We start from the raw sequence: 72,089 nt of genomic DNA on the forward strand, positions 1-72,089 counted from the left end.
ATATCCTGCTCATACCACAGGCTGCTCCTGCTGATCTCAGCTTAGCAGTGCTGACATCTGCAACTAAAGTGAAAGGGTAAGTGCTGAGAATTTGTGACCCGAAACGTGTTTGCCTTTCCGTCTTCCGAGCCATCGTGCAACATGCTGTGTTCTCCATATTGCCTGGTTACTGGGAGTAAAAGGATGCCCAAGACATGGAGCGAGTGGGAGGTGGAAGGAAGTATGCTGGCAAGCAAATGCAGATGGACTCTGCTAAAGTGGGCAAAAGTACAAGCTGTTCCTCAGAAGAGATGACAGGAGATCAAAACTCAACTGGCTGCAAGTTGAACACCAAGCATCCATTCTGCTTTTTTCAAGACACAATTTGTGCTTTCCAAAGGTCACCCTCATGCCTTTCTTCTGTTTCTTTTATGCTCCAGAACTAGGATTCTGTTTATTAAGATTTGGATTTCTGACATCTCCTTGAAGTCCTTCCCTCAATTTCCTCCTACCAGGTAGAAAATGTTCCAGTGAGCATGTTGCAACAAGTTGTCCACAAACTGAGTCTTCCCACTGTAACCATGAAAAATACCGATTGAGCAGAAAGACATTAGGAATTTCTGTACATTCATTTAGATGATTTCTAATATTTGTGTTTTTGTGCATAAGATAGTTATTTAGAGTTAGAATATAGGCTATACCTCCTAGAAAGATGTCATCATAAAATTTATACTATTCAAGTTTGTTTATTTATTAGCTTATTAAGCCATCTTACTGATTTGTACTGAATAGTGGACAAAGTATACACTGGACATAATATGATTTTGTGAATTGTAATGTGATGTCAGTAATAACAGAGTCGGTGTCACAGTCCTTGGCATTTACAGTTTGCTTTCTGATCTTCCTTTGGCTGGATTGAGGCTTGCAGACAGACTCCTGTCCTTGATGTCTATCTTCTCATCTTGATCAGAGTTCCATGCAGAAGTTTAGAGAGGTTCCATCCATCTTTTGCTCATAGATTTCATCAAACCTCTCATTCTGGGCCACAGTAAAGTGGTTTTTCCAATCACCCACAATTCCTAAAGGACAAAGGCCAGACAAAAGCATCAGTGTGTGGTTGACAGACTGTATCCCTGACTGGAGTGTGCAGTACCCACATTGGTGCTGTCCTGACAGGAGCTCAATTCCTCACCACTTTAGCTCTCCTTAATGAGAAGGGAGTTTAGTTGTCTTTGTGCAGGGGCTCTGGCATCTAAATAAAATCAATCAATTCAATGTGACCCAGAATCTTGGCTCTACTGTGCTACACACACATATTAGGTAGTAACAATTATAAAAATGAAGGAATGGTAGACATATAGCCATACAAGGAGATCTTAAGATGTTATACTGGCCAGAGATCTGGGGCATAAGAAAATACATATTGTGACACTCCAAGTATATGCCACCTAAGAACAAACAAAACCAACTTACAGTGAGAAATGGGAATATTTTCTTCTGAAGGAAAGATTGCCTGCAAAGGATATGGCAGGATATCAACCAAGCTGATGGAATTCTTTTTACTTTGATCACTTAGTTTTATTTGTTTGTAAGAATGTATTGAACTGCATCGTTTATTTCTATGAATTGTTTTTAGTAGATTATGTTATTGGAATGAGATTCTATTTTTATTATTTTAAATAATTTTAGAGAGATAATCACTGTAACACTTGTGATTCTTAAAGAAAATTATCCAACTTGATGAACAAGAAATGTTCATTGTAGCATTAATCATAAAAATATGGACACAATATCTATAATAAGAGAAATACTTGGAAGAATAACAGGATATCTACGAGTCCTGTATAGACAGTCATGCGTAGAGATCAGTATTTCTTTTCCTGGAGGGATAGCTCATATTCTGGTAAGCAAAAGTATGTAAGGTAATCACGGTTTGTGTTAGTGAACAGGTTTCTGTCATGGTATTCTTAGTTGTGTTTTTATGGCCAAAGCAAGCAAGCAAAGAAGCAAACACAAGTGAGTGCAGAGAAGAGTGGACATGGATAGACTGGGAAAAAGGGTGCTTCTCAAACCTTACCAAAGTCTAAGAGAGAAAAGAGGGAATACTGCAAGGGCAATGGATTAACTCCGGTGCTGAAAGTAAAAGAAAAAAAGTTCTGCAGCTGTTTATAAAACCTAGTCCTGGTTGCATAGCAGTGGAAAAAAGTGCAGATGTTAATGAGACAGTGGGATGGGTTTCCTTCTGTACCTACTTTTTTGGAAAGTGGGTTTACTGAGGATCTGTGTGAAATCATCGAACTGTTGAGTTTTAGAAAGTTACTGAGTATACTAACTTTAAAAAATAACATTCCCCACTTAAAAGTGAATCACCAGGGATAATCAGATTTTTTTTCTTTCAAAATCTAGGAAGCATTAAGGGCCTGGGTCTCAGTAATACATGCTGAAAGTCCTGAAAGTGTCATGAGTCATGATTTGGAGACAGAATCAAACTAGATGTCAGCTCTGATGAGTCTAACCGCAGGCAGGGATCCCAAGGAGGTGTGCACCAAGGGGAGTCTGTCTTAGTTATCTGTAAGACTTGCTTTGTAGAGCTTCTTGTACACTAGGAACAAATCTCTAGCTTTCTTAGAATCACAATATGTGGATTGGAGAGGGACTGCCTCAGAATTAGAGATAAATAAGCCCCACAGACCTTTTCTCATGAAAGGGGAAATGGACTGGTCCATGATAGTCTTGGGGATTGTAGAAAAATTTGTCAAAGGATTGTCTTTCATTTTCTCAAACGATGTCTCCAGGACTATTTTATCCACGACCTCTTCATCCAAATTCTTGCCCATGAACTGCATTACCTTCTGGATTTCACGCTTTGGGTCCTGTGAGTGAGGGTAGCATTAGTTGGACTGGAAAAGAGTTTTCACACTATCACATTTTTCCAGACATCCCTGTCAGAACCACATTCCTAAAGCAGCTTCCCTGTCCCTGATGCTGAAGAAGTAATTTACTTACCCTCTTCATGTCTTCATAGAAGAGGAAGAGAATCTGGTATCTGTCTCGAATTTCCCACCATCCTTTCACATGGTCAAACCAAGATCCCCAACTTACTGTGAAAAACAAGAATTGTTTTCATGGACACAAATCTTCCAAGTCAGGAAAGTTTGACTTTCCTTTTTTCTTTTTCTTTCTTTCTTTCTTTCTTTCTTTCTTTCTTTCTTTCTTTCTTTCTTTCTTTCTTTCTTTTTCTCTCTCTCTGTCTCTCTCTCTGTCTCTGTCTCTCTCTCTGTCTCTCTCTCTCTCTTTCTTTCTTTCTTTTTTCTTTTTTCTGGCTTCAGGTACATCAGAGAAGGAAAAATTCTGTATTAGATATTTCCCAGCATCACTGAGCTGCTCGATTCTGAGGTCACGTAGTTTCTGTCAGTATTGGGGGCTTTTCTTTAATATGAGAATTAAAGTGGCTTCATATTGATTATGCACAATCACTTGCACCCTGATATTATGACAGGGTCACACAGGCTGAGGAAAGTCTATAGGTCAGGAATCCCCGAATAGAGGCCAGGATAGGAGGCACAGGAAACTCTGGGGGATCAACTGTCAGGGGTTGTTCTCTAAGCTCAGCCTAATCGGGGTAAAACCACAGAGGGACAATGCATTTTTATTTACCTTTTCCATTGATGAAGGTTTCAAAATACTCATTCCAGGTGCCTGGATTGGGGAGCACCTGGCACATTCTGTAGAAGTGGTAGTAGGAAACCATGCAGTCTTTGGCGTTTCGAGCCACATAAAGGTACTTTGGAGAAGAAGAGAGGTGAGTTAAAGGAACACAAATATTGGAACTCCCTAGTTGTCCCTCTGGGTGAGTCCTTTTGGGGAATGCTCAGCTCTCCTGCCCTGGCACTGAGACTCAGCCTAGAGCAATGTCACCAATTATGGTACTCCCAGCCCAGCCCTAACTCATTAAAATTTATCTCAATTCTTGATTTCCCTTTTGTTATCAGGGGCAAACTCTTCCTCTACATACTCTGAATCAACTACAGAGCCACTGAGCCTTCCAGAAACCTCAGCCTGATTTCTGAGAAAGCAATTGCTCCACCTGCTGTTTTGACGTGGAGCAGCACCGTGGATCCTACTTGATATGAGCACACACTTTCTTCCATGATGATCACTTTAAAATCTGTGTGTTTCTACACAGAATAAGCAAACACTAGGTGCATTTCAATAAGGACCCTGTTGGGAGACTTTGTTATCTTGCCCATGTATTCTCCAAGTCAAAATGCTGCTGTGCACCAATGGAAAGAATTTTCTAAAGTGTCAGATTATTTATTTATTTTTTAATTTAATTCTTGCACTTTGTACTCAGGCTGTCTTTCACCTCAGTATTGACTGACATTTTAGGAGTTTCATCTTTCCTTTTCAGGGATGTGCTTTCCAGCCACATGGCATAACTCTCACCTTTCCTCAGCCCTCATTCATCCCTTTCCAAGTCCATACATTTCTCTATTCTGATGCACACAGTCTGAGGGTTAGGCTCGTTCTGGTTTTTAATTTTCTGTGTTGTATATATAAATCGTTAAATATGTATATATAATATATAATGTATATAATATATGATGATATATACATATATGTGTAAGCAATTATAAAACACCATTGCTTTATTTGATGATTCAACCTAAAGTCACATCTTCTTTCTTTATGTCATATTTGATACAATGATCTATTTGGTACAGCATTAACATTTTCTTTTTTTGTCACTTTTTTTGTTTGTTTATTTATTTATTTACTTTTTTAACTTGAGTATTTCTTATTTCCATTTGGAGTGTTATTCCCTTTCCCGGTTTACGGGCCAACATCCCCCTAATCCCTCCCCCTCCCCTTCTTTATTGGTGTTCCCCTCCGCATCCTCCCACCATTGCCGCCCTCCCTCCAGTAATCACGTTCACTGGGGGTTCAGTCTTAGCAGGATCCAGGGCTTCCCCTTACACTGATGATCTTACTAGGGTATTCAATGCTATCTATTTGGTCAGAGTACAGGGTCAGTCCATGTATAGTCTTTAGGTAGTGGCTTAGTCCCTGGATGCTCTGGTTGCTTGGCATTGTTGTTCATATGGTGTCTCGAGACCCTTCAAGCTTTTCAGTTCTTTCTCTGATTTCTTCAATGAAGGTCCTATTCTCAGTTCAGTGGTTTGCTGCTGGCATTCGCCTCTGTATTTGCTGTATTCTGGCTGTGTCTCTCAGAGGAGATCTACATCCAGCTCCTGTCTGCCTGCACTTCTTTGCTTCATCCATCTTGTCTAATTGGGTGGCTGTATATGTATGGGCCACATGTGTGGCAGGCTCTGAATGGGTGTTCCTCTGGTTCTGTTTTAATCTTTGCTTCTCTATTCCCTGCCAAGGATATTCTTGTTCCCCTTTCAAAGAAGGAGTGAAGATTTCACATTTTGATCACCCGTATTGAGTTTCAAGTGTTCTAGGCATCTAGGGTAACTCAAGCATTTGGGCTAATAGCCACTTATCAATGAGTGCATACCATGTGTGTTTTTCTGTGATTGGGTTATCTCACTCAGGATGATATTTTCCAGTTCCAACCATTTGCCTACAAATTTCATAAAGTCATTGTGTTTGATAGCTGAGTAATATTCCATTGTGTAGGTGTACCACACTTTCTGTATCCATTCCTCTGTTGAAGGGCATCTGGGTTCTTTCCAGCTTCTGGCTATTATAAATAAGGCTATAAAATAGTGGAGCACGTGTCTTTTTTATCTGTTGCGGCATCTTTTGGGTATATGCCCAAGAGAGGTATAGCTGGATCCTCAGGCAGTTCAATGTCCAATTTTCCGAGGAACCTCCATACTGATTTCCAGAATGGTTGTACCAGTCTGCAATCCCACCAACAATGGAGGAGTGTTCCTCTTTCTCCCCATCCTTGCCAGCATTTGCTGTCACCTGAGGTTTTGATCTTAGCCATTCTCACTGGTGTGAGGTGAAATCTCAGGGTTGTTTTGATTTACATTTCCCTTATGACTAAAGATGTTGAACATTTCTTTAGGTGTTTCTCAGCCATTCAGCGTTCCTCAGCTGTGAATTCTTTGTTTAGCTCTGAACCCCATTTTTTAATAGGGTTATTTGTCTCCCTGCGGTCTAACTTCTTGAGTTCTTTGTATATTTTGGATATAAGGCCTCTATCTGTTGTAGGATTGGTAAAGATCTTTTCCCAATCTGTTGGTTGCCGTTTTGTCCTAACCACAGTGTCCTTTGCCTTACAGAAGCTTTGCAGTTTTATGAGATCCCAGTTGTCGATTCTTGATCTTAGAGCGTAAGCCACTGGTGTTTTGTTCAGGAAATTTTTTCCAGTGCCCATGTGTTCCAGATGCTTCCCTAGTTTTTCTTCTATTAGTTTGAGTGTATCTAGTTTGATGTGGAGGTCCTTGATCCACTTGGACTTAAGCTTTGTACAGGGTGATAAGCATTGATTGATCTGCATTCTTCTCCATGTTGACCTCCAGTTGAACCAGCACCATTTGCTGAAAATGCTATCTTTTTTCCATTGGCTGCTTTTGGCTCCTTTATCAAAAATCAAGTGCCCATAGGTGTGTGGGTTCATTTCTGGGTCTTCAATTCTGTTCCATTGGTCTATCTGTTTGTCTCTGTACCAATACCATGCAGTTTTTATCACTATTGCTCTGTAATACTGCTTGAGTTCAGGGATAGTGATTCCCCCTGAAGTCCTTTTATTGTTGAGGATAGTTTTAGCTATCCTGGGTTTTTTCTTATTCCAGATGAATTTGCAAATTGTTCTGTCTAACTCTTTGAAGAAATGGATTGGTATTTTGATGGGGATTGCATTGAATCTGTAGATCGCTTTTGGTAAAATGGCCATTTTTACTATATTAGTCCTGCCAATCCATGAGCATGGGAGACCTTTCCATCTTCTGAGGTCTTCTTCAATTTCTTTCTTCAGGTTCTTGAAGTTCTTATTGTACAGATCTTTTACTTGCTTGTTTAAAGTCACACTGAGGTACTTTATATTATTTGGGTCTATTATGAAGGGTGTCGTTTCCCTAATTTCTTTCTCGGCTTGTTTCTCTTTTGTGTAGAGGAAGGCTACTGATTTATTTCAGTTAATTTTATACCCAGCCACTATGCTGAAGTTGTCTATCAGCTTCAGTAGTTCTCTGGTGGAACTTTTGGGATCACTTAAATATACTATCATATCATCTGCAAATAGTGATATTTTGACTTCTTCTTTTCCGATCTCTATCCCCTTGACCTCCTTTTGTTTTCTGATAGCTCTGATATTTTGACTTCTTCTTTTCCGATCTGTATCCCCTTGACCTCCTTTTGTTTTCTGATAGCTCTGGCTAGAACTTCAAGAACTATATTGAATAAGTAGGGAGAGAGTGGGCAACCTTGTCTAGTCCCTGATTTTAGTGGGACTGCTTCAAGTTTCTCTCCATTTAGTTTAATGTTAGCAACTGGTTTGCTGTATATGGCTTTTACTATGTTTAGGTATGGGCCTTGAATTCCTATTCTTTCCAGGACTTTTATCATCAAAGGGTGTGGAATTTTGTCAAATGCTTTCTCAGCATCTAATGAAATGATCATGTGCTTTTGTTCTTTCAGTTTGTTTATATAATGGATCACGTTGAAAAAATCATGGTGGTTGAAAGTTCCACCAGAGAACTACTGAAGCTGATAGACAACTTCAGCATAGTGGCTGGGTATAAAATTAACTGAAATAAATCAGTTTTCTGTATATTAAACCATCCCTGCATGCCTGGGATGAAGCCGACTTGATCATGATGGGTGATTGTTTTGATGTGCTCTTGTATTCGGTTTGCCAGAATTTTATTGAGTATTTTTACGTCGATATTCATAAGGGAAATTGGTCTGAAGTTCTCTTTCTTTGTTGGGTCTTTGTGTGGTTTAGGTATAAGAGTAATTGTGGCTTCATAGAAGGAATTTGGTAGTGCTCCATCTGTTTCAATTTTGTGGAATAGTTTGGATAATATTGGTACGAGGTCTTCTATGAAGGTATGATAGAATTCTGCACTAAACTCGTCTGGATCTGGGCTCTTTTTGGTTGGGAGACCTTTAATGACTGCTTCTATTTCCTTAGGAGTTATGGGGTTGTTTAACTGGTTTATCTGTTCCTGATTTAACTTCGGTACCTGGTATCTGTCTAGGAAATTGTCCATATCCTGCAGATTTTCAAGTTTTGTTGAATATAAGCTTTTATAGTAAGATCTGATGATTTTTTGAATTTCCTCTGAATCTGTAGTTATGTCTCCCTTTTCATTTCTGATTTTGTTAATTTGGACACACTCTCTGTGTCCTCTCGTTAGTCTGGCTAAGGGTTTATCTATCTTGTTGATTTTCTCAAAGATCCAACTTTTGGTACTGTTGATCCTTTCTCTGGTCCTTTTTGTTTCTACTTGGTTGATTTCAGCTCTGAGTTTGATTATTTCCTGCTTTCTACTTCTCCTGGGTGTATTTGCTTCTTTGTGTTCTAGAGCTTTTAGGTGTGATGTCAAGCTGGTGACATATGCTCTTTCCTGTTTCTTTCTGCAGGCACTCAGAGGTATGAGTTTTCCTCTTAGCACAGCTTTCATTGTGTCCCATAAGTTTGGGTATGTTGTACCTTCATTTGCATTAAATTCTAAGAAGTCTTTAATATCTTTCTTTATTTCTTCCTTGACCAGGTTATCGTTGAGTAGAGCATTGTTCAACTTCCACGTATATGTGGGCATTCTTCCCTTTTTGTTATTGAATACCAGCTTTAGGCCGTGATGGTCTGATAGCTCGCATGGGATGATTTCTATCTTTCTGTACCTGTTGAGGCCCGTTTTTTGACCAATTATATGGTCAATTTTGGAGAAAGTACCATGAGGAGCTGAGAAGAAGGTATATACTTTTCCTTTAGGATAGAATGTTCTATAAATATCTGTTAAGTCCATTTGGTTCGTGACTTATCTTAGTCTGTCTTTGTCTCTGTTTAATTTCTGTTTGCATGATCTGTCCATTGATGGGAGTGGGGTGTTGAAATCTCCTACTATTATTGTGTGAGGTGCAATGTGTGTTTTGAGCTTTAGTAAGGTTTCTTTTACGTATGTAGGTGCCCTTGTATTTGGGGCATAGATATTTAGGATTGGAGTTCATCTTAGTGGATTTTTCCTTTGATGAACATGAAGTGTCCTTCCTTATCTTTTTTGATGACTTTTAGTTGAAAATTGATTTTATTTGATATTAGAATGGCTACTCCAGCGTGCTTCTTCTGACCATTTGCTCGGCAAGTTGTTTTCCAGCCTTTCACTCTGAGGTAGTGTCTGTCTTTGTCTCTGAGGTGTGTTTCTTGTAGGCAGTAGAATGCAGGGACCTTGTTGCGTATCCAGTTTGTTAATCTATGTCTTTTTATTGGGGAGATGAGTCCATTGATGTTGAGAGATATTAAGGAATAGTGATTATTGCTTCCTGTTATATTCATATTTGGATATGAGGTTATGTTTGTGTGCTTTTTCTTCTCTTTGTTTTGTTGCCAAGGCGATTAGTTTCTTGCTTCTTCTAGGGTGTAGCTTGCCTCCTTATGTTGGGTTTTACCATTAATTATCATTTTTAGTGCTGGATTTGTAGAAAGATATTGTTTAAATTTGGTTTTGTCATGGAATATCTTGGTTTCTCCATCTATGTTTTGCTGGATACAGTAACCTGGGCTGCCATTTGTGTTCTCTTAGGGTCTGTATGACATCTGTCCAGGATCTTCAGGCTTTCATAGTTTCTGGAGAAAAGTCTGGTGTGATTCTGATAGGTCTGCCTTTATATGTTACTTGACCTTTTTCCCTTACTGCTTTTAATATTCTTTCTTTATTTTGTGCGTTTGGTGTTTTGACTATTATGTGACGGGAGGAGTTTCTTTTCTGGTCCAATCTATTTGGAGTTCTGTGGGCTTCTTGTATGCCTATGGGTATTTCCTTCTTTAGGTTAGGGAAGTTTTCTTCTATGATTTTGTTGAATATATTTACTGGTCCTTTAAGTTGGGAGTCTTCACTCTCTTCTACAACTATTATCCTTAGGTTTGATCTTCTCATTGAGTCCTGGATTTCCTGTATGTTTTGGACCAGTAGCTTTTTCTGCTTTACATTATCTTTGACAGTTGAGTCAATGATTTCTATAGAATCTTCTGCTCCTGAGATTCTCTCTTCCATCTCTTGTATTCTGTTGGTGAAGCTTGTATCTACAGCTCCTTGTCTCTTCTTTTGGTTTCCTATATCCGGGGTTGTTTACATGTGTTCTTTCTTGATTGCTTCTATTTCCATTTTTAATTCCTTCAACTGTTTGATTGTGTTTTCCTGGAATTCTTTCAGGGATTTTTGTGATTCCTCTCTGTAGGCTTCTACTTGTTTATTTATGTTTTCCTGTGTTTCTCTAAGGGAGTTCTTCACATCTTTCTTGAAGTCCTCCAGCGTCATGATCAAATATGATTTTGAAACTAGATCTTGCTTTTCTGGCGTGTTTGGATATTCAGTGTTTGCTTTGGTGGAAGAATTGGGCTCCGATGATGCCATGTAGTCTTGGTTTCTGTTCCTTGGGTTCGTGCGCTTGCCTCTCACCATCAGATTATCTCTGGTGTTACTTTGTTCTGCTATTTCTGACAGTGGCTAGACTGTCCTATAATCCTGTGTTTCAGGGGTGTTGTAGACCTGTTTTCCTGTTTTCTTTCAGTCAGTTATGGGAACAGAGTGTTCTGCTTTCGGGCGTGTAGTTTTTCCTATCTACAGGTCTTTAGCTCTTCCTGTGGGCCTGTGTCCTGAGTTCACTAGGCAGGTCGCTTGGAGTAGGAAGGTTTGTCTTACCTGTGGTGCTGAGGCTCAAGTTTGCTTGTGGGGTGCTGCCTACGAGCTCTTTGTGGGGGTAGCAACTAGGAAGCTCTGTGCTGCCCTTTCCAGGAGCTTCCGTGCACCAGGGTTCCAGATGGCGTTTGGTGTTTTCCTCTGGAATCAGTAATGTGTGCAGAGTGCAGTCTCTTCTGGTTTCCCAGGCTTGTCTGCCTCTCTGAAAGTTTAGCTCTCCCTCCCACAGGATTTGGGTGTAGAGAACTGTTTATCTGGTCGGTCCCTTCAGGTTCTGCGGGTGTCTCAGACGCACTTGACCCGCTGCTGCTGTGCCCTTATCCAAGGGAACCCAGAGGTCATATACAGTTTCCTCTAGGGCCAGGGATGTGGGCAGGGTTGGGCAATGTTGGTGGTCTCTTCTGCTCTGAAGTCTCAGGAGTGCCTACCTGTCCAGGCGGTGAAGTCTCTCTCCCACGGGGTTTGGGAGCAGCCGCATTAACATTTTCTTATTTTTGCATATAACAGGTTTGTCAGAAGTTTTTAGGAGCCAACTTGAACTGTTCTTTAGCAGACACCCTCATGAAGGTCTCTTTCCTTATGTATGTTGTATGTATGTATGTATGTATGTATGTATGTATGTATGTTGTAATGTATGATCATGATCACAGTAGTAATCTGGGGATCTGAGCTGAGATGACTCTTCAGATAAGATCATGTGTATTTCTGTTAGATATACTGGTGTTTCTGGTACTGGGGTCATCTTATGCTGATTTGTAAGAGCTTATAGTCCAGGGTAAGAATAGGGAATTAATCTTTAAAACCTTTGACAGATGACACAAGACTACCCAGAAGTTGCCTACAGTCTTCTTTACCACCTACAATGTATACTATATTGGTAAATTTCCTTCTGTTGTTTGAATTCACTGAGAAGCTGGCTTCAGAAGTTGGGTTACTCCATACGCACTTCAACACCAAATATATTTTTCTAAGTGTACTCCAAGATCCCTTATCTGGGGAGAGACTACTCCATGAACTCTGTGACAAGGAGGGAAGAGAAGAGAAAAATAGCCCAAGTAAAAAACTAGTTACTGAGAACATCTGGAAGGTGAACTCTTTTGTAAAGGTGTTACTTTGTTTAGCCCATTGGGAAAGAGATACTAGAAGATCAGCTCTTGGAAACCTTAGCCATAGAGAGAAACCTCAGTGTGAAACTCCAGCTGATGCTTAAACTTCCTCAGTTTCTTGAAAATGGTGTGAGCACAGGATCTCCTGATGTTATCTCTTTCCTACCTGTCCTTTACTTGGAGGAATATTCTGATCAGCCTGGGTATTTTATGAGTAAATTGACTGGCTATCCCAGTGGAGATTCATCAGTAGTTTTTGCTAGATGTTTGTGAGTCCTCCCTTTGTAATATTATCTTTCTACTGTGATTTGTTCCTTGACCTGGAAGCCTTGCCCAGGGACACTCTATGCTCTGCCTGAGAATCTCTGTGCTGGGAACAACAAGTGTCAGATTCAAGAGGGCTTGTCCAGGCAATTTCTGCTTGAGGACCTGATTTGTTGTTTGTTATCTCTCTCTCTCTCTCTCTCTCTCTCTCTCTCTCTCTCTCTCTCTCTCTCTCTCTCCTCCCTCCCTCCCTCCCCCTTCTCTCTTTCTCTCTCTCTCTCTCTCTCTCTCTCTCTCTCTCTCTCTCTCTCTCTCCACCCTTCCATTTGCCTGCTGCTTTCTATTTGTTCATTTTCTCTGGCTTGTTTTATATACTTAATAACCTCACTCATTCAAAACTGAAAATATACCCATTGAAGACGGTTCTCAGTACCACAGAGCTCAACTCCTCCACCTACATATACATGGAAGATGATGACCCATGATACCTATGCTCTCTCCTCATTCTCTTATCTCCTTGTGTTCATGTTCTGTTTCAATCCCTGTGCAAACATTAAAGCTAATGTTGCTGAATTATCCAGGGGATCAAATACCACTGCACAGGTCCATGATAATTATGCTTTTCTTAATTTTATTTCAGTTTTATTTTTTTGTAACTTGGGAATTTCCTCAGCTTATTTGATCTCAGATAATATCAAGAGGTATTCCTCAGTGATTTCATGATAGCTGGTCTCAGTAATGCCAGGAATAGAATTGGCATTCGTCACCCACCTTTACGGACAATACAAGTAATTTGATTGTAGGAACTCCACCAATATTTCTGCTATCTATAAATACTTTAGTCCTTTCAAAACAATCCTTAAAGCTTAAATTATGTGATGGTTTTATTTATATTGATGCATTGCCTGCTTGTATGATCATGACCCATGTGCAAGCAGTACCCATACAAAACAGAAGAGGGCATCATATCCCCTAGTACTGAAGTTACAGACAGTTGTGAGCTAGTATCTGAACCTTTGTCCTCTGGAAGAACAGTCAATACACTTAAGCACTGAGCCCATTTCTCTAGTCCCTTTTTATCTTTCTTTCACTATTTCCATTTAAAAAAGAAAAAGATTATTCTTAGAAAAGCCATTGACTCATCCTTGAATTTCAGCTCCACTCACTGCACGAATTCTGTACCCTTGGCATACTCCTTGGTATACCTATGGTATACTCCTATCATGGTCAAACACCCTCAATGTGTCAGGAACACAATAGACAAGACACTGGGACACATGACATAATCCTAGAAAGAGTGAAAGCAGCCTGGAGGCTTCTGAGGCTCCATCCAAGCCTCCTCTGCAGCTCCACTGGGATTTACCCTTTGAACATCAGTCCTTTGCACTTGATCTGCTCAGTCTTCTTTGTGCTCCACTCCATAAGCCCTCCTATAGCCTACAGCCTATGGTTCCCGTTCCCCACTCCCAGTCTGCTTCACTGAAGAACACATGATCCCCAGTACCTCAGTCTGCCCTCGGCCTTCACATCACATTTGAAAGCCTCTGGGGAACCACTCTACTAAATCTAGCATGGTGTTTGACTTTACTGCACAGTATGAGGTCTCAGAGGTACAGCATACTGCTAAGGAAGCTATACTCACTCAGGCTGTGAAGGCCTGAGGCTCTGGGCTCCCTGCTCCAGTCCCGATAGGAACTGCTACTGTCTTACCTTACAGTTGTTTGTCCAGAAAGACGGTGGCAGCAGCTGAGGGGGAAGATGGGTCCTTAATATCCTTGGAGCTGGCATCGCATTGGCTTTGTCCACACCTGTAACACAATTCAGGAGATGATTGCACAGTATGCTCAGCACATGAAATATCCACTCCAGGTGCTGCTCAGGGAATCCAGCATCCACACAGGGATTCTCGTATTTTTGCCTTGGGGATTGGGGGTGGTGGAAGAAGGATTATTGGTTTTGCTTTCGTGTTTGTAGGCTTACATAGCTTAAGACCTGGATGCTCCCTTCGAGTGAATTTACTGTCAGTTTGTAGAAAATGGGATGGAGGCTTCGATAAGTATGTGTTATTAAGAAAATCCAAACAGGACTGTTCCTCAGCACACACACACACCACAGGCACAGCCTGTACTTTCTATAAAGGAAATAGCGACCCAGCACTAGGAACGTATATGTCCTTGTCTAAAATCTATAGACTAAGAGATTCACTTGGTTCTCAAATTATAGGAGGAAGAAAGACTCTATTCTTCCTTCTTTAAGAAAATTTAGATGCCCAAACTACCAGACCCAAGGAGAACAGAAAGCCACTAATGACAACACATCCCACACCTGTGTAGCATGTTCAACTTCAATAGATGTGTCCCACACACATCACTGGAGTTGTACATTCCTACCTTGAGATTATTCCTCCTCCTCCTCCTCCTCCTCCTCCTCCTCCTCCTCCTCCTCCCCCTCCTCCTCTTCCTTCTCCCCTTTCCTCCTCCTCCTCCCCCTTCCTCCTCCTCCTCCTCCTTTTCGTTCTCTATAGGAATTAGTCAGCCTGAGTTCATGAAACCCCCCAATTCCTCTGAGACCTATAAGAATGGACTTCCCATATTTTACCATGTTGCTTGGATTCTCATCAGTGCTCTTTCATGCTGCTATCTGTATGACCATGGGGTTAACAATTCTCCTAACAAGACTTACATCTCTAAGGAAACTCCTCTTAGTGTCCCTCTCAACACCCAAACCTGAAGTCTCTTATTGGAACCTCAAGGAATTCACTTTATCATTTTGAGGATAATGACCTTGAAGCCAAGAATAAGCAAATTTGTCCTATTGAGCCAGAGCTGATAAGAAACAGTGAGCAGACTCTTTTCACCTCCCTTCCAGCCATATCAAAAACTTCTCTCTGGTTATGTGCAGTGATGTTTCTTCTATTACATCCTTTCTGATACATGATTTGTAATTTCTGCACTTCTATTTACAAACCTTGTAGGGACTTTCTCTGTGAATCATTGAGTTAAAATGGGGTAAGATGAAATAAAGATATTGCAGACTGTCCCTAAGGTCTTTCCTTTAATCTAGCAATCAGGCTATTCAAATAATGGCAGTGGAGAAGTTAGAGAATTAGTCCTGCATTGCTTCAAAGATTGCATGAAATCATTCTGTTAGGTGGCACATTTGAATCTGGACTGTGATCCACAGAAAATGGTAAAGATTCTCTTATATGAATAATCTGAAAACCTGTCAAACAAGGAGCAGAGATACTTTTAAAAAACTAGAATTGTGACTGATAATAAGTGGCATTTAACTATAAACATACAGCGGAAGGGCATGCTGTAAACTTGCGTTCCACCTTACTTCTATGATATGAGGTCTGGAAGGTGACAAGGTATAATGCTTACTTTCCATTGTCAACTTGACTGGACTATGAACTGTATCTCTGGGTGTGTATATCCATAATACGGTTTCCAGAAAGGTTCACCCACAGATTGGCAGCCCAATGGGAAATTAAACTAAATAGAAAAAGGTGAGCAAAACATTAGCATCTGTCTGTGCTCCTAACTATAGACTCAATGTGATGAGCTTCATGACAGATTTATAATGTGTCCTGAAATTTGAGCTTAAAAGCCCTAAAATGCTGTAAGCAAAGCTTCACAGACAATTCTGGGGAAATTTTGGAAGAGCACAGTGCCAAAAAAAGAGTAGAGTGTGGAGGCCCACTCATGAGGTCGCAGAACTGCTCTATGGAGAGATGGGCTGGAGGTTATTATGTTATATTTTGGTGAAGAGTCTGGCCACACACTGCTCTTGAACTAAGAATTTGATAAAGTTGATTTCACAACAATAAGGGATTATGTTTAGCAAGGAAATCTCAAGACTAGAAACTATGTATGAAAAGAAAAATGTTCAGTTAAAGTTACGTGAAAAATAGCTTTTCAATTGAACAAAGTAATTGCCTCCTCGTGTGTGTGTGTGTGTGTGTGTGTGTGCATATGTATGTATGTACATGTGTATGTGTGTGTATTTATATGCATGCATATGTGTGTGCATGTGTGTATGTGTGTGTATGTGTGCACATGTTTATATGTGTATGTGTGTATATGTGTGTGCATGCATGTGTTTGTGTTTCTGTTTGTGTGTATGTGTGTGTGTGCGTGTGTGTGTGTGTTTTGAATCATAAGACACTGTCCAGAAACCACTTGGTTATGAAAGTAAAGTACTGAACGCAGATGGGTGTGAGCTGCTGATGAGTAGATTTCTGTTCCTTCCTCTATTCTGCAGTTACACATGACCAGAGCAAAGGTATAATGAGAACATTAGGCAGAATTTTGCCTTCATATGCATCTATCTTCCTTGCTGATTCACATTTGGTAGAAATACAGAAAAGAAATGGATCTGGAAAGGGTGGCATATACATTTAACCCAACACTCAGGAGGCAGAAGCAGGAGAATCTCAGTGAGTTCAAAGCCGGACTAATATACAGCATGATGCTGTTCCAAAAGACAAATAGGGGGAGGGAGAGAGACAGGATAGGAAAGAAAAAGAGAAGATGAAGGGACAAGGACAGAGATTAGACAGAAGAGGAACATATATGGAATCAGGGTCTCTTACCTGAAGGCTGGGGTGGCTGAGCCCACTCAATAAAAGGGTGTCGGTGTTGAATGATGGTTCTCTGGCACTTCTCTACATCCCCATTCTGCTCAATCATGTTGACAATTTCTTGAATCCATGTTGTCCCTGGGAAGACCATAAAGATTGAGTTAGAAGATTATTCTTAAAATATACTAATGAAGGGGTGTGGATGCAGATGTTGGCTTTACCTTCTGTTCTAACCAGGATCTTGTTAGCTATAGAAGAAATACTTTGGATCTCTGGGAAAGGTAAAAAAGTAGAGACAAATCTCACCTCTTCCCAAGAAAAATGAATGGTACAGACTAAGCTTCAAGATCCCAGGGATAAGACATGTGAAGTAGCACCCATTGTGGGACAAAAAGAGCCAGCTTCTAACTGTAGGTAGTTCTAACTTAGGTGAGGAGTTCAGATAGCTCAGAGGATGAGGCTGGGGCTACTACTCTACCAGGTTACCTGATTTAGGGTAAGTACAGATGAGGAGGTCATCTGGCTTTGCCTTGAAGGTCTGAATCTGACTCCAGTTGTTGACAGTTGGATCCATCAGTGGGATCCCTGCGACCTCTTTCAGTTTTGTCTGTCTGCTCAATTCTGGGGCCAGGGCCATGATGTCTCAGGGAAGAAGGTTTAGTTCCTGTGAGAAAAGATCAGAATGGAATTCTTTTTTCTTTCTCTATTTTTTTTTTATTAACTTGAGTATTATTTACAGTTCCAGTCTTATTCCCTTTCCTGGTTTACGGGCCAACATAAGGGATTATGTTTAGCAAGGAAACTCCCCCTCCCCTTCTTTATGGGTGTTCCCCTCCCCATCCTCCCCCCATTGCCGCCCTCCCCCCAACAATCTAGTTCACTGGGGTTCAATCTTAGCAGGACCCAGGGCTTCCCCTTACACTGGTGATCTTACTAGGATATTCAGTGCTACCTATGAGGTCAGAGTCCAGGGTCAGTCCATATATAAAGTTTAGGTAGTGGCTTAGTCCCTAGAAGCTCTGGTTGCTTGGCATTGTTGTTCATATGGGGTCTCGAGCCCCTTCAGGCTCTTCCAGTTCTTTCTCTGATTCCTTCAACGGGGGTTCTGTTCTCAGTTCAGTAGTTTGCTGCTGGCATTCGCCTCTGTATTTGCTGTATTCTGGCTGTGTCTCTCAGGAGAGATCTACATCCGGCTACTCCAGCTTGCTTCTTCTGACCATTTGCTTGGCAAGTTGTTTTGAGCCTTTCACTCTGAGGTGGTGTCTGTGTTTTTCTCGGAGGTGTGTTTCCTGTAGGCAGCAGAATGCAGGGTCCTCGTTGCGTATCCAGTTTGTTAATCTATGTCTTTTTATTGGGGAGTTGAGGCCATTGATGTTGAGAGATATTAAGGAATAGTGATTATTGCTTCCTGTTACATTCATATTTGGATGTGAGGTTATGTTGTTGTGCTTTTCTTCTCTTTGTTTTGTTGCCAAGATGATTAGTTTCTTGCTTCTTCTAGGGTGTAGCTTGCCTCCTTATGTTGGGCTTTACCATTTATTACCCTTTATAGTGCTGGATTTGTATAAAGATATTGTTTAAATTTGGTTTTGTCATGGAATATCTTGCTTTCTCCATCTATGTTAATTGAGAGTTTTGCAGGATACAGTAACCTGGGCTGGCATTTGTGTTCTCTTAGGGTCTGTATGACATCTGTTCAGGATCTTCTGGCTTTCATAGTTTCTGGAGAAAAGTCTGGTGTGATTCTGATAGGTCTGCCTTTATATGTTACTTGACCTTTTCCCCTTACTGCTTTTAATATTCTTTCTTTATTTTGTGTGTTTGGTGTTTTGACTATTATGTGACGGGAGGTGTTTCTTTTCTGGTCCAATCTATTTGGAGTTCTGTAGGCTTCTTTTACGCCTATGGGTATCTCTTTTTTTAGGTTAGGGAAGATTTCTTCTATGATTTTGTTGAAGATATTTACTGTTCCTTTGAGCTGGGAGTCTTCACTCTCTTCTATACCTATTATCCTTAGATTTTATCTTCTCATTCAGTCCTGGATTCCCTGTATGTTTTGGACCAGTAGCTTTTTCTGCTTTACATTATCTTTGACAGTTGAGTCGATGATTTCTATGGAATCTTCTGCTCCTGAGATTCTCTCTTCTATCTCTTTTATTCTGTTGGTGAAGCTTGTATCTACGGCTCCTTGTTTCTTCTTTTGGTTTTCTATATCTGGGGATGTTTCTATGTGTTCTTTCTTGTTTGCTTCTATTTCCATTTTTAATTCCTTCAACTGTTTGATTGTGTTTTCCTGGAATTCTTTCAGGGATTTTTGTGATTCCTCTCTTTAGGCTTCTACTTGTTTATTTATGTTTTCCTGTGTTTCTCTAAGGGAGTTCTTCACGTCTTTCTTGAAGTCCTCCAGCATCATGATCAAATATGATTTTGAAACTAGATCTTGCTTTTCTGGTGTGTTTGCATATTCCGTGTTTGTTTTGGTGGGAGAATTGGGCTCTGATGATGACATGTATTCTTCGTTTCTGTTGCTTGGATTCCTGCGCTTGCCTCTCGCCATCAGATTATCTCTAGTGTTACTTTGTTCTGCTATTTCTGACAGTGGCTAGACTGTCCTATAAACCTGTGTATCAGGAGTGCTGTAGACCTGTTTTCCTTTTTTTCTTTCAGCCAGTTATGGGAACAGAGTGTTCTGATTTCGGACGTGTAGTTTTTCCTATCTACAGGTCTTCAGCTATTCCTGTGCCCTGTGTCTTGAGTCCACCAGGCACGTCGCTTGGAGCAGGAAGGTTTGTCTTACCTGTGGTCCTGAGGCTCAAGTTTGCTAATGGGGTGTTGCTTATGAGCTCCCCGGGGGGACAGCAACCAGGATTATCTGCACAGCCCTTTCCGGGAGCTTCCATGCACCAGGGTTCCAGATGGCATTTGTTTTTTCCTCTGGAATTAGTAATGTGAGCAGAGTGTAGTCTCCTCAGGTTTCCCACGCGTGTCTGCCTTTCTGAAGATTTAGCTCTCCCACCCATGAGATTTGGGTGCGGAGAACTGTTTATCTGGTCGGTCCCTTCAGGTTCCGGTGGTGTCTCAGGGGCAGGGGACCTGCTGCTCCTGTGCGCTTATTTCCAGGAACCCAGAGGCCGTATACAGTTTTCTCTGGTGCCAGGGATATGGGCAGGTGTGCGCACTGTTGGTGGTCTCTTCCACTCTGCAGTCTCAGGAATGCCCACCTGTCCAGGCGGTGAGCTCTCGCTCCCATGGGGTTTGGGAGCAGTGAGCTGGTGGGGGCCCAGAATGGAATTCTTAAAGTACTGTGATAAAGCATATACAACATGAAAATGACTCTTAAGTATCATAAGTGGATGGCTCAGTGGCATTAATAATATTCCTGCTGTTCTATGTCTACCATCACCTTCCATCTCCTGAAAACATTTTACTTTTCTAGATGGAAGCTAGGAGCCCACTACTGCTAAAGCTCAGTGCCAGGCTACCACTATTTTCCTTTTTATCTCCTTAAACTCTAGATGCTTTAGAGTAAGTTCATTTTGTCTTCTTGTGAATAGCTATTTTATTTAGTTGAATATTCTTAAGGATCGGCTGTATTGTGGCATGCTATCAGATTTTCTTCCCAATTAATGCTAACTTTTATTGCATGCCTGCTTGTAGTGTGGTTTGTTTATCCATTTCCTTGTCCACGGGAACTTGGAGTGCCTCCTTTCAACTATTGTACTATAAACAATGCACAATACCTAAGCTTCTACATTCATATTTTTGGGTTCATAACTCAATGCAGATATGCAAAATAGTATGTTCTCATTTTTGAGAAATTGTCATAGAACTTTCCTACAGTGGCTGTATCATTTAAGAAGTCTACCAGTAGTATATAGTACTCTCTAATCACTGACATGTATCTCCCTTAAATCTCCATCCCAATAGATTTGTTTTGCTTTTCCTTCATGACTAATAATGAATATCTTCTCATGTACTTACAGTCTACTTTATGTCTTTTTTTCAGAGAGAGACACATTGTTCCACTGTTTGTGGTTGGTTGCTATACCTAGAAACTTACAAATATATGAATAGGAGGGATGAATGATCTTCTAATACTCAAGAGTAAGTGGCTATTGTAGTTTCAAAGCACATCTACCACTGCTGCTCAGAGGCATAGCAAGGTAATGTTCAGTGACTGCTACAGTAGTGAGTACCACTATTATATTTATTATAAGCAACTCGTTTTTAGTTCTTATATAATTTGAAGCCTAGAACATTAGAGGGAAAGAATATTTATGGAAAGTGTAACAGTGAATAATTGCTAGTAATTGTGTAAAGAAAACTACAGTGAATGAGAGAAACAAAAACTGTCCAGGCTGGCCAGACCAAATATCAGGATGACAGGTTCCCAGAGAAAGTTGAGTTCTCTGGAATGGATGCAGTGCTTTTAGAAAATGAAGACCCGGTTTTACTTGAAAACATTTCCAATATAAGCAGCAGCTATAGTTGTAGTATAGCAGAGAGGGTGTACTTCCCATAAAACTCTGAGATGTGATATAGTCAGCTTCAGCAGAGGAAGATAGAGTATTGCCATCTCCCCTTCCTTTCTTTTCTTTTAAGGTAAGAGTAGATAGGATCTCTACATATCCCAGGATTGCCCATAGCTCCCTCTGTAGCCTTGAATGTACAATCCTCCTGCTCCAGTCTCCTTGGTTCTGAAGTGGCAAGTGTAAGCTCACTCACTTAGTTTGGAGCACTGACATTTCTAACATACCTTCCATGTTAGGTCCTTCCCTTTTAATTCACATCACAGGTTTAGCATAAGTAATAATCATTCCTCTAAATATAAGAAGGCTTACAAGATTCTAAATCAATGGTTTGATAAAGACCTCAGCTAGTATCTGTCTACTAATCTCATAAAACTTCTTTAAAAATTGCTTCTAAGTTACAAGTGTGCGTGAAATTTAAGATGTTCATGCAATAAGTCCATATTCACAAAGAAAACTAATACAGAAATTGTTATTACTTAATGTATTTTTGTCCTTTTCTTTTTTTTTTCTTTGAGCCTGTAGAAATAGAGTTTTAAAAAGGTTACTCATTGTCAGAGTCAGGATGTGCAGTGCCGGACGTGCCTGAGGGAGAGCCAGAGATAGGACTTGCCAAACCAGCTACCAGTTCCAAGGACACTGATCATCCGTAGCCACCCCCTCCCCTTCCTTCACTCCCCAGAAGTGAGTCATCTCCCTGAGTGAGATGAGCCACCCTACCCGAGCTGCTGAGCTGCTAGATAGCATGTACTCCTTGCTGTTGTAATTTCGAGCCGAAAGTAAGTGTGCACCATTTGAAATGACCAATCATGTGTAACCACGCAAATGTCCCTAACCTCCCCTATATAAACCCCCGAGTTTGGAAGCTCGGGGTCGATTCCTCTGTCTCCTGTGTGAGATACGTATCGACCCAGGATCCCGCTAATAGGGATCTCGTTAATAAAAGCTACCTCTTGCTGTTACATCAAGACCGGCTACTCGTGATTCCTGGTGGCACCCCACCCCATGATTGGAGCGAGAGACGAGGCTCCCCGTTCAGGGGTACGCTCTTTCAAGCCAATTGTTAAGATATAATTGCCCACCTAAACATACAAATCCCAGTACCATCCATCCCTTAGGAACATTAGTAACAACCTGTAAATACACAGAGATAGATCTTTACATCAGTGTCCATTGTCCTGCCAGCGAGTCTCTCTCTCTCGCTCTCTTCTCCTTTCTGTTCCAGTCTCCTCCTCTTCCTTCAAACTTCTCTCCCACCCATCCTTCCTTCTCCTCCAATGACAGGCCTCCTTCTATCCTGTACCTACCCCTCACCTGTATTTTACAAATTCAATGGGGAGAAGTTTCTACTGAAGTCACCTGATTCCTGAGTACTTGACTAGGCAGCTGTCCTTGGGGCAGTGGAGTTAGCATCAAAATACAGATAACTCCAGGGCAAACCAGAACATTTCCCCCTTTTTGTCCAGTTAAAAAGCCTTTTCACTTATATATAAATTGAGTACAATTATTACCATTCTAAAATTTATAAAGCATATGATATACTCAACACCCAGTCCATCACTTTTTTAGTTAAACAGAACATTTAGTTATCCATTCCAGCTTAAGAAAGGCTTAAAATGTATATTATATCTTGGCTAGCTTGTATACTATCTGATAACTATCCAATAAAATATGTATTTTCAGAGTTAAACAGCCTGATAGTCTATGAGACTGTAATCAGTCTTCAACCCTGCCAGAAATCTTTGAATGACCAAATATCTATTAAGATAGGAAGCCTAACATGGCTTCCAGAACTACGAGGTTGTAGAGACAAATCTCCACTAGCACATTCCCCTATTAGCAACATGTGAGTGCAAGTCTGCAAGTCTACAGTGTCCTTTTCAAATATAAATTTTGGTATTCAGTATAACAGTTCCCAAACACATTCTCATTTTGAACTCCAGTAGAACTTTGGTGGTGGATATGGGAGTCCTCAAAGTATATTGATGATGCAGTTCCCTCTACCAGCTCATAGACAAAAGGGAATAGATTTCAAGGCCTTTAGAAGCTGAGAGTAAATTGGAGGCAGCAGCCTCAGTCCTTCATCTGCACAACAGAACAGAAGGCTGATGTTCAGCAGATGAACTGAGGAGGGATGTTTTCCCCAAGCCTCTTGGTGTACAGACCTTCATTTCACCTAGCTGCTGTAATCTGCTCAAACTTCTGACCAAAAACAGTTAAAACAATCAGTAGGGTATGATGGCAAGCAATATGAGGGAAGCTAGCAGAAAGAGTGTGAATTTGAGGCCAGTCTGGGTTACAGTAATACTGTTTCAAAGCTCTAAACCTGTGAGTCTGGAATGCCATGCAACCAAGGGAGCCATCCAGAGCAAGAGTAAGGTTGATGTGTCGAAGCCTTGAAAATCTCATCCTGATACCAGCAGGAGTAGGACTGTTTTCCTCCTTGCTCTGGGTGTGCATTCCCTGTGCACATAAACCCTATGATCCCCATTTTTGCCACCCTTGAGGTAGTCATGGCAAAATTACAGATTATCCTTCCTCTTTCCCTGTAAGGATATGTTCAGGAATCAAATAGTCCTCCACAGGTAAATGATCATTCCAAACATATGAACACCAGCCAGTAATATACCCTCAGTATGAAAACTCCTACCTACTCTCCGAGGTATATATAGCCCTTAATAAGCCCAATAAGAGAGAGCTATTTCACTGAAAACCATCACTAAAGAAGGCTATTTATCCCTTTGCATTCACTCCAACTGACACCCTGTGAAATCCACCTACCAGAATAAACTTTGTTCTTTTCAGTCCTGCTCAGTGCACAATGGTACCTGGATACCTCAAGGGCAGAAGCAGACCTAGGCTGGCACAAAACAAAATAAGAATAAAGGAAAAAGTTTGAGTTAATTAATTCATCCTTTGTTTTCCTAAACAAAATTGCAAGTATGCTTCTGCCTCTGCCTCTGCCTCTGCCTCTGCCTCTGCCTCTGCCTCTGCCTCTGCCTCTGCCTCTGCCTCTGCCTCTGCCTCTGCCTCTGCCTCTGCCTCTGCCTCTGCCACTGCCTCTGCCTCTGCCTCTGCCTCTGCCTCCAAAATGCTGCGATTACAGATACATACTACCACGTCTTGTTGCATCATTTTAAATTGCTCAATTTGTGAGCAACAGCAAACTATTTGCATAAACTAATAATGCAATATCATTGGTGAATATGATGGACTGAACTGTGTGCCTCCACATTCACATGTTGAGCTCTAATCTTCTTACTTTAAAATGTGATAGTTTGAGACAGGGCCCTGAAGATGTCATTAAGTTGAGATGAGGCTCCAATTCTATCATATTAGGGTTCTTCTTAGAAGAGATTTAGACATACAGAGAAATACCAAGGGATGTACACAGGGAACAACATGTGTGGACATAGTAAAAGAAGGCCCCCTGCAAGCAGAGGAAAAGGCCTTGAGAAACCATACTGACAGACACCTTGATCTGGAACTTTTTTGTAGGAATTTTTTTTAAAACTGAGCAGAATAGCATGATCAGTTAAAGCTCAGAGACCTGCTGTTTCATTGAACATTGGAAAATAAAGAAAATTATGCATTTCTCTTAGTGTTTCTTTGTTACTTGACCAAACAAGTAACTGAATTTAAATAAGTTTAAAATTATGACCTGGAGGTAAGGACTGAAAATCTTCAGTTGACAGAGACCAGCTCATTAATAGAGTCTGTGTGGTATAAAGGTAGATTTGAGAGGCTGAGTGAGGCCATGGAAGTATGTACAGTGAGTCAGGTGGGGGCTGATGTGTAGTTCTGTAGTAAAGGTTTGCCCAGTGTGCACCATGCCCAGCTTGACAATGTTGGGGAGGAATAGAGGTTTCTGAATGCCTTATCTTACAGTGATACAAAAGCCACAGACACCCAGCTGAAATCAGATTCTCAAGTTTGAATGTGTTCCCAGAATTGGAATTTGATGTGTGCACAAACCTCACTTCTGCTGCTGAGCAGAAGCAGAGATCACAGGGGAAGAACTGAAAGCAGTTTCCTGTGCTACTGAGCACCAGTGCCTCGCAGACTGGGTACATCAAATACTGAGAATGACACTTTCTACTTCTGATAACCTCATAGAAGGTCAAGGAGCACACAGGTAGAAATACACCTGCCATCTGACAGCCCACAGCATGCAGGCTAGAAGAGAAAAAGAGTGCTTCCTTGGGCTTCTACTTATAGGTGGTCTCAGCTATGGTCACTGCTATTTTTAGAGTAAGGCAGATAGACACACAGACTTTCCCAGGCAGGCTCCTTTTCGTCCTCTGAGGCCAGGTCCCTGTGGCCTCCTTTGTGAAACAATCTCTAGTCTTTTCCATACAGTTAACCTTTCATCTTGTTTTCTGAGACAGGTCCTCACACTGTCCTCCAGACACGATTTGAAATCATAACTGTCCTCCACCCTCAGCTGCAAGAGGATCTAAATTTACATGAGAACTTCCCAGATCTTATGCCACAGTGCTATGGTTACTTGCTTATATAAGTAACTTCCCTAAGCAGGAGACCTGGTCCAGTTCCTTTTATAGGCCTAGCTTGAATGGTGTCCACAGACTTAGACGAAAGAGGGTCCAGTGTGGTGAAGAAATAGTCATAGCCAGAGCAGTGTAGATGGCTGACAGGAGGGGAGTCTTTGTGAGGGAAAAGTACAGTATGCACATAGAGATGGTATTGTGGAAAGGTGTCTGCATGAATTTCTAAGTTAACCACAGCCAATGTTAGCTTCAGATTTTTTTTATTATTATTTTTCTTAGGTTTCTTAAGACTTAAGATCTTTCTGACTTGAGTTACACCACTTACACATTAGCACCTGTATGTCTGAGAACTAAGAACATACACCAACAAGTTATGCCAAATGTTTCAGATAAGCTGTGTTCTTACCTTCAAACTCTAGTTTTCACCAGTCTAAAAGCTGGACTGCCCAGTGTTCGGTAAGTACAAAGGTACATTTAGAGGAAGGAGGAAAGTATTTCTGGTATATGGCAAGCACAGAGGCTCAAATTCTACTATGCCAAATGTACCTAACCTTTAGCAATCAATCTCAAATGCTCTGCAATCAACGAGATCAGCTAGAGCTTTAATCAACAGAGTCACGACTACAAGAAACAAACTTTGGCATCTGGCAAATGAGGAAGTAAGTCTCACTGTTTAGGGATCACTGTTCTATAAATCTCCACTACCTTAAGTACTTTCAGACTCAAGGCTGTTTAGAGAAATGCACAGAGGCAAACACACTGCTCCTCCCTCTCTAAGACCACCTTGTTCCCCACTATGTGCAGGCCCTGGCTTTGTTGCAGAGTCCCCATGCTACGTGGTCTTCTTCCTCTCCAGTCTGATAGAGTTTAAAGTGGGAAAAACAAGAGTATTGCCATGCTTATGTTCAAAAAGAAAAATAACTCAAAAGCTGACACATTCAGCCTTTTGCTCAAAGCACCCTGTGCCTAGATGAGTGCAGCCCTTATAAAGTTACTCAAACCTGGCACATGAGGCTTACATCCATGACCTCATTTACCTTTTAAGACTCGTGATGCTAAGGTGTGCCAAACTAAAAAATTATTAACCACCAGGATTCACTAAGTAAACTAATTCCCAATCTCCCCTTGACTGTGATTAAAAAGAAGCTTAAAGCATGAGTGAGTTTAAAAAGATATTTCAGAACACGAGTCTAAAGAATCTTTGTTTTTCTTCTACCACAAGAGCTAGTCTTAGTTACTTGGGTCCTGTTCTGTTGGCAAGTAAACAGACTTGGGTTCAGTAATGGAGAAACTAAAATACTGGCTGCATGGTCTCAGGTATCCAGTGGAACCTTCTTAGAGATTTCTTTTCTATATCTATAAAATGTGAGTCATGCTAACTACCTCCAATCAGTACTGTTAGATTAAAAACATGGAACCAGGGCTCTGAGGTTAGAGTGGGTGGGTAAGAGAGGGAGCATGCTCATAGAAGCAGGGGGAGGAGGTATGGGAGAGAGGGAAAGGGGATAACATTTGGAATGTAAATATATAAAATATCCAAGAAAAATAAAATTTAAAAAGAAATAAAGAGAGAGAGAAAGACAGACCCAGCACAGACTAAGTAGTTACAAATGCTGGCTTTTTCCCTTTCTTTCCAGAACATATTCATTGATGCACACATATGAAGAATGACAGAACAAAAGTTTAGACGAAGAAACTATGTATATATTTATTTATACTCACATCATCCCATGATATATATATATATATATATATATATATATATATATATATTTGCATGAAGAAGGCAAATTAAATTCCTTGATGTTGTTCTTGGCAACCTCAGATCAAACTGAGCTTACTAGATCTCTTCTGGCAACTTCCAAACTTGCTTTAGCCATGAAATTAAAGCTTAACTCATCTTTTGATACTGTAATTCCTCCATGGCTGATATGTCTTCTACCACCTCCTTTCTAAAGAGGTTTTGTTTGTTGACTCGCAAGTCACAATTGCCCTGTAGCAGAAGACCCTGTGTCCTAGTATCTGTGTGGAGATATCCTACGTTGCATGCTACTATTTTCACACTCAAAGTGTCACTCTAGACTCTTTATCCCATATAAGAGTGATATTGCTAATTGAACAGCTATGTATTGAGGGTGAATGCAAAAGAGATAAATCAATAGGTTCTAATAACCTGGCATATGTATTTAGTGAGCATTGATTACAACTGATTCCTTCATGGTCACAGTGATGAACTAAAGTGACACACACCCCTCCAACAGCTCTATTTGCTTCCTCTAACACACAACAAACTGTGGGCCACCAACCAGACGCCAATAAATGAGAAAACAGAAATGGTATACAGCTTGCCACAGTTGAAACAGGCAGCTAGAAGCCAGGGGAAAAGATGGTAAAAGTCCTCAAATATTCAGTCACTCCTGACAGCCCATTGTTCGAATAAAGGAGCCTCTAGAAAAGAAAATCTGTAAATATTTATAACCATAAATGCACTAAACACAAATTCATAAAACAAATACTGTCTATTAGATCTAAATCCACAGATTAACCACCACAATGACATTTGATGACTTTAGTATCCCATTGTCAAAAACTGAGAGGTTGTCCAGACACAAACTAAACAGAGAAACACTGGAACTGAATGAAATCGCAACACAAAAGGACAAAATATATCTTATAGCACATCTACCTGAACATTAAAATTATACTTTCTCCTCAACGAGACAAAGAAATCTCTCTAATATTCACCGTATATTAGAACAAAAAGCGACTTTCAACAAACACAGGAAAATTGAAATAACTTCCTGCATTCTATCTGAACACAATGAAATATTACAGCTTTGAATGCTTAATGAAAATCTAATTGAGAGATCAAAAAATCAATAACTTAATGATACATCCAAAAGCCTTGAACAAACCAAACCCCAAACCAGTAGATGAAAAGAGGTCAAAAGTTAATGAAATGGAAGTAAAAAAAAGTTTACAAAGAATCCATTAAATTAAAAGTTTCATCTGAAAATATTTTGGCAAACTCTATGTTAATCTAAGCGAAGTAAAAAGAACTCACATGTAGAAAGCCCTGAATGAAAGCCTAAGTGCATGTGTGTTTTTACAGACCCAAATAATAAAATGAGAAATGAAAAAGGAAATATTATAACATATAAATGAAATTAAGAAAAGTATAAGAACATATTTTAAGTCTCTTTTCCACTAATCTAAAATACCTGAAAGAAACAGATGAATTTTTAGAAACACTTGACATATCAAAATTAAACCAATAAAAAACAAATGAGCTAAAGAGATCCATAACTTAGTAATGAGACTGGAGAAATAATAAAAATAAAACATGTCCCAAATAACCAGTGCCAAAGATCAGGTGGACTCACTGCAGAATTTTAGCACAAGTTCAGAGAAGAACTATCCAATTGCTCACAAAATAGAAAAAGAGTGTATGAGCCAGCAGATATAGAGGACAGCTATAAAATGCTGACTTCTGGAAATGACACAGCTGGTGCAAGAATCAAGTAACTCAGAGCAGATGTGGTTACCGGTATAACACCTGTACAAGATCATCAAGCCAGTTAATTACCCTGTAGTAGATAGTCCTGTGTCCTGGTGTCTCTGCATACACTGCATGCAACTATTTCACACTTGAAATGGCTTACAAGAATTGGTAAATCCAATCACAGGACCCATGCCCTCTTCTGGCTTCTGTGGACACAGGTAAAGCCCTCAAACATAAAAGAAAATTACTCTAAACAACTTCTTTTAAAGAAAAATAACATTTTTCTTGTTAGCCAACATCATTTGAAATTTGCCCTTGTCAATTGAAGAGCCAACAATCCTATTCATCTTTCAAAATGTGTAATCTATTTTCTTACATTTTTGGTTGTTAGCCTAGCCTTTAATGGCTGAGCCATCTCTTCAGCCTAACAGCATATTTTCTATTCAGTGTTTAATGGCATTTCATTTAAAGGACTAAGTAAAGTCGGTGCTATATGCTATCTTTAATTACTTACAGTTAGTGTTTAAGCACAAGCAGTATGTGTGTCTAAGGATAGTAAGCAGAACAGATGCACGTCTTGCTTTTCTAACAGTCTCTTCCAAAGGTCCTCCTTCAGATTAGTGAATTCCCTGATCCAAGGTTAACTGGCAGCACAGGAATCCACACACTTTGACCCCATCCTGGAGGCACCAGAACATCTTGGCATGAATGCTGTGGCTTTCTTCAGGAAATCACCCCTCAGTGTTGCCATGTTGTATTATGATTAATAAGTTTACTTTTGATAGTATTGGCCACATATATGTTTGAAATCAGGGTTGGACTTTTGTCCTCTAGAGGAAAGAGCATGCAGGCTGAATTAATTCTCAACGTGGGAGGAAAGTGACAGAAACATTCTTCTTGAGGGCCTCTGTTCAAGGGAGGGAGAACAGTGCACTACACTTATGTCTTTTGAGACTTTAGGGGGCTATTGGTGATGTCTAGTAGCTTCTGGCAACATGTTCTAGTTAGAAAGCCAAAAGATTCTATGAACAGGTAATAGGAGGCTTTGAATTCTATAAAAAGATGGAAAGAAATACTGATATTGTTCTAGTAATTAGTGATGATGGCCATTTATTCATTAAATATTGGTTGATTACTAGGAACTGTATCAGACATGGAGGAGTGTTCAAAGAAAGAAGTGTTAAAAATCTTAAGATTTTTAAAACTTGACACTGCATGTGTTGTTACCGCTCTCAAAATCTTAAGAGAAATGGCCCAAAACTCCTGGGTTGAGTATATAGTCCTATCTCCTGCTTCTGTAAAAGACAGTGGAATTCTGGAGACAGGTAAGATAAAAGAATGTGCAATAGGACAATGTGCTCCCTTGGTTCTGTCCATTCAGATGCACTTACTGGCTGGTAAACATGGTTATCCTGAAAACCTTCAGTGGTGGCACCCTCTACATAGCAGGGTCTTAGTTTGATTTCTCTTCCTATTACAAAATAGCCTAGACTAGGTAATTTATCAAGAAATGAAGAATAGAGAACCTTGTGACCTCTGAGGCAGAGGTATCACACAGTGAAGAACAGGAAACATTCTTGTTCTTGCCTTATGTATTCTCACCCAATCCTATTTACTTTTCAAGGACCCTTCTAAATAGCATTCATGCATGAATGTGGGATGATTGTTTCTAGCACATGGTTTTTGTGGTACACTTTAAACTTAACATTAAAGACCAGATGTATATATTGGGCAGCATCATATGATAAATATGTTATGATTTACTGATCGATCATATGGTAACTTTGCAAGTATGCAGTTGTCTATTTACTGTGAAATCAGTCACAACACACTAAGTAGATAGGCATGACTGTATTCAAATGTTGATTTCTCTGCTCCCGTAACTTCTTGTAATCCAGACATGGCATTGTAATGCTTATTCCAATATCTCCTGTCTCGCTGATATATACTTATTTCTCCCCATTTATTCTCTGATTTGTCAATGAAAACTGATCAGCCAATGACTGAGCAGGGGAGAGAACAGAGGTGGACTTCCGATTCCAGTGAGTGGAGAGGAGTAAAGAAAGGGGTCAAAGAAAAGTCAACACAAAGAGAGAGTCCGAGTGATACCTGGAAAAGTGCCCAGAGCAGAGAGAGCCAAATCAATACTAAAATGCAAGTATCTTGGGAATCTTCCCTGAGAGGTAGTCAGATTAGCTTAGAGGGTTAGATAGACTAATAGCTACTCAGATATTGTTCTGTAAAGCTTATCAAATAAATCTTATAGTCTCTGTCTCATGTACTTGGAAGATAACCAAGATAAACAAGAAACTGTTAATTATAAAATTGCACTAACAAGATGAGATGTCAGATGTTATTTCAATTTTCCTATGTTCATGAAGACTTACTTTTTCTCCTAATAGTGTGTTTAGTTTTGGATAAAATGTCATTAACTGCCAAAATAAAATTTAGTGTCTAATGATTGGGTAAAACATTGTAAGAGTCCCATTAGCTCCATTCAATGTATGATGTAATTAACTCCAGAGTTTTTCTGTTTAGCTTTTGTCAGGGTGGCCTGCTTATTGGTTAGAAGTAGGTCCTGAAGTCACTATGCCTGTGTGATGCTCGACATATAATTTTGGATAGAGTAGTGTTTGTAGTATGAAAGGGGGTGCCCTTACATTTGGTACAGAAATGTTTAAAACTGTAACATCCTGTTGGTAGTTTTTTCCTTTAATGAGTATGTAGCTTCCTCCCTTATATCTTCTAATTAGTTTTTGTTGGAAGTATATTTGTCAGATATCAAATAGTTAGCCTGCTTGCTTCTTGTCCTCATTCCCTTGAGTACATTTCTCTATTCTTTAACTCTAAGATGGTAACTGTCCTTGATGGAGAAGTGTGCTTCTTCCAGGGAGCAGGATCCTGCTTTTCAATCCAATCTCTTATTCTGTATCTTTTTATTAAGAAATTAAAAATATTAACAGTTATTATTGAGTATTTATGAATTTCTGTTGTTTTTGTGTTCCTGACTCACTTTTTAATCATCTTTTGCCTACCTATTTTGGGATTATTTACTCATTGTGCCTTCTTTTGGTCTATAATTAGTGCCGTGTGTAGAAATGAATTGGTGGACAGAAATTGTTGATATTTGTCCTTACTGTGAAATATTTTTTCTTTAATCTTTCATTATGTTTGATAGTTTTACTAGGTAGACTGGGCTGACATCTGATTTTCTTAGAGCATGCAGACTATTTATCCAGGTCATTCTGACTTTCTGCATGTCTGCACAAAAACTCTTGGAAAGATTTCATATTAATAAGCAAATGATACACATGAACACTTTAGAAAAACAAGCAGAAGCAATACCCCAAAAGTACAGACAGAAAGAAATAGTCAAACACAGAGATCAAACTAATAAGATAGAAATAAACAAAAAAAGCAATACGCTAAAACTCAGTGAAATTAAGAACTATTTCATTTAAAAAATCAACAGTCCTGACAGACTTTTAGACAAATTAGCCAGAAAAGAAAGAGAATCAAAATTAGGAAAATTAGAGATGTGAAAGAGAGCCATTACAACAGACACTGAGGAAATTCAGAGAATCATAAAGATATAGTTTAAAAATCTTTATTACACTAAACTGGAAAACATAAAAAAATGCATGAATTTCTTTTTTTTTCATTTCATGTATATATATATATATATTTTCATCTTTATTAACTTGGGTAATTTACAGTTCAACTGTTATTCCCTTTCCCGGTTTATGGGCCAACATCCCCCAACCCCTCGCCCTCCCCTTCTTTATGGTTGTTCCCCTCCCCATCCTCTCCAATTACCGCAATCCCCCCTACCATCCAGTTCACTAGATGTTCAATCTTGGCAGGAACAAGAGCTTCCCCTTCCACTGGTGCTCTTACTAGGCTATTCATTTCTACCTATGAGGTTGGAGCCCAAGGTCAGTCCATGAATTGTCTTTAAGTACTGACTTAGTCCCTGTAAGCTCTGGTTGGTTGGTATTGTTTTTCATATGGGGTCTCAAGCACCTTCAAGCTCTTTCAGTCCTTTCTACGATTCCTTCAACGGTGGTCCCGTTCTCAGTTCAGTGGTTTAAGATTGCATTTGCCTATGTATTTGGTGCATTCTGGCTGTCTCTCGGGAGAGATCTACATCCAGTTCCTGTCCGCCTACACTTCTTTGCTTCATCCATCTTATCTAGTTTGGGGGCTGTATATGTATAGGCCACATGTAGGGTAGGCTCTGAACGGATGTTCCTTCTGCGTCTGTTCTAAACTTTGCCTCTCTATTCCATGCCAAGGGTATTCTTGTTCCCCTTTTAAAGAAAGAGTGAAGAATTCTGATTTTGGTCATCCTTCTTGAGATTCATATGTTCTGTGCATCTAGGGTAATTCGAGCATTTGGGCTAATATCCACTTATCAATGAGTGCATACCATGTGTGTTTTTCTGTTGGCGAGGATGTGGATAAAGAGGAACACTCCTCCATTGTTGGTGGGATTGCAGACTAGTACAACCATTCTGGAAATCAGTCTGGAGGTTCCTCAGAAAATTGGACATTGAACTGCCTGAGGATCCAGCTATACCTCTCTTGGGCATATATCCAAAAGATGCCCCAACATATAAAAAAGACACGTGCTCCATTATGTTCATAGCAGCCTTATTTATAATAGCCAGAAGTTGGAAAGAACCCAGATGCCCTTCAACAGTGGAATGGATACAGAAAATGGGGTTCTACTACACAATGGAATATTACCCAGCTATCAAAAACAATGACTTTATGAAATCATAGGCAAATGGTTGGAATTGGAAAATATCATCCTGAGTGAGCTAACCCAATCACAGAAAAACACACATGGTATGCACTCATTGATAAATGGCCCATACGTATACAGCCACCCAATTAGACAAGATGGAGGAAGCAAAGAAGTGCAGGCAGACAGGAGCCAGATGTAGATCTCTCCTGAGAGACACAGCCAGAATACAGCAAATACAGAGGCGAATGCCAGCAGCAAACCACTGAACTGAGAACAGGACCCCCGTTGAAGGAATCAGAGAAAGAACTGGAAAGCTTGAAAGCCCTGGGTCCTGCTAAGACTGAACACCCAGTGAACGTGATTGTTGGGGGGAGGGTGGCAATTGGGGGAGGATGAGGGGGGGAGCAGCTAGCGGGATGTTGGCCCGTAAACCAGGACAGGGAATAACACTCGAAATGTAAATAAGAAATACTCAAGTTAATAAATAAATAAAAAAAAGTTGGAATCTGAATGTCTTCATCCCACCCCTTATATTGTTTGACACCATGCAAAAGGTTAACAGAACAACACAGATAATGCACATTTTTATTTAGTAACAGTTCATGCTTATATATTATGGATTACAAATAATTTAACTTAACATTATCCTAAAATGCAAATATCCTTCACTCTTATATCTACATAAATTTCTTAGTAAATCACTACAACAGAAACAGATTTTTGGTCAGTCATGTGGTTCCTAAGCACTTGGTTACCAGTATACTATGGAAAATTACCACTCTCCTTGTGTTAGCTGAGATCTTGGGATCTGGGGAGAGGTACCACCAGATTGTAGTTTTATTTGAAAGTACTACCTCAGGCAATTACAAGAAGTTGGGCAGGATTCTAGAAGGGTCAAGCTTCCTAGCCAATTTGGTGTGTGGTCTATTATCCTGAGGTGGTGTTGTTTCAGGGTTCCACCAGTGTGCCCAGGGCAGGGATGGCAGAAATGGCTGTTCAGGGTACTCGGAGTGGGTGTGGTCCTGTGAAAGGCATGGGGCTGCAGGCCTGAATATGACTGTGCCCTAAGCTGAGCAGTGAGTTGAGTAAAGTTGAGTTTCTAGACCTCTGACCACTTCTGACCGTGTGGAAGTCCCATGCTGCTGTCCAGTGTTGCTGAGCCTTGGATCCTTCTAGAAATTTTTCTCCAATTGCTGTGGAGCTTAGGAAGGTGTATACCTTGTTTGAACACACTCCAAGGCCTGATATGTGTTCCATAAAGCCTGAAACTGTAGACAGCGCTGGCAGGAACATTGATGAAGAAATCCCAGAGGGAGCCTTCACTCAGACAGACTGATGGACAAATACTAGGATTGTGGTAGAGTGCGATATGGCTTTTCCTTTAGAATTTATTGTTGATATATTCTGCATGTGATGTTTTCAGCATGTTTGTTGTGTTGATGTATAGATAATTCTACCTGCTCCTGTCCATTAAGAAACCCAGCACCATCAGTAGCTACAGAAGGACAGTATACTCTTGCTTCTTCATTGTTCCTTCCCCTGTAAACCAATGATAAGCCCCTCAAGACACAACAATCCCTCTGGTACTGGAAAGCTTTGGTAAAGGATAAGAAGTCCAGGGAAATGTGCTTTATGGTTGTTTTGTTCCATTGACAGTTCCTATTGTGCAGTGTCTAAGCTGTCCTCCGGCTCATTATTAAGGTTAAGGTCATTTTGAACTCTCGATCCTTCTTCCTCTGCAACTTATGTCTTGACATGGCAGGCTTGCCCAAACCACATCTGGACAATGTGCTGATTTGTTTTATGCTTTGAATGTTTGTTTGTGACAGATACCTTTGTTGTTTCTGTTCTTTGTTGAATGTGGTATTTATGAAAGGCTGGCTTCAGAGACTGGAATAGAAAGGATACCATCAACTTCTATCCTCTGACAGGAATTAGAGAGCAGGACCTGTAGCTCAGTGGTAGAGTATTTGACACAGGATGTCCTAGGTTCAATCCCCAACTCTGCCAAAATGGAAAGGAGGATAGAGGACTATCACAGTTTCTTTTCTAAATGTTTAGAAGAATTTACCATTCATCCTTTATAGTATTCAAAGCCAGACATCTTATTACTCTGGAGGTAGAGGAAAGTGAATGTCCATGAGTTTTAGAGCATCCTGTTATAAGGGTGCACTTATAAGGGTAAACCGGCTCACAAGGTAAAGGGGCTTGACATGCACCTTCATGGTCTGAGTTCAATCCTCAGGAATTCACATGGTTGGAAGAGAGACCTGCTTCCCACAAATTATCCTCTGACCTCCACAGGCACATAGTAGCAAATGCAGTGTGGTGTGTGTGTATGTATATGTGTGTATGTGTGTGAGAGTGAGTGAGTGATTTTTTAAATAACAAAGTCAAGGAGGCTTACACTTGAAGAATGGCACCCAAGGTTGACATTTCTTGCTTTCACATTTATACACTTGTGAAAAATCTTCATAAACATTAATAGGCACCACTCCACATACATACATATGATGTATACAAGAAAGTAACATTTCAAAGCACTGCTTTACATCAGTACTGGAATTCAGGTCACTTGAGCACAGTGTAACATTTCAACAAAGTACAGCTATGCCTTTTTCCAGTTGACCATTAACATGAATTCCTGAGAATGTCTGTGACTGAAATCCACAGGTTAAATACAAAGTCATGAGTTAATTCATTTCTCTAAGAGCAAAGAAACCCTTGCAAGAAATAACACAAAGAAACTGCAGGAAGTGACAGTTCAAACAGTGTAAATATTTATATATTTTCGGTTCCAGAGAGAAATTCTATAGGAAACTTGGATATGTCAAATTATAAAGACACAATTTATAAGGGGTAATAAGTAGCTAATGTTGTTAATTACAAAGAAGTCACATAAAAGATAGAAAAAAGACAAATAACCCAAGAGGAAAATGTGAATTCTTGTGGTCAAGGCCTTTACAGACATTGAATCTTTTAGTTACCTTTAAGGGAGGTCCTGCTGCTGAATGTCAGGCAGTGAGGGTTGGCAGAAGGGACTGGAAACAATCGCGAGTGTCTCGCTTCTATGATTTACAGGCTGTATAGTGTCAGGAAAAATTCATGGTCCCATACATATTATTTCTCTAAATCCTAGGTCTACAGATGTTTCCAAACATGCCAAGTCTCTAAGTGGGAAGAGATGGTGCTAACTCAGGAATTCATTAGTGTAAACCATGATCTATCTTTCTTGAAGTGTCGATGTCTAAATCCTGCCACCTTGCATTGTGCTTTGACCTGGAGCACCCTGTTGGTTGATAGGAAATGAACCATTAATGACTTGCCTGGTGCGTATTTGCATGTTTGCCTAGTTGGGGGTGTTAAGAGAATCATCATTTAGCAGAGATTTGGTTTTGTCACTAAGGCCCCAATGAACTTTTTTTTTATGTTTAACTTATAGAACCTCATGAGTACAATTCCTAAGATACTTTCAGTATCATAGCACTCACATGTGTCTTTGTGTGTGTTTTTGTATGTGTGTGACTGCTATGTTTCTGTGTGTATGTTTTTGGTCTTTGCTATTTTGTGGACTCTTCTTTTTCGCACTTTTTATCCCCTTCTCTCTGGTTTCACCTCATAACATTAGATAAGGCAACAGGGTTATAGAGGGTAGAGAGATAGAGATGCCTGAATTTTTCTTTTGTTTCTTCTTTGATCACAACTACTTACAAATTATAAACAACCCCCATTAAGGACCAACAGTACCAACACCCTCTCCAGCCCTCACATTTATGTACCCTATGAAAAGTTCCTGGAAATTCAAATGTCATACAATCACATAAACCATCTGAAGTTGGTGAACCATACTTAAGCTAGAGTATGAGCCAAATCATGGTCAGCAGCCACAGAAGTCTGAAGTATCCCAGTATCCCTACACCTAATTTTAAGATGAAAGCTCATTCTTACAATATGTCTGGGTGTTTTCCCCCTAAAACACAAAATTTGCAAATTCTTAACAATGCCACCCTATTTGATTTTGGTACCAATCAGGAGCCCCACTGTTCCCTGACCAAAATGTATACACATGGCCACATCTAGGTAGAACATATGCTTTGCTCACAGATTTGAATTATGAGCAAACTAAATTGCAACCCACTCAACTTATGAGAGATACTTTGGCGATGACCACTTGGGAACTTTTTTTTATGGGTCCCCACATTTGCCTTGTTCTCTGTCCTTGTTATTTTTCTCTCAGTTCTGTGAGCAATTCTGTACCCGTACTAGTTTCTGTTGTACTGGAATAAGGTGATCCATGTTGTGCTTGCTACCATAGAAACAAATGAACACACACACACACACACACACACACACACACACACACACACTGAATCTTTTTTTTTTTTTTTTAATATTAAAGAAACAAATTTATTGTTGGAAACTTGTATTTTATTTTATTATTTTTTCTTTTTAAAATTAATTATTTAGTTTCTTTGCATCCCTATTATAGATTGCAGCTTTTCTCTCTTCCTTTTCTCCCAGTCCTCCCTCTCCCCTCCCCCACCCACCCCTTCTACCCTGCACCTCAGAAAAGGGGAGGCCTTTTCTGATGGTTATCAGCAAGCCTTAGCAAATCAAGTCACATAGGCACATCTTCCACTGAGGCTAGACATGGCAGCCCAGTTAGGGGAAAGGGATGCAAAGGTAGGCTATGCTGTATGTGGTCTTAGAATTAGGAAACTTCTACAAGACTCCCTGAGTACCTCCTGATACTTGGCTGTGGGTCTCTGCATCTGTTTTCATTAATTGCTGGATGAAGCCTCTTAGGTAACAGTTATGTTAGACTCCTGTCTACAAGCATAACAGAGTATCACTAATAGTGTCAAGGATTGGCTTTCTTACATGGGATAGATGTGTCTCAAGTTGGGCTAGTGATTTATTGGCCAGTCCCTTAGTCTCTGTCCCATCTTTATCCCTGTGCATCTTGTAGGCAGGACAAATTTTGGATTGAAGGTTTTGCAAATGGGTTGCTATTTTCCTGTCTCCATTGGTAGTACTGCCTGGCTACAGGAGGTGGTCATTTCAGTCTTCATGTCCTCCACTAGTAGGAATCTCAGCTAGGGTCACCTGGATAGACTCCCCAGAACCTCTCTCATCCCAGGTCTCCAGTTACTCCCAGAGATGCCCTCCCCCAATTATCATTCTCACTGCCAGCGTTCTACCACATCCCTTCTCCAGACACCTGATTCCAATTTCTGTTCCCCTCCTCACTACCTTTCCTGTCCAGTTCTCTCCCTCCATCCACTTCCATTTCTCTTGTGAATGAGATTCAGGCCTCCTCCCTCGGACCCTCCTTCTGTGGAGTGTAGCATGGCTTCCCTGTACTTCATGGTTAACGTTCACTCATAAGTGAGTCTGTACCATGCCATCCTTCTGGATTTGGGTTGCTTCACGCAGGGTGATATTTTCTAGCTCCATCCATTTGCTTGCAAATTTCGTGATTGTCTTTGTTTTTTTTTTTTTTTTTTTTTATTGTAGCTGAAATATAAGGAGATTTTTTTTCTTTTTTTTTTTTTGTTACAAATTTCTTTTTTTTTTTTATTAACTTGAGTATTTCTTATATACATTTCGAGTGTTATTCCCTTTCCCGGTTTCCGGGCAAACATCCCCCTCCCCCCTCCCCTTCCTTATGGGTGTTCCCCTCCCAACCCTCCCCCCATTGCCGCCCTCCCCCCATAGACTAGTTCACTGGGGGTTCAGTCTTAGCAGGACCCAGGGCTTCCCCTTCCACTGGTGCTCTTACTAGTATGTTCATTGCTACCTATGGGGTCAGAGTCCAGGGTCAGTCCATGTATAGTCTTTAGGTAGTGGCTTAGTCCCTGGAAGCTCTGGTTGCTTGGCATTGTTGTACTTTTGGGGTCTCGAGCCCCTTCAAGCTCTTCCAGTTCTTTCTCTGATTCCTTCAATAGGGGACCTATTCTCAGTTCAGTGGTTTGCTGCTGGCATTCGCCTCTGTATTTGCTGTATTCTGGCTGTGTCTCTCAGGAGCGATCTACATCCGGCTTCTGTCGGTCTGCACTTCTTTGCTTCATCCATCTAGTCCAATTGGGTGGCTGTATATGTATGGGCCAAATGTGGGACAGGCTCTGAATGGGTGTTCCTTCAGTCTCTGTTTTAATCTTTGCCTCTCCCTTCCCTGCCAAGGGTATTCTTTTTCCTCATTTAAAGAAGGAGTGAAGCATTCACATTTTGATCATCAGTCTTGAGTTTCGTTTGTTCTAGGGATCTAGGGTAATTCAAGCATTTGGGCTAATAGCCACTTATCAATGAGTGCATACCATGTATGTCTTTCTGTGATTGGGTTAGTTCACTCAGGATGATATTTTCCAGTTCCAACCATTTGCCTACGAATTTCATAAACTCGTTGTTTTTGATAGCTGAGTAATATTCCATTGTGTAGATGTACCACATTTTCTGTATCCATTCCTCTTTTGAAGGGCATCTGGGTTCTTTCCATTTTCTGGCTATTATAAATAAGGCTGCGATGAACATAGTGGAGCACGTGTCTCTTTTATATGTTGAGGCATCTTTTGGGTATATGCCCAAGAGAGGTATAGCTGGATCCTCAGGCAGTTGAATGTCCAATTTTCTGAGGAACCTCCAGACTGATTTCCAGAATGGTTTTACCAGTCTGCAATCCCACCAACAATGGAGGAGTGTTCCTCTTTCTCCACATCCTCGCCAGCATCTGCTGTCACCTGAGTTTTTGATCTTAGCCAATCGCACTGGTGTGAGGTGAAATCTCAGGGTTGTTTTGATTTGCATTTCCCTTATGACTAAAGATGTTGAACATTTCTTTAGGCGTTTCTCAGCCATTCGGCATTCCTCAGCTGTGAATTCTTTGTTTAGCTCTGAACCCCATTTTTTAATAGGGTTATTTGTTTCCCTGCGGTCTAACTTCTTGAGTTCTTTGTATATTTTGGATATAAGGCCTCTATCTGTTGTAGGGTTGGTAAAGATCTTTTCCCAATCTGTTGGTTGCCGTTTTGTCCTAACCACAGTGTCCTTTGCCTTACAGAAGCTTTGCAGTTTTATGAGATCCCATTTGTCAATTCTTGATCTTAGAGCATAAGCCATTGGTGTTTTGTTCAGGAAATTTTTTCCAGTGCCCATGTGTTCCAGATGCTTCCCTAGTTTTTCTTCTATTAGTTTGAGTGTGTCTGGTTTGATGTGGAGGTCCTTGATCCACTTGGACTTAAGCTTTGTACAGGGTGATAAGCATGGATCGATCTGCATTCTTCTACATGTTGCCCTCCAGTTGAACCAGCACCATTTGCTGAAAATGCTATCTTTTTTCCATTGGATGGTTTTGGCTCCTTTGTCAAAAATCAAGTGACCATAGGTGTGTGGGTTCATTTCTGGGTCTTCAATTCTATTCCATTGGTCTATCTGTCTGTCTCTGTACCAATACCATGCAGTTTTTATCACTATTGCTCTGTAATACTGCTTGAGTTCAGGGATAGTGATTCCCCCTGAAGTCCTTTTATTGTTGAGGATAGCTTTAGCTATCCTGGGTTTTTTGTTATTCCAGATGAATTTGCAAATTGTTCTGTCTAACTCTTTGAAGAATTGGATTGGTATTTTGATGGGGATTGCATTGAATCTGTAGATTGCTTTTGGTAAAATGGCCATTTTTACTATATTAATCCTGCCAATCCATGAGCATGGGAGATCTTTCCATCTTCTGAGGTCTTCTTCAATTTCTTTCTTCAGTGTCTTGAAGTTCTTATTGTACAGATCTTTTACTTGCTTGGTTAAAGTCACACCGAGGTACTTTATATTATTTGGGTCTATTATGAAGGGTGTCGTTTCCCTAATTTCTTTCTCGGCTTGTTTCTCTTTTGTATAGAGGAAGGCAACTGATTTATTTGAGTTAATTTTATACCCAGCCACTTTGCTGAAGTTGTTTATCAGCTTTAGTAGTTCTCTGGTGGAACTTTTGGGATCACTTAAATATACTATCATATCATCTGCAAATAGTGATATTTTGACCTCTTCTTTTCCGATCTGTATCCCTTTGATCTCCTTTTGTTGTCTGATTGCTCTGGCTAGAACTTCAAGAACTATATTGAATAAGTAGGGAGAGAGTGGGCAGCCTTGTCTAGTCCCTGATTTTAGTGGGATTGCTTCAAGTTTCTCTCCATTTAGTTTAATGTTAGCAACTGGTTTGCTGTATATGGCTTTTACTATGTTTAGGTATGGGCCTTGAATTCCTATTCTTTCCAGGACTTTTATCATGAAGGGGTGTTGAATTTTGTCAAATGCTTTCTCAGCATCTAATGAAATGATCATGTGGTTCTGTTCTTTCAGTTTGTTTATATAATGGATCACGTTGATGGTTTTCCGTATATTAAACCATCCCTGCATGCCTGGGATGAAGCCTACTTGATCATGGTGGATGATTGTTTTGATGTGCTCTTGAATTCGGTTTGCCAGAATTTTATTGAGTATTTTTGCGTCGATATTCATAAGGGAAATTGGTCTGAAGTTCTCTTTCTTTGTTGTGTCTTTGTGTGGTTTAGGTATAAGAGTAATTGTAGCTTCGTAGAAGGAATTCGGTAGGGCTCCATCTGTTTCAATTTTGTGGAATAGTTTGGATAATATTGGTATGAGGTCTTCTATGAAGGTTTGATAGAATTCTGCACTAAACCCATCTGGACCTGGGCTCTTTTTGGTTGGGAGACCTTTAATGACTGCTTCTATTTCCTTAGGAGTTATGGGGTTGTTTAACTGGTTTATCTGTTCCTGATTTAACTTTGATACCTGGTATCTGTCTAGGAAATTGTCCATTTCCTGAAGATTTTCAAATTTTGTTGAATATAGGTTTTTATAGTAAGATCTGATGATTTTTTGAATTTCCTCTGAATCTGTGGTTATGTCTCCCTTTTCATTTCTGATTTTGTTAATTTGGACGCACTCTCTGTGTCCTCTCGTTAGTCTGGCTAAGGGTTTATCTATCTTGTTGATTTTCTCAAAGAACCAACTTTTGGTCCTGTTGATTCTTTCTATGGTCCTTTTTGTTTCTACTTGGTTGATTTCAGCTCTGAGTTTGATTATTTCCTGCCTTCTACTCCTCCTGGGTGTATTTGCTTCTTTTTGTTCTAGAGCTTTTAGGTGTGCTGTCAAGCTGCTGACATATGCTCTTTCCTGTTTCTTTCTGCAGGCACTCAACGCTATGAGTTTTCCTCTTAGCACAGCTTTCATTGTGTCCCATAAGTTTGAGTATGTTGTATCTTCATTTTCATTAAATTCTAAAAAGTTTTTAATTTCTTTCTTTATTTCTTCCTTGACCAGGTTATCATTGAGTAGAGCATTGTTCAATTTCCATGTATATGTGGGCATTCTTCCCTTATTGTTATTGAAGACCAGTTTTAGGCCGTGGTGGTCCGATAGCACGCATGGGATTATTTCTATCTTTTTGTACCTGTTGAGGCCCGTTTTTTGACCAATTATATGGTCAATTTTGGAGAAAGTACCATGAGGAGCTGAGAAGAAGGTATATCCTTTTGCTTTAGGATAGAATGTTCTATAAATATCCGTTAAGTCCATTTGGCTCATGACTTCTCTTAGTCTGTCGACATCACTGTTTAATTTCTGTTTCCATGATCTGTCCATTGATGAGAGTGGGGTGTTAAAATCTCCCACTATTATTGTGTGAGGTGCAATGTGTGTTTTGAGCTTTAGTAAGGTTTCTTTTACGTATGTAGGTGCCCTTGTATTTGGGGCATAGATATTTAGGATTGAGAGTTCATCTTGGTGGATTTTTCCTTTGATGAATATGAAGTGTCCTTCCTTATCTTTTTTGATGACTTTTAGTTGGAAATTGATTTTATTTGATATTAGAATGGCTACTCCAGCTTGCTTCTTCTGACCATTTGCTTGGAAAGTTGTTTTCCAGCCTTTCACTCTGAGGTAGTGTCTGTCTTTGTCTCTGAGGTGTGTTTCCTGTAGGCAGCAGAATGCAGGGTCCTCGTTGCGTATCCAGTTTGTTAATCTATGTCTTTTTATTGGGGAGTTGAGGCCATTGATATTGAGAGATATTAAGGAATAGTGATTATTGTTTCCCTTTATATTCATATTTGGATGTGAGGTTATGTTTGTGTGCTTTCATTCTCTTTGTTTTGTTGCCAAGACGATTAGTTTCTTGCTTCTTCTAGGGTATAGCTTGCCTCCTTATGTTGGGCTTTACCATTTATTATCCTTTGTAGTGCTGGATTTGTAGAAAGATATTGTGTAAATTTGGTTTTGTCATGGAATATCTTGGTTTCTCCATCAATGTTAATTGAGAGTTTTGCTGGATACAGTAACCTGGGCTGGCATTTTTGTTCTCTTAGGGTCTGTATGACATCAGTCCAGGATCTTCTGGCCTTCATAGTTTCTGGCGAGAAGTCTGGTGTGATTCTGATAGGTCTCCCTTTATATGTTACTTGACCTTTTTCCCTTACTGCTTTTAATATTCTTTCTTTATTTTGTGCGTTTGGTGTTTTGACAATTATGTGACGGGAGGTGTTTCTTTTCTGGTCCAATCTATTTGGAGTTCTGTAGGCTTCTTGTATGCCTATGGGTATCTCTTTTTTTAGGTTAGGGAAGTTTTCTTCTATGATTTTGTTGAAGATATTTACTGGTCCTTTGAGCTGGGAGTCTTCACTCTCTTCTATACCTATTATCCTTAGGTTTGATCTTCTCATTGAGTCCTGGATTTCCTGTATGTTTTGGACCAGTAGCTTTTTCCGCTTTACATTATCTTTGACAGTTGAGTCAATGATTTCTATGGAATCTTCTGCTCCTGAGATTCTCTCTTCCATCTCTTGTATTCTGTTGGTGAAGCTTGTATCTACAGCTCCTTGTCTCTTCTTTTGGTTTTCTATATCCAGGGTTGTTTCCATGTGCTCTTTCTTGATTGCTTCTATTTCCATTTTTAATTCCTTCATCTGTTTGATTGTGTTGTCCTGGAATTCTTTCAGGGATTTTTGCCATTCCTCTCTGTAGGCTTCTACTTGTTTATTAATGATTTCCTGTGTTTCCCTAAGTGTGTTCATGTCTTTCTTGAAGTCCTCCAGCATCATGATCAAATATGATTTTGAAACTAGATCTTGCTTTTCTGGTGTGTTTGGATATTCCATGTTTGTTTTGGTGGGAGAATTGGGCTCCGATGATGGCATGCAGTCTTGGTTTCTGTTGCTTGGGTTCCTGCGCTTGCCTCTCGCCATCAGATTATCTCTAGTGTTACTTTGTTCTGCTATTTCTGACAGTGGCTAGACTGACCTATAAGCCTGTGTGTCAGGAGTGCTGTAGACCTGTTTTCCTCTCTTTCAGTCAGTTATGGGGACAGTGTGTTCTGCTTTCGGGCGTGTAGTTTTTCCTCTCTACAGGTCTTCAGCTGTTCCTGTGGGCCTGTGTCTTGAGTTCACCAGGCAGCTTTCTTGCAGCAGAAAATTTGGTCTTACCTGTGGTCCCGAGGCTCAGGTTCGCTCGTGGGGTGCTGCCTAGGGGCTCTCTGCAGCGGCAGCAACCAGGAAGACCTGTGCTGCCCCTTCCGGGAGCTTCAGTGCACCAGGGTTCCAGATGGTCTTTGGCTTTTTCCTCTGGCGTCCGAGATGTGTGTGCAGGGAGCAGTCTCTTCTGGTTTCCCAGGCTTGTCTGCCTTTCTGAAGGTTTAGCTCTCCCTCCCACGGGATTTGGGTGCAGAGAACTGTTTATCCGGTCTGTTTCTTTCAGGATCCGGCGGTGTCTCAGGCGCAGAAGTCCTGCCGCTCCTGGGCCCTCCCCCACGGGAGCCCAGAGGCCTTATACAGTTTCCTCTTGGGCCAGGGATGTGGGCAGGGGTGAGCAGTGTTGGTGGTCTCTTCCGCTCTGCAGCCTCAGGAGTGCCCACCTGACCAGGCGGTTGGGTCTCTCTCTCACCGGGTCTGGGAGCAGAGAGCTGCTGCGGGCCGGGATCCGCGGGTGTGGGACTTCCCCACACACTGAATCTTTAAACTGCATTTTAGTCAGACATCCAGCATTCTTCTCTCTGTGTAGTGAATGATTCACACATACACAAGGCTGTTGCATTGCTCTTGAGTCTCCATCTGTGTTACACCTAGGTTAAAGGTTAACTTAGAACAGTTAGCAGTGTAACCTGCTGGGCTACTTACAGTGTGCACATTCAGCTTCCTTTCTACTCGATGAAATACGGATGTGCCTCACTAACATAGAACCAAAAAGTGTCCCTCAGTATTCCCATCAGTGGTATTTATTATTAAAGAACTCTAATAATTAATCACTCACCTCCATGGACCTATATGACATATGTTAAAACTACACAAATGCAAAACTCAAAAGGGCATGGTTAAATACAATCTTAATAACCTTTGCAAGACAGTCAACATAGCACACATGTGTATTGTACACATCCACATCACTTTATAACACACACACACACATGCACACACACCATACACACACACACACACACACACACACACACACACACACTCAAAGACTCAAAGAGAGAAAGAGATAGAGCAAATACTACCTTTTAAAAGTAGAATTCCTTAAAACGATACATTATCCACATAATATTCTAAAGTGATGGTACCATATTTCTGCTTGAGATATCATTTGAGGATTATTCAGTACCTACCACTGGAAGAAAAAAGGTCTGAAACTTTGATTCATTCTTCGCAGGTAGAGGTACTAAGGGCCCAGAACTAATTAAAGTCCATATACATATGCATTCTTTTCTGTTCATCTTTTGTTTGAAATGTGTGAGTGCCTGCCTGTATGTTTGTTTGTACACCTCCTGGAATTGGATTTATAGTTGTGATTTATCATGTAGGTGCAGGAATTGAATGAACTTGTGTCCTTTGCAAGAGGAACACATGCTCTTAACCACTGAGTTATTTCTCTAGCAGTCACAGTCTTGAGAAATCATAAACACTTGCTATGAAATAGACTGAGTGACTTTCAAGCACATACTTTAAAAAAGTGAAGTGAACTCTTCTCATCGGCTCCTCTGAGGAGAGGAACTCCATGATGGGAGGCAAGCTGAGCAAGAAGGGTTACAATGTGAATGAGGAGAAGGCCAAGGACAAAGACAAGAAGGCTAAAGGCACGGGCACCGAGGAGGAGGGGACCCCAAAGGAGAGAGAACCCCAGACGGCCGCCCACACCACTGAGGTCAAGGAGAGCGCAGAGAAGCCCAAGCACACTCCAGATGGGGAGGCATGGGCTGAGGAAAAGGAGGCCGACCAACAGGCGGCCGGTAAGGAGGAGGCGCCCAAGGCCCAGCCCGAGAAGAGCGAGGGCGCCACGGAGGAGCAGCCCGAGCCCCGGCCAGTGCCTGAGCAGGAGGCGGCCTGGCCCGGGCCCGCGATGGGCGGCGAGGCCCCCAAGGCCGGCGAGGCGAGCGCCGAGCGCCTAGGGCACCCGCGCGCCGGATCGCGCGCCCCAGGAGGGGGGCGAGGCCAAAAAGACTGAGGCTCCCGCCGCTGGCCGCGAGGCGAAAAGCGACGCGGCCCAGGCGGCTTCAGATTCTAAACCTAGCAGTGCGGAGCCCGCGCCCTGGTCCACAGAGACGCTCGCGGCCTCTGAGGCGCCCAGTTCCGCGGCTAGGCCCCCCAGGCACAGGTCTCCAGCTCCGAACAAAGCGTGGCCGTCAGAGGTCACTCGCAAAGGACCGGTCTCAAGCTCTCTCTGTCTCTGTATCCTATACTAACTTGTTTCAAATTGGAAGTGAGGCTATGTATTGCCCAAGGGATTAAAAAATAAAAAAAAGAAAAGAAAAGAAAAGAAAAAAAATAGGAGGATGTGTCCCATCCGGGGAGGGAGGGAGCGGGGAGCATCCAAATAGTATTTTTGTGGGGAAATATCTAATATACCTTCAGTCACCTTGACCAGTCAGTCCTGGATTTTACAGACCATTGTCTGAAAGTACATCATCTGTACCTGAACCGCTATCCCCTAGGCTCCATCCTTTAAAAACCCCAGCATCCCTCCTGTGATACAGCTGGGGAGGAGGGTGTTTGATTTTGCCCACAGGGCCAGTGCCAAGGCAATCAGATCTTTATGAAAGCAGTATTTTCTGTTTCTTTTTTAATCTACAGCCTTTTCTTATTTTTTTTTTAACGTTTGTGGATGAATGCCAACTTTCAGACGGAGACCACTTAGCTTGTCCACATTGTATCTCAATGCCAGCCCTCCACTCTTCCTCTCCAGATAGTTTTGGGAGTGACAAACATTCTCTCACCTTACTTAGCCTACCTAGATTTCTCATGATGAGTTAATGCATGTCCGGGGTTGGGTGCACCTGTACTTCTGTTTATTGGTCAGTGGAAATGAAAAATAAAAAGTCTGCATTCATTGCAGCTCCAGTTTTCTTCCATCTATGTCTCAGACCCCAACACACCAGCCATTGGAAAATGGAAAATAAATAAATAAATAAATAAATGTACAATGGATGCATTGAAATTATATGTAAGAGTATAAATGGCATGAAAGTAATAAAGCTAAGCAATTAAAAAGTAAAAAAAAAAAAGTGAAGTGAAACATACAAACTGGTGGTTTGAATATGCTTGGCCGAGGAATGGCACTATTAGGCAGTGTGGCTTGGAGGAAGTTTGTCACTATGGGGGTGGGTTTTGAGAGACTGTTCTCTTACCTGCCTGGAATTCAGTCTTCTAGAAGCTTTCAGAAGGCTGTAGAACTCTCAGATCCTCCAGTGTCAAGACTGCCTAGATGCTGGCATGCTCCTGTCTTGATGATAAGGGACTGAAACTCTGAATCTGTAAACCAGCCACAATTAAATGTTGTCCCTATAAGAGTTGTTTTGGTTATGATGTCTGTTTACAGAAGTAAAACCTTAGCTAAGACACAAACAGAAGGGAACAGGTTGCATATGGACATACCTCAAAGGAGAAGTGAGACCAAAACTTCACAAGTATAAATTGAAGATCCTTGGCAAAAAGACAAAACATGTTTAATGGAAGGATTCAGATTCATGAAAATTAAAGATATGCTTCTCTCTAGGCAGAATAATGTGGCAAGAGAAGGAAATTAAAGAAAGCGGTACAAATAGAAAAAGAAGTTAAATTATCTCAATTTGCAGATGATGTGATATTACATTTAAGTGATCCCAAAATGCTACTAGAAAACGTCTAGACAATTTCAGCAAAATGGCAGGACACCACGTCAACTTACAAAATCAGGAGCCTTTCTATACAACACCAACAAATACACCAAGAGATCACGAATATATTCACATTTACAATGGCATCTACAATATAAACTTCAAATACCTAATGAAAGAAATAAGAAAGAAGCTAGAAAGTGAAAAGGTTTAAAATATTTATGCACTGGTAGAATTAATATAGTGAGACTGTCATCCTACCAAAAGTGATTTAAAGCTCAGTGCAATGTTAAAATAAATACCCCCCCAAAATTAGTCAAAGAAATAGAAAAATTCTAAAAAATCATACGGAAATAAAAATAACATCAGAAACCAAAGTAATTCTGAGAAAATAGTGGGGAAATTACTAATAAAAAGTTAAAGACAAGTCTTGCACCCAAATCCTGTTGGGAAGAGAGCTGCACTTTCAGAAGTACAGACAATCCTGAGAACTCAGGGGAGACCGCCACTTCTGCTCACATTCCTGGCCCAAGAGGACCCTGCCTAGTGCCCTCTGGATACTGGAATATAGGAGCAGTCAATGGCAGGAACCTTCTGGTTTCTGCCTGCACCCAGAAGTGAACTGAACTGGTACCACAGCTCCCTGCACCCAGATCCCATGGAGCAGAGAGCTGGACTCTCAGAAGTGCAGATAATCCTGAGAGCTCAGAGGACACAACTACTTCTGCCCACATTCCCAATCCCATAAGAACCTGCCTAATGCCCTCTGTGCCCTCTGGACACAGGGACCTAGGAGTAGTCAGAGGCAGAACCCTTCTGGTTTCTGCCTGCCCTGAGAGCCAAAAGCCAGTCAGCAGGAGCACCTACACATTTGAGAACAGACAGAAGACCTACTCTTCTGCTCCAAGCGACCCACCTGGTAGCCTTAGGACACACAAAGTCAGGAGTAGCTCTCTGTTCCCAGATCTGGCTGAAAGAAAACAGGTCTACAGGAGTACTGACACACAGGCTAAAAGGAAGGTCAAGTCACTGTCAGAGACAGAAAGACAAGCTAACACCAGAGAAAACCTGATGGCAAGAGACAAGCACAGGAACCTAAGCAACAGAAACCAAGACTAGTTGGCATCATCAGAAACCAGTTCTCCCAGCAAAACAAGATTTAGATTCAAAATCACATCTCAGGATGATGATAGAGGACTTTGAGAAGGACATAACTTCCTTAAAGAAATACGGGCCAACACGGTTGAACAAATAGAAGCCCTTAAAGAGGAAACAGAAAATCCCTTAAAGAATTATAGGAAAACACAACCAAACAGGTGAAGGAATTGAACATAACCATCCAGGTTTCAAAAATGGAAATAGAAACAAAAAAGAAAGCACAAAGGGAGACAACCCTGGAGATAGAAAGCCTAGGAAAGAGATGAGGAGTCACAGATGCAAGCATCACTAACATAATACAAGAGCTAGAAGAGAGAATCTCAGGGGCAGAAGATACTATAGAAAACAGCAACATAACCATCAAAGATAATGTAAAATGCAAAAAGCTCCTCTAAAACATCTAGGAAATCTGGGGCACAATGAGAAGATCAAACCAAAGGATAATAGGTATAGAAGAGAGCAAAGATTCCTAACGTAAAGGGTCACTAAATTTCTTCAACAAAATTATAGAGGAAATCTTCCCTAACCTAAAGAAAGAGATGACCATAAACATACAAGAAGCTTATAGAACTCCAAATGGATTGGACCAAAAAGGAATTAACTCTTGTCACATAATAGTCAAAATACCAAATGAACAAAACAATGAAAATGTATTAAAAGCAGTATGGGGAAAAGGTCGAGTAACATAAAAAAATGAACCTATCAGAAATACAGCAGACTTCTCCCCAGATTCTATGAATGCCAGAAGGTCCTGGGCAGATGTCATACAGACCCTAAGAGAACAGAAATGCCAGCCCAGGCTACTATATCCAGCAAAACTCTCAACTAACATAAATAGAGAAACCAAGATATTCAATGAGAAAACCAAATTTACACAATATCTTTCTACAAATCCAGCCCTACAAAGGATAATAGATGGAAAACTCAAATACAAGGAGGGAAACTACTCCACAGAAAAAAGCAAGAAAGTAATCTCCTTGCAATAAAACCAAAAGAAGAGAGACACACAAACAGAATTCCAGTTTTAAATATGAAAAGAACAGGAAGCAACAATCACTAGTCCTTAATATATCTCAACATCAATGGACTCAATTCCCCCCGAAAAAAGACATAGACTAACAGACTGGATATGTAAAGAGGACCCAGCAATTTGCTGCTGCAGGAAACACACCTCAGAGGCAAAGACAGACACTACCTCAGGGTAAATGGCTGGAAAACAAATTTCCAAGCAAATGGCTGGAAGAAACAAGCTAGAGTTGCCATTCTAATATGAAATAAAATTGACTTTCAACCAAATGTCATCAAAAAAGATAAGGAAGGATATTTCATATTCATCAAAGGAATAATCCACCAAGATGAACTCTCAATCCTAAATATCTATGCTCCAAATGCAAGGGCATCTACATTCATAAAAGAAACCTTATTAAAGCTCAAATTACATATTGTATCTCACAAAATAATAGTAGGAGATTTCAACACCCCATTCTCATCAATGGATAGATCATGGAAACAGAAACTAAACAGAGACATAGAGAAACTAACAGAAGTTATGAACCAAATGGATTTGACAGATATTTTAGAACATTTCATCGTAAAACAAATGGATATACCCCTTTCTCAACACCTCATGGTACATTCTACAAAATTGATCATATAATCAGTCACAAAGCAGGCCTCAACAGATAAAAGAGGATTGAAATAATCTGACATATCCTATCAGATGACCACGTGGTAAGGCTGGTCTTCAATAAAACAAAAGTGACAGAGAGCCCACATATACATGGAAGTTGAACAATGCTTTATACTGTGATAACTTGGTCAAGGAAGAAATAAAGAAAGAAATTAAAGACTTTTTAGAATTTAATGAAAATAAAGAAACAACATACCCAAACTTATGGGACACAATGAAAGCAGTGCTAAGAGGAAAACTCATAGTTCTGAGTGCCTCCAAAAAGAAACAGGACATAACATACATTAGCAGCTTGGCAGCATGCCTAAAAGCTCTAGAACAAAAAGAAGCAAATACACCCAGGAGGAGTAGAAGGCAGGAAATAATCAGACTCAGGGCTGAAATCAACCAAGTAGGAACAAAAAAGGAGTATAAAATGCATCAACAAAACCAGAAGATGGTTCTTTGAGAAAATTAACAAGATAGAGAAACCTTTAGCCAGACTAACCAGAGGCACAGAGAGCATATCCAAATTGACAAAATCAGAAATGAAAAGGAATTAACAAGGAATTCTGAGGAAATTAGAAAAATCATCACATCCTATTACAAAAGCCTATATTCAACAAAACTGGAAAATCTTGATGAAATGGAAAATTTTCTAGACAGATACCAGGTACCAAAGGAAGTCAGGATCAGATAAACCATCTAAACTGGCCCATAACTCCCAAGAAATAGAAGCAGTTATTAAAAGTCCCTCAAATAAAAAGAGCCCAGGACCAGATGGGTTTAGTGCAGAATTCTATCAGACTTTCATAGAAGAAAATACTGTCAAACTATTTCACAAAATACAAACTAAAGGAATACTACCCAATTCTTTCTATGAAGCCACAATTATGCTTATACCTAAACCCTTCAGGTATAAAAAGAACTTCAGACCAATTTCCTTATGAAGATCAATGCAATAATACTCAATAAAATTCTCGCAAACAAAATCCAAGAACACATCAAAAAGATCATCCATCATGATCAAGTAGGCTTCATCCCAGAGATACTGGAATGGTTCAATATACCGAAATCCATCAACATAATCCACTATGTAAACAAACTCAAAGAAAAAGAAAACACATGATCATTCCATTAGTTAGTGAGAAATCACTTGACAAAATTCAACACCTCTTCATGAGAAGTCTTGGAAAGATCAGGAAATCAAGATCCATACCTAAACATAGTAAAAGCAACATACAGCAAACCAGTAGCCAACATTAAATTAAATGGAGAAAAACTTGAAGCAATCCCATTAAACTCAGGGACTAGGCAGGGCCGCCCACTCTCTTGCTACTTATTCAATATAGTACTTGAAGTCCTATTCAGAGCAATCAGACAACACAATGAAGTCAAAGGGATACAAATTTCAAAGGAAGAAGTCAAAATATCACCATTTTCAGATGATATGACAGTATACTTAAGTGACCTCAAAAGTTCCACCAGAGAACTACTAAGCCTGATAAACAACTTCAGCAAAGTGGCTGGATATAAAATTAACTCAATGAAAAATCTTCCTCTACTCAAAGTATAATCAGGCTGAGAAAGAAATTAGGGAAATGGCACACTTTACAACAGTCATAAATACCATAAAATACCTCGATGTAACTCTAAAAAGGAAGTGAAAAACCCATATGACAAGAACTTCAAGTCTCTGAAGGAAGAAATTGAAGAAAATTTCAGAAGATGGAAAAATCTCCCATGCTCATGGATTGTCAGGATTAATATAGTAAAAATGGCTATTTTGTCAAAAGCAATCTACAGATTCAATGTAATCCCTGTCAAAATTCCAACTCAGTTCTTCATAGAATTAGAGGGAACAATTTGCAAATTCATTTGGAATAACAAAAAGCCCAGGATAGTGAAAACTATCCTCAAGAATAAAAGAAGTGCTACGGGAACCACCATCCCTGACCTCAAGCAGTATTACAGAGCAATAGTCATAAAAGCTGTATGGTATTGGTATAGAGACAGGTAGGTAGATCAGTGGAGTAGTTCAAAGACACAGAAATGAACCCACACACCTATGGTCACTTGATCTTTGACAAAGGAGTCAAAAACCATCCAATGGAAAAAGGATAGCATTTTCAACAAATGGTGCTTTTTCAACTGAAGTCAGCATGTAGAAGAATGCAAATCAACCCATTATTATCACCTTGTACAAAGCTTAAGTTCAAGTGGATCAAGGACCTCCACATTCACCCAGATACACTCAAACTAATAGAAGAAAAAGTGGGGAAGAACCTCAAAGACATTTTGGGCAGTGGGACAAATTTTCTGAACAGAACACCAATGGTTTATGCTCTAAGATTAAGAATTAACAAATGGTACCTCATAAAACTGCAGAGTTTCTGTAAGGCAAAGGTCACTGATATTAGGACAAAACGGCAACCAACAGATTGCAAAAAGATCTTTAGCAGTCCTTTATCCAATAGAGGGCTAATATCCAAAATATACAAGACTCAAGAAGTTAGACTCCAGAGAGACAAATAACCTTATAAAAATGGGGTCCAGAGCTAAACAAAGAATTCTCAGCTGAGGAATATTGAATGGCTGAGAAGTACCTAAAGAAATGTTCAACATCCTTAGTCATCAGGGAAATGCAAATCAAAACAAACCTGAGATTCCACCTCATGCCAGTCAAAAACTCAGGTGACAATATATGCTAGTGAGGATGTAGAACAGAGGAACATTTCTCTATTGTTTGTGGGATTGCAAACTGCTACACTCACTCTTGAAATCAGTTTGGAGGTTCCTCAAAAAATTGGACATTGCATTACCTGAGGACCCAGCTATACCTCTCCTGGGCATATACCCAAAAGATGCTCTAACATAGAACAAGGATGTATACTCCACTCTGTTCATAGCAGCCTTATTTATACTAGCCAGAAGCTGTAAAAAACCAAGATGCCCTTCAACAGAGGAAATGATACAGAAAATATCATATATCTACATATTGGTATACTACTCACCTATCAAAAACAATGAGTTCATGAAATTCATAGGCAAATGGATGGAACTTGAAAATATCATCCTGCATGAGGTAACCCAGTCACAGAAAAACACACATGGTTTACACTCACTGATAAGTGAATATTAGCCCAAAAGCTCAAATCACCCAAGATACAATATACAGATCACATGAACCTCAAGAAGAAGGATTACCAAAGTGCAGATGCTTCAGTTTTTCTTAAAAGGGGGAACAAAAATATTCATAGGGGGGATATGGAGACAAATGTTGCAGCAGAGACGGAAGGAATGGCCATATGGAGCCTGCCCCATGTGGGGATACAGCATGTGTATGTGTATGTGTATGTATATGTATAGGTATAGGTATAGGTATAGGTATAGGTATAGGTATAGGTATAGGTATAGGTATAGGTATAGGTATAGGTATATATGTCTCTAACTATTTATAGCCACCAAAACTAGGTTGTTATCTATGAAATCAAGAAGTACATGATGACAGGTCCCTGATACATCTGTCTCCTGAGAGGCTCAAGAAGAGCGTGACAAATACAGAGGTGGATGCTTGCATTCAACCATTGAACTTAAAATGGGATCCACATTGGAGGAGTTAGAGAAAGGATTAATGGAGCTGAAGGGGCTTGCAACCCCATAAGAAGAACAAAACCAACCAACCATTGCTCTCAGGGATTAAACTCTATCTAAAGAGTACACATGGACATATCTATGGCTCCAGCTGCATATGTAGCAGAGGATGGCCTTGTGGGCACCAGTGGAAGGAGAAGTCCTTCTTTCTGCCAAGGCAGGACCCCCAATGCAGGGGAATGTCACGGGCAGTGGAATGGGGGTGGTTGGGGAAGGGAAATAATACCCTTATTGAAGAAATGGAGGGGACTGGATAGGGAGCTTTGGGTCAGGGAACTGGGAAAGGGAATAACATTCAACATGTAAGTAAAAAATATCCAATTTTTTAGGAAAAAATAACTTCCAAGACACATTATACAGCTAAAGTAACACTACTATTTTAAAAATTCAGTATCAACAGAGACACAGAGAAACTAACAGAAGTTATGAACCAAATGGACCTAACAGATATCTACAGAACGTTTCATCCTAAAACAAAAGACTATACCTTCTCAGCACCTCATGATACCTTTCCCAAAATTGACCATATAATCAGTCATAAAACAGGCCTCAACAGATACAAGAAGATTGAAATAATCTTATACATCTTATCAAATTACCACAGACTAAGATTGGTTTCCAGTAACAACAAAAATGACAGAAAGCTTGCATAAACATGGAAGCTGAACAACGTTCTGCTCAATGACAACTTGTTCAAGGAAGAAATAAAGAAATTGAAGACTTTTTAGAATTTAATGAAAATGAAGACACAAAATACCTAAACTTATGGGACACAATATAACAGTGCTAAGAGGAAAACACGTAGCTCTGAGTGCCTCCAAAAGAAACTGGAGAGAGCATACATTTGCAGCTTGACTGTACACCTAAAAGCTCTAGAACAAAAAGAAGCAAATAAACCCAAGAGTAGTAGAAGGCAGAAAATAAGCAAACTCAGGGCTGAAATCAACCAAGTAGAAACAAAAAGGACTATGCAAAGAATCAACAAAATCAGGATCTGGTTCTTTGAGAAATTCAACCAGATAGATAAACCCTTAGCCAGACTTATCAGAGCGCACACAGATAGTATCCATATTAACAAAATCAGAAATGAAAAGGGAGGCATAACAACAGAAATTGAGGAAATTCAAAAAATCGTCAGATCTTACTACAAAAGACTATATCAACAAAACTAGAAAATCTTGATGAAATGGACAATTTTCTAGACAGAAGCCAGGTATCAAAGTTAAATCAGGATCAGATAAACCATCTAAACAGGCCTATAACTGTTAACGTAATAGAAGCAGCCATTAAAAGTCTCCCAATGAATAAAAGCCCTGGACCATGGGTTTAGTACAGAATTTTATCAGCCCTTCATACAAGACCTAATATCAATACTGTCTAAATTATCCCACAAAATAGAAACAGAAGTTGCTCTTCGCAATTCCTGCTATGAAGCCATGATTATGCTTATACCGAAAGCACACAAAGAACCAAAAAAGAAAGAGAACTTAAGGCCATTTTTCCTTATGAGTGTTGAGGCAAAAATACTAAAAAAAAATTTTCACGAATGAATCTAAGAATTTTTCAAAACGATCATCCATCATGATCAAGTAGGCTTCCTCCCAGTGATACAAGGATGGTTCAATATACATCAACCTAATCTTCTATATAAACAAACACAGAAAAAATCACATGAACATCTCATTATATGCTGAGAGTGCATTTGACAAAATTCAACATCCGTTCATCTTAAAAGACTTGGAAAGATCAGGAATTCAAGGCCCATGCCTATACACAGTAAATCAGTATGCAGCAAACCAGTAGCCAGCATTAAAGTAAATGGAGAGAAACTTGAAGCAATCACCCTAAAATCAGGGACTGGACAAGGCTCCCCACTCTTTCCCTACTTATTCAATACAGGACTTGAAGTCCTAGACAGAACAATCAGACAACAAAAGGAGGTCATAGGGATACAAATTAGAAAGGAAGAAGTCAAACTGTCACTATTTGAAAATGATATGATAGTATACTTAAGTGAAACCAAAAGTTCCACCAGAGAGTTCTAAGCCTGATTAACAACTTCAGCAAAGAGGCTGTGTATAAAATTAACTCAAACAAATCAGTAGTCTTCCTCTAATCAAAGGATAAACAGGCTGAGAAAGAAATTAGGGAATTGATACCTTCAAAATAGACCCCATATGAACAACAATGCCAACCAACCAGAGCTTCCAGGGACTAAGCCACTACCTAAAGACTATACATGGACTGTCCCTGGGCTCCAACCTCATAGGTAGCAATGAATAGCCTAGTAAGAGCACCAGTGGAAGGGGAAGCCCTTGGTCTGCCAAGACTGAACCCCCAGTGAACGTGATTGATGGGGAGAGGGTAGTAATGGGAGGAGGATGGGGAGGGAAACACCCATAGAGAAGGGGAGGGGGAGGGGCTAGGAGGATGTTGGCCCAGAAACTGGGAAAGGGAATAACAATCGAAATGTAATAAGAAATACCCAAGTTAATAAAGATGAAGAAAAAAATCTATAGAAAAATAGGCACAAATAATAAAAAATACTTTGGTGTGACTCTAACCAAGCAAGTGAAAGATCTGTATGACAGGAACTTCAAGTCTCTGAAGAAAGAAATTGAAGAAGGTCTCAGAAGATGGAAAGATCTCCCATGCTCATGGATTGGCAGGATTAATATTGTAAAAATGGCCATCGTTCCAAGCACAATCTACAGATCCAATGTAATCCCCATCAAAATTCCAACTCAATTTTTCATAGAGTTTGAAAGAGCAATTTGCAAATTCATTTGGAAAAGCAAAAGACTCAGGATAGCAAAAATTATCTTCTACAATAAAATCACTTCTGGGGGAATCACTATCCTTGACCTCTAGCTATATTACAGAGCAATAGTGATAAAAAGTGTATGGTCCTGTCCCAGGTTGCTCCTCAGTTCCTGTGTCCAGAGGTCTCGAGGTGACCTCTTCCTCTTGCGCCAGGATTGTGAGCAGAAGTGGTTGTCTCCCCTGAACTTTCAGGATTGTCTGCACTTCTGAGGTGGACAGCTCTCTCTCCCCCATGTGGTTTGTGTACAGAGAGCTGTGGGACTGGGTCAAATCTGGGTGCAGATGGAAACTGGAAGCAGCACTCTGATTTATAATACCCAGCATCTCAAAAGAACCAGGATATCTTTCAACAGAGGAATGGATACAGAGAATGTGGTACATTTACACAATGGAGTACTACTCAGCTATTAAAAACAATGACTTCATGAAATTCAAAGCAAATGTATGGAAATAGAAAATATCATCCTGAGTGAGGTAACTCAATTACAAAAAAAAAAAAACCCACACACATGGTATGCACTCACTTATAAGTGGATATTAGCCCAAAAGCTTGGTGTACCCAAGATACAATCTATAGCCTATACGAAGCTCAAGAAGAAGGACCACCAAACTGCAGATGCTTTAGTCCTTCTGAGAAGGTGGAAGAAAAATATTCTTGGAGGAGACATGGAGATGAAGTGTGGAGCAGAGACTAAAGGAATGGCCATTCAGAGCCTGTCCCACCTGGGGATACAGCCCATGTACATACAATCACCAAATTCAAACAATATTGAGATGTCAAGAAGTGCATGCTGACAGGAGCCTGATATAGCTGTCTTGTGAGAGGCTCTTCCAGAGCATGACAAAGACAGAGGTGAACACTCACAGCTAACCATTGAACATAGGATGGGGTCCCCATTGGAGGAGTTAGAGAAGGGATTATTGGAGTTGAAGGGGTTTGCAACCCCATAAGAACAACAATAACAACCAACCAGTGCTCTCAGGGATTAAACCCCTATACAAAGAGTAAACATGGACAGTCCATGGCTCCAGCTGCATATGTAGCAGAGGATGGCCTTATTGGGCACCAGTGGAAGGAGAAGCCCTTGGTAATGCCAAGTCTCACCTTGCCCTGCCCCCCACTCAGTGTAGGGGAATGTCAGGACAGGGAGGCAGGAAGGAGTGTGTGGATGGCTGGTGGAATACCCTCATAGACAAATGGGGGTGGTGGTGGAATAGGCATTTATTGAAGAGAAACCAGGAAAGGGGGATAATACTTAAAATGTACATACAAAATACCCAATAAAAATTCAATATAATAGAATAAAAAGGGACATGTTGATGAATGAAACAGAAGACCCAAACATGAGTACTTGAAAATATATCCATCTGATATTTGATGAAAGGAAAAAACCATACACTAAAGAAGAATAGTGTCTTCAGCAAATGATGCTAGGAAACTGAATATCCACATGTACAAAAATGAAAGTAAACCTCTATATATCATCCTGTATAAAAACTAGACTCAAGTGGATCAAAGACCTCAATGTGAATCCTGAAATATTGAAACCGTTTGAGCAGTATCATGCAGGATTTACATGGAAAAAATAATTTTCTGAAAGCTCAATAGGACATTTACCCAGGAATTAATTATTTACCTGGGAATTATGATCTCAGAAAACTAAAAACTTCTCTACAGCTAAGGAAACAGTACATTGAGTAAAATAGAAACCCACAGAATGGGATATAATCTTTGCTACTTATTCTTCTGAAAGAAAGTTAATATCCAAACTATATAAAGAACTCAGAAAGAACAGTCAAAGGAAACATGAGCTAGGAATTAACAAATGAGCTAAAAAATCTAAACAGAATTTTCAACTCAGGAAACAAACACAACACAGATCAGTTAAAAAAAATGTTCAGTATCTCTGCAATTAGGGAAGTGCACATTGAAACAGACTTGAGATTTCATCTTGCCCCAGTCAGAATGGCTAAGACAACAGATCAACTAGCAAATGTTGAGGAGCTTGTGGGAAGAGGGAACCCTCATTCATTGTTATTCAGAATGAAAATTGGTGCAACCATCCTAGAAATCAATATGGTGATTTCACAAAAATCTTAAAAAATTAAATACAGTATATGATCCATATATACCACTCCTTGGCTTATGCCCAAAGGAAGGAACATGCTACTTCACAATATACTTGTCAGCCATGGTCAGTACACATGGTCATTCACACTAGCTAGACAGTGAAAACCACCTAAGTGTCATGCAACACATGAAAAGATAATGAAATATAGCAATATACACAATAATATTCCAATTAGCCTTAACAAAAACATTAGATCATGAAGTTTTAGGTAAATGGTTAGAACTAGAAAATATTATATTGAATGACGTAACGCAAAATGAGGTAAACCAGACATGTTACATGTTCTCTCATCTGTATTTCTGTCAGATGTGAGTCTACACTTCTTCATGTGTCAGCATGCAACAAGTAACCACAGAAACAAAGAAACTATAAAGGGGCTATTGGGATAAGGGGATTAGGGGTTATGAGAGGAATAGCAAAAGACAGTGATGTGAGGTGAAAATGGAAAAATGAGGGAGGAGAATCCAGCTTCTGGGTACAAAGGAAGGTCAATACAGAAGATGGGGATGAATGACAACATCAAGGTTGTTTGAAAAAGTCTCAAGGAAACATTATTTCATATATATCTAAAATTATAAGCATATAAGTATATAAGTGTATGAAGCATACAATACATGAAGATGCTTAAATTAAATTATGGCACTAGATCTGGCAGTGTGTCCCCTAAGAACCACTGACTAAGAAAAACTTAGTTCCAATACCGGGGACAAGGAATATCCTTTAGAAAAGTTCATCAAGGTAGTCCTTGTAGTAACAGCAAGAGTGTAGTAACTCCTAAAACAATGTAGACTCTGACAGTTGCCCTCAGTTGCCTGTTAGTGAAGATATGTCCCTATTGCAGAAGATACCACACACTTAAGATAGAGGTGTCAGTTGATACAAACTGGATATAATCTGGAAGATTCTTACTGCAGTCTACCTTCCATGGTATCAAAAAATACTAAGTAAGCTGCCAAGGGAGGGAAGTAATTAACAATACTACTTACCTGTGGCACACATGGACCACAACAATGACCAGCATGACAAGATGTCCATAAAGGTACAGGGATTGACACACGTTAGTGATTGAAGATGATGAAAACCCTGCCTGGCACTAGAAGCACAGCCACCTTCCTAGGTGTTGTGTGACAGGACTTTTCCTCATTAGATGCTACACACATGTTTTCTCATACGCTGGAGAGGGAGTCTAAAATAGACCAAAGTATGATGCCACCAAAGTCCAACTTAGTCAACTAATGTTTTATTGGGGTTTCTCATAGGAGTATGGTTGGTAGGTTACTTACAGGAACAGAAATGACTCAAAGCTGCATCACCACTCCAGCGTGAATGACAACTCACAAAAGCTGTGAACCTAAAGCATAGTACGAAGCTTACAGGCCATTCAACAGTGTGGAGAATGTCCTTTCCAAGTGATTGAGTGATTCTCTGGGTCTAAGCATCTTCTGGGCAGTTCTGCTGCTTTCCTCTTTCAGCAGCTGGTCTGATCTCAGTCTTCTTTGTATCCTGACTTGTTTGGTAGTGACACATAGGAACTTTATTGCTACTCTGGGAGAGAGGGAATCTGGCTACCCTAAAGAATATGGTCCCTTTCTGGGTCTTTCTATTTTGAGTTGTTTACTTTTTTGCTTGAGGCGCTTCCCTGCATATCACAATGTTTATAAGTTAGAGGAAACTGTTACACAGTACTAGGGCAAGTGAAGTGATGGATTGTAGAAGAGAATCTACGATCACTACCTTGTTACACCAGCATAATTTCTAACTACATTCTAAATCATATTCTTATATTCACATATAATTATAATTATTACCTTCGTCAAAGAAGCTGTTTTTTTTAAAGCAAATCACACAGATAACAACTGTATCCAATTTCACAAGGATCAACTAATTGTACAAAGCCTAGTCCCAGTGTATACAACTACCCATTATCTCCTTATCTATGACTCATGGAGCATCACAGTTGAGATTGAAGAAAGATTTCAAGAGCTAGAAAAACAAGAAGTCGGCTTTGAAGCAGTCTTTCATTATAACAGCTGCTAAACAAGATCTGAACTTAGCAATATCGAAAGACATGCTAATGAGGTAGGGAAAAAGAAATCTGATAGGGTCTCATTCCTGTGAAAGTAACTACAGCCACTTAATGAATGCTGAGGGAAGGCGTCTTTCTCAGGGGTGAGCTAAATAATTGGCTGTCCAGAACAAACTGGTCAGCCTTGAAGCCCTATATATAGAAACAAGAAAAGAAGACCCGGCAAGTTATTTTTTTTCTTTCTTTTTTTCTTTCTTTTTTCTGGAGCTGGGGACCAAACCCAGGGCCTTGTACTTGCTAGGCAAGCACTCTACCACTGAGCTAAACCCCCAACCCCCTGGCAAGTTATATTTAGATACTTTGGCATTCACAAACATACATATATATGTTATAATAATTGAGGAAGAAGAGCTATTAATTTGAGAGTTGGAAGGCAGGGGAGAACATACAAGGAGGAAACTTGGGAGGGGCTAGAGGAGAAAGGGAAGAGGGAAAGTGATATAATTATATTTTAATTAAAATGTATAATTAAAATAAAATGTAAGAAAAAAACTCTTATGCTTTAAAAGTGCAGCCAAAAAAGTGAAATAAAACTGAGGAGAATCAGCAACAGGACATGATGAAATATTTGCAAGTACATCAGATAAAACTGTTTGAGCATTATTTAAAGGAGTCTTCAAGTTAGATAATAAAAACAGCAAGTAGTCCACTTTAAGAAAAAAACCAAAAATACTAATCTTCTATATTACGTTTATCTGTGACAGGGAGAAATGTTTCAAGGTATACAATAGAAGAAAGAGAAAGGTGCTTACGTAGACTGACCTGCTTTTCACGAGCCAAAAATGTGCTGAGAAAAGCACATGGCAGGAACAAGGGTGAAAGAGACTTTCTCTTCCTATTCATTATTCAGAAACTTTCCTTGCTCAGGGAAATCACTTGGCAATCAACTATGATTCTGTTTCAAAGTTGTAGCTTTCTCAGTCTTCCTGTGTAACATATCAAATCCACTGCTTTGATACTTCAAGTCCTTACATTTCATAATATCTTCTCCAGCCCATGTAACATGTACCATTGAGTGAACATATTGCCTTATTCATTAAGGCTACTGTAATTAGTAACACTGGCAGTGGAGTTTTGGCAGGAAAATTGATTTCCAGCCTTTCACTCTGAGGTAGTGTCTGTCTTTGTCTCTGAGGTGTGTTTCCTGTAGGCAGCAGAATGCAGGGTCCTCGTTGTGTATCCAGTTTGTTAATCTATGTCTTTTTACTGGGGAGTTGAGGCCATTGATGTTGAGAGATATTAAGGAATAGTGATTATTGCTTCCTGTTATATTCATATTTGGATATGAGGTTATGTTTGTGTGCTTTTCTTCTCTTTGTTTTGTTGCGAAGACGATTAGTTTCTTGCTTCTTCTAGGGTATAGCTTGCCTCCTTATGTTGGGCTTTACCCTTTATTATCCTTTGTAGTGCTGGATTTGTAGAAAGATATTGTGTAAATTTGGTTTTGTCATGGAATATCTTGGTTTCTCCATCTATATTAATTGAGAGTTTTGCAGGATACAGTAACCTGGGCTGGCATTTGTGTTCTCTTAGGGTCTGTATGACATCAGTCCAGGATCTTCTGGCTCTCATAGTCTCTGGGGAAAAGTCTGGTGTGATTCTGATAGGTCTGCCTTTATATGTTACTTGACCTTTTCCCCTTACTGCTTTTAATATTCTTTCTTTGTTTTGTGCGTTTGGTGTTTTGACTATTATGTGATGGGAGGAGTTTCTTTTCTGGTCCAATCTATTTGGAGTTCTGTAGGCTTCTTGTATGTTTATGGGTATCTCTTTCTTTAGGTTAGGGAAGTTTTCTTCTATGATTTTGTTGAAGATATTTACTGGTCCTTTGAGCTGGGAGTCTTCCCTCTCTTCTATACCTATTATCCTTAGGTTTGATCTTCTCATTGAGTCCTGGATTTCCTGTATGTTTTGGCCCAGTAGCTTTTTCCGCTTTACATTATCTTTGACAGTTGAGTTGATGATTTCTATGGAATCTTCTGCTCCTGAGATTCTCTCTTCCATCTCTTGTATTCTGTTGGTGAAGCTCGTATCTACAGCTCCTTGTCTCTTCTTTTGGTTTTCTATATTCAGGGTTGTTTCAATGTGTTCTTTCTCGATTGCTTCTATTTCCATTTTTAATTCCTTCAATTGTTTGATTGTGTTTTCCTGGAATTCTTTCAGGGATTTTTGTGACTCCTCTCTATGGGCTTCTACTTGTTTATGTTTTCCTGGAATTCTTTCAGGGATTTTTGCGATTCCTCTCTGTAGGCTTCTACTTGTTTATTAATGTTTTCCTGTGTTTCTCTAAGGGAGTTCTTCACATCTTTCTTGAAGTCCTCCAGCATCATGATCAAATATGATTTTGAAACTAGATCTTGCTTTTCTGGTGTGTTTGGATATTCTGTGTTTGCTTTGGTGGGAGAATTGGGCTCCGATGATGCCAGGTAGTCTTGGTTTCTGTTGCTTGGGTTCCAGCGCTTGCCTCTCGCCATCAGATTATCTCTAGTGTTACTTTGTTCTGCTATTTCTGACAGTGGCTAGACTGTCTTATAAGCCTGTGTGTCAGGAGTGCTGTAGACCTGTTTTCCTGTTTTCTTTCAGCCAGTTATGGGGACAGAGTGTTCTGCTTTCGGGCGTGTAGTTTTTCCTCTCTACAGATCTTCAGCTGTTCCTGTGGGCCTGTGTCTTGAGTTCACCAGGCAGGTCGCTTGCAGAAGAAAAGTTGTTCTTACCTGTGGTCCTGAGGCTCAAGTTTGCTTGTGGGGTGTTGCTTATGAGCTCTCCGGGGCGGCCGCAACCAGGAAGATCTGCACTGCCCTTTCCAGGAGCTTCCGTGCACCAGGGTTCCAGATGGCGTTTGGTGTTTTCCTCTGGAATCAGTAATGTGTGCAGAGTGCAGTCTCTTCTGGTTTCCCAGGCACGTCTGCCTCTCTGAAGGTTTAGCTCTCCCTCCCACGGGGTTTGGGTGCAGAGAACTGTTTATCTGGTCGGTCCCTTCATGTTCTGGGGGTGTTTCAGACGCAGGGGATCCGCTGCTGCTGTGCCCTTATCCAAGTAACTCAGAGGCCGTATACAGTTTCCTCTTGAGCCAGGGATGTGGGCAGGGGTGGGCAGTGTTGGTGGTCTCTTCCGCTCTGCAGTCTCAGGAGTGCCCTCCTGTCCAGGTGGTGAGGGCTCTCTCCCACGAGGTTTGGGAGCAGAGACCTGCTGTGGGCAGGGATCCGCAGGTTTGGGACTCCCACTAAATACCGGAAGTGTACGGTCCTAGAGGAATTTTGCCTCTGTGTGTCTTGAGTTCACCAGGCAGGTCACTTGCAGCAGAAAAGTTGGCCTTACCTGTGGTCCCGAGGCTCAAGTTTGCTCGTGAGGTGTTGCTTATGAGCTCTCCGTGGCGGCCGCAACCAGAAAGATCTGTGCCACCATTTTGACCCATTTTTTTCTTCTTGTACAAAGCTCAATTCCAAGTGGATCAAAGATCTCCTCATAAAACCATATTCACTGAAACTAACAGAAGAAAAATGGGGAAGAGTCTTGAACACATCGGCACAGGGGAAAGTTTCCTGAACAAAACACCAATGGCTTATGTCTAAGATCAAGAATTGACAAATGGGACCTCATAAAAATGCAAAGCTTCTGTAAGGCAAAGGACACTGTGGTTAGGACAAAAATGGCAACCAACAGATTGAGAAAAAGATCTTTACCAATCCTATATCTAATAGAAGGCTACTATCTAATATATACAAAGAACTCTTCAAAGTCTTTAGAGAACCAAATACATCTACACAATGGAATATTACTCAGCTATCAAAAACAATGACTTTATGAAATTCATAGGCAAATGGATTTAACTGGAAAATATCACCCTGAGTGAGCTAACCCAATCACAGAAAAACACACATGATATGCACTCATTGATAAGTGGCTATTAGCCCAAATGCTTGAATTACCCTAGATGTACAGAACACATGAATCTCAAGAAGGATGACCAAAATGCGAATGCTTCACTCCTTCTTCAAAAGGGAACAAGAATACCCTTGGGAGGGAATAGGGAGGCAAAGTTTAGAACAGAGGCAGAAGGAACACCCATTCAGAGCCTGCCCTACATGTGGTCCATACATATACAGCCACCAAACTAGATAAGATGGATGAAGCAAAGAAGTGTAGGCAGACAGGAACCGGATGTAGATTTCTCCCGAGAGACACAGCCAGAATACAGTAAATACATAGGCGAATGCCATCTTAAACCACTGAACTGAGAACAGGACCCCGGTTGAAGGAATCATAGAAAGGACTGAAAGAGCTTGAAGGGTCTTCAGACCCCATATGAAAAACAATGCCAACCAACCAGAGCTTCCAGGGACTAAACCAGTACTCAAAGACTATTCGTGGACTGACCTTGGGCTCCAACCTCATAGGTAGAAATGAATAGCCTAGTAAGAGCACCAGTGGAAGGGGAAGCTCTTGGTCCTCCCAAGACTGAACCACCAGCGAACTGGATGGTAGGGGGGATGGTGGTAATGGGGGGAGGATGGGGAGGGGAAGAACCATAAGAAGGGGAGGGTAAGGAGTTAGGGGGATGTTGGCCCAGAAACCGGGAAAAGGGATAACAGTCGAATTGTAAATAAGAAATACCCAAGTTAATAAAGATGAAATATATATATATATATATATATATATATATATATATATATATATATATATATATAAATATATATACATGAAATGAAAAGAAAAAAGAAATTCACGCATTTTTTACGTTTTCCAGTTTAGTGTAATAAAGTTTTTTAAACTATTTCTTTATGATTCTCTGAATTTCCTCAGTGTCTGTGTAATGGCCCCCTTTCACATCTCTAATTTTCCTAATTTTGATTCTCTTTTTTTTTTTTTTGTTTTCTTTTTTTTTTTTTTGTATTAACTTGAGTATTTCTTATATACATTTCGAGTGTTATTCCCTTTCCCGGTTTCCGGGCAAACATCCCTTCCCCCCTCCTCTTCCTTATGGGTGTTCCCCTCCCAACCCTCCCCCCATTGCCGCCCTCCCCCCACCAGTCTAGTTCACTGGTGGTTCAGTCTTAGGACCCAGGGCTTCCCCTTCCACTGGTGCTCTTACTAGGATATTAATTGCTATCTATGAGGTCAGAGTCCAGGGTCAGTCCATGTATAGTCTTTAGGTATTGGCTTAGTCCCTGGAAGCTCTGGTTGCTTGGCATTGTTGTACATATGGGGTCTCGAGCCCCTTCAAGCTCTTCCAGTTCTTTCTCTGATTCCTTCAACCGGGGACCTATTCTCAGTTCAGTGGTTTGCTGCTGGCATTCGCCTCTGTATTTGCTGTATTCTGGCTGTGTCTCTCAGGAGCGATCTACATCCGGCTCCTGTCGGTCTGCACTTCTTTGCTTCATCCATCTTGTCTAATTGGGTGGCTGTATATGTATGGGCCACATTTGGGGCAGGCTCTGAATGGGTGTTCCTTCAGTCTCTGTTTTAATCTTTGCCTCTCTCTTCCCTGCCAAGGGTATTCTTGTTCGCCTTTTAAAGAAGGAGTGAAGCATTCACATTTTGATCATCCGTCTTGTGTTTCATTTGTTCTAGGCATCCAGGGTAATTCAAGCATTTGGGCTAATAGCCACTTATCAATGAGTGCATACCATGTATGTCTTTCTGTGATTGGGTTAGCTCACTCAGGATGATATTTTCCAGTTCCAAACATATGCCTACGAATTTTTTAAAGTCGTTGTTTTTGATAGCTGAGTAATATTCCATTGTGTAGATGTACCACATTTTCTGTATCCATTCCTCTGTTGAAGGGCATCTGGGTTCTTTCCAGCTTCTGGCTATTATATATAAGGCTGCGATGAACATAGTGGAGCATGTGTCTTTTTTATATGTTGGGGCAACTTTTGGGTATATGCCCAAGAGAGGTATAGCTGGGTCCTCAGGCAGTTCAATGTCCAATTTTATGAGGAACCTCCAGATTGATTTCCAGAATGGTTGTACCAGTCTGCAATCCCACCAACAATGGAGGAGTGTTCCTCTTTCTCCGCATCCTCACCAGCATCTGCTGTAACCTGAGTTTTTGATCTTAGCCATTCTCACTGGTGTGAGGTGAAATCTCAGGGTTGTTTTGATTTGCATTTCCCTTATGACTAAAGATGTTGAACATTTCTTAAGGTGTTTCTCAGCCATTCGGCATTCCTCAGCTGTGAATTCTTTGTTTAGCTCTGAACCCCATTTTTTAATAGGTTTATTTGTCTCCCTGCGGTCTAACTTCTTGAGTTCTTTGTATATTTTGGATATAAGGCCTCTATCTGTTGTAGGATTGGTAAAGATCTTTTCCAAATCTGTTGGTTGCCATTTTGTCCTAACCACAGTGTCCTTTACCTTACAGAAGCTTTGCAGTTTTATGAGATCCCATTTGTCGATTCTCGATTTTAGAGCATAAGCCATTGGTGTTTTGTTCAGGAAATTTTTTCAAGTACCCATGTGTTCCAGATGCTTCCCTAGTTTTTCTTCTATTAGTTTGAGTGTGTCTGATTTGATGTGGAGGTCCTTGATCCACTTGGACTTAAGCTTTGTACAGGGTGATAAGCATGGATCGATCTGCATTCTTCTACATGCTGACCTCCAGTTGAACCAGCACCATTTGCTGAAAATGCTATCTTTTTCCATTGGATGGTTTTGGCTCCTTTGTCAAAAATCAAGTGACCATAGGTGTGTGGGTTTATTTCTGGGTCTTCAATTCTATTCCATTGGTCTATCTGTCTGTCTCTGTACCATTACCATGCAGTTTTTATCACTATTGCTCTGTAATACTTCTTGAGTTCAGGGATAGTGATTCCCCCTGAAGTCCTTTTATTGTTGAGGATAGTTTTAGCTATCCTGGGTTTTTTCTTACTCCAGATGAATGTGCAAATTGTTCTGTCTAACTCTTTGAAGAATTGGATTGGTATTTTGATGGGGATTGCATTGAATCTGTAGATCGCTTTTGGTAAAATGGCCATTTTTACTATATGAATCCATGCCAATCCATGAGCATGGGAGATCTTTCCATCTTCTGAGGTCTTCTTCAATTTCTTTCTTCAGTGTCTTGAAGTTCTTATTGTACAGATCTTTTACTTGCTTGGTTAAAGTCACATCGAGGTACTTCATATTATTTGGGTCTATTATGAAGGGTGTCGTTTCCCTAATTTCTTTCTCGGCTTGTTTCTCTTTTGTGTAGAGGAAGACTAGTGATTTATTTGAGTTAATTTTATACCCAGCCACTTTGCTGAAGTTGTTTATCAGCTTTAGTAGTTCTCTGGTGGAACTTTTGGGATCACTTAAATAAACTATCATATCATCTGCAAATAGTGATATTTTGACTTCTTCTTTTCCGATCTGTACCCCTTGACCTCCTTTTGTTGTCTGATTGCTCTGGCTAGAACTTCAAGAACTACATTGAATAAGTAGGCCCATAGTGGGCAGCCTTGTCTAGTCCCTGATTTTAGTGGGATTGCTTCAAGTTTCTCTCCATTTAGTTTAATGTTAGCAACTGGTTTGCTGTATATGGCTTTTACTATGTTTAGGTATGGGCCTTGAATTCCTATTCTTTCCAGGACTTTTGTCATGAAGGGGTGTTGAATTTTGTCAAATGCTTTCTCAGCATCTAATGAAATGATCATGTGGTTTTGTTCTTTCAGTTTGTTTATATAATGGATCACGTTGATGGTTTTCCGTATATTAAACCATCCCTGCATGCCTCGGATGAAGCCTACTTGATCATGGTGGATGATTGTTTTGATGTGCTCTTGAATTCGGTTTGCCAGAATTTTATTGAGTATTTTTGCGTCGATATTCATACGGGAAATTGGTCTGAAGTTCTCTTTCTTTGTTGGGTCTTTGTGTGGTTTAGGTATAAGAGTAATTGTGGCTTCATAGAAGGATTTCGGTAGTGCTCCATCTGTTTCAATTTTGTGGAATAGTTTGGACAATATTGGTATGAGGTCTTCTATGAAGGTTTGATAGAATTCTGCACTAAACCCGTCTGGACCTGGGCTCTTTTTGGTTGGGAGACCTTTAATGACTGCTTCTATTTCCTTAGGAGTTATGGGGTTGTTTAACTGGTTTATCTGTTCCTGATTTAACTTCAATACCTGGTATCTGTCTAGGAAATTGTCCATTTCCTGAAGATTTTCAAGTTTTGTTGAATATAGGTTTTTATAGTAAGATCTGATGATTTTTTGAATTTCCTCTGAATCTGTATTTATGTCTCCCTTTTCATTTCTGATTTTGTTAATTTGGACACACTCTCTGTGTCCTCTCGTTAGTCTGGCTAAGGGTTTATCTATCTTGTTGATTTTCTCAAAGAACCAACTTTTGGTTCTGTTGATTCTTTCTGTGGTCCTTTTTGTTTCTACTTGATTGATTTCAGCTCTGAGTTTGATTATTTCCTGCCTTCTACTCCTCCTGGGTGTATTTGCTTCTTTTTGTACTAGAGCTTTTAGGTGTGCTGTCAAGCTGCTGACATATGCTCTTTCCTGTTTCTTTCTGCAGGCACTCAGCGCTATGACTTTTCCTCTTAGCACAGCTTTCATTGTGTCCCATGAGTTTGGGTATGTTGTACCTTCATTTTCATTAAATTCTAAAAAGTTTTTAATTTCTTTCTTTATTTCTTCCTTGACCAGGTTATCATTGAGTAGAGCATTGTTCAATTTCCACGTATATGTGGGCATTCTTCCCTTTTTTTTATTGAAGACCAGTTTTAGGCCGTGGTGGTCTGATAGCACGCATGGGATTATTTCTATCTTTCTGTACCTGTTGAGGCCCGTTTTTTGACCAATTGTATGGTCAATTTTGGAGAAAGTACCATGAGAAGCTGAGAAGAAGGTATATCTTTTTGCTTTAGGATAGAATGTTCTATAAACATCCGTTAAGTCCATTTGGCTCATGACTTCTCTTATTTTGTCTACGTCTCTGTTTAATTTCTGTTTCCATCATCTGTCCATTGATGAGAGTGGGGTGTTGACATCTCCCACTATTATTGTGTGAGGTGCAATGTGTGTTTTGAGCTTTAGTAAGGTTTCTTTTACGTATGTAGGTGCCCTTGTATTTGGGGCATTTATATTTAGGATTGAGAGTTCATCTTGGTGGATTTTTCCTTTGATGAATATGAAGTGTCCTTCCTTATCTTTTTTGATGACTTTTAGTTGAAAATTGATTTTATTTGATATTAGAATGGCTACTACAGCATGCTTCTTCTGACCATTTGATTGGAAAGTTGTTTTCCAGCCTTTCACTCTGAGGTAGTGTCTGTCTTTGTCTCTGAGCTGTGTTTCCTATAGGCACAGAATGCAGGGTCCTCGTTGCATATCCAGTTTGTTAATCTATGTCTTTTTATTGG

The 72,089-nt window shown here is 40.2% G+C and overlaps 1 protein-coding gene and 1 pseudogene across 9 annotated transcripts; one reads left to right on the forward strand and one right to left on the reverse strand.

Annotated features, from left to right (window-relative positions):
- Positions 1-363: 363 nt before the first annotated feature.
- LOC148003339 (sulfotransferase 1C2A) lies at positions 364-30,072 on the reverse strand. 9 transcript variants are annotated; one of them, XM_087568346.1, is made up of 9 exons: positions 29,826-30,039; positions 24,083-24,161; positions 17,259-17,436; positions 16,785-16,910; positions 13,901-13,998; positions 3,637-3,763; positions 2,986-3,080; positions 2,672-2,852; positions 364-1,058 (listed from the first exon to the last, which is right to left on the reverse strand). In XM_087568346.1, the coding sequence occupies exons 3-9, from the start codon at positions 17,407-17,409 to the stop codon at positions 946-948; spliced, it is 891 nt and encodes a 296-aa protein (XP_087424472.1). In that variant the 5' UTR covers positions 17,410-17,436; positions 24,083-24,161; positions 29,826-30,039; the 3' UTR covers positions 364-945. The 9 variants fall into 9 exon arrangements, with proteins under 9 accessions (XP_087424472.1, XP_087424474.1, XP_087424471.1 ...); XM_087568348.1 differs by having other exon boundaries at positions 24,083-24,156; positions 29,826-30,026; XM_087568345.1 differs by lacking the exon at positions 29,826-30,039 and adding an exon at positions 26,216-26,434.
- Positions 30,073-46,538: 16,466 nt separating this feature from the next.
- On the forward strand, positions 46,539-47,799 carry LOC148003340 (brain acid soluble protein 1-like; annotated as a pseudogene).
- Positions 47,800-72,089: the final 24,290 nt, after the last annotated feature.

The sequence above is a fragment of the Rattus norvegicus genome, chromosome 9 (assembly GCF_021556685.1).
Source record: "Rattus norvegicus strain SHRSP/BbbUtx chromosome 9, alternate assembly SHRSP_T2T, whole genome shotgun sequence".
Lineage (NCBI taxonomy): Eukaryota > Metazoa > Chordata > Mammalia > Rodentia > Muridae > Rattus > Rattus norvegicus.

Bases quoted from the DNA above. Each gene is read 5' to 3' on its own strand.
- LOC148003339 (XM_087568347.1), bottom strand. From the start codon at position 17,409: ATGGCCCTGGCCCCAGAATTGAGCAGACAGACAAAACTGAAAGAGGTC. The intron at 16,911-17,258 runs GTAACCTGGTAG...TGGTCTTCCCAG, and splicing joins CTGTACTTACCCTAAATCAG to GGACAACATGGATTCAAGAA. The intron at 3,081-3,636 runs GTAAATAAAAAT...TGTTTTTCACAG, and splicing joins AACCTTCATCAATGGAAAAG to TAAGTTGGGGATCTTGGTTT.